Source organism: Coffea arabica, chromosome 2c, assembly GCF_036785885.1.
Source record: "Coffea arabica cultivar ET-39 chromosome 2c, Coffea Arabica ET-39 HiFi, whole genome shotgun sequence".
Taxonomy (NCBI): domain Eukaryota; kingdom Viridiplantae; phylum Streptophyta; class Magnoliopsida; order Gentianales; family Rubiaceae; genus Coffea; species Coffea arabica.
Genome location: NC_092312.1, coordinates 52813945 through 52886033, shown reverse-complemented (window position 1 = coordinate 52886033; position 72089 = coordinate 52813945). Strand labels below are relative to the sequence as shown.

Sequence of the window (72089 nt, the reverse complement as noted above, 5' to 3'; positions counted from 1 at the left end):
AAATCAGGTTTGTTATGGAACCCTAATGAAAAAGGAAAATTAGTTTGGTTTAGTTAGAACTTGGAAGGTTAGGGTTTAGTTGATTAAGGTTTTGAAGTTAGTAAAGAATTAGTGGAATTGGAACCTAGATGGTGGTTAATATTTGGTAATTTGGGAAAGGAAATTTTGGAATATTACTAGGTCTTTTAGAATCTGGTATATGTAGTGTTATTTGGTATGAAAATTGGTTAGAAAACTTGTATAAGAATCATAGCAATGGACCATGTATTTGCAAAGTTCAAAAACTGGCAAAACTAGAACAAGGCCGTTCACAAATCCGAACTTTGACTCTGTTTTTCTTTATGCTACGTGCTGATTCGGAAGCTGCTCAAAACATGGAAGTTGTAGCTTATTAAGTCCTTGATGTGCTTGCAAAATTTTAGGTTAAAAGGATCAGTGTAGCCTGAGTTATGGCCAAAACAATTGCTCCTGTTTTGAACACTGGATTGTGTTATGTTTTCAAATTTGGCCTCTGACCATGCTCGGTTCGCCTGTGTAACATGCGAACTAGGTATTGATCCCTTCATAAGAAATGTATATCTTGGTCTTAGCTTCGAAACAGTATAAAGTGCATCCAAATCCGAATTCTGTAGCTCCAGTTATGACCAAAACAAGATCGGTTGTCAGAACTGCCTTTGAATTTGGACAGTTCTGACAGGAACTTTGGACCCATTTTTCACCCTGCTCTGTATTGATTCAGGTTTTGGTCAAAATACAAAAAATTTAGCATTATGAATATATTTCCAATGCCTTTGGAATTTCTTGATTTGGATGTATGAGCTGTGAGTTATGGTCCGACAAACAGACCCTGTCTGTCAACCTAAAGTGCAAACTTCTGGTACAGTTTTCCATAATTTCGACCTGCTTCCATTCAGATCGAGATTAAAGTGTTTTCATGAAAATTGTAACCCTTCCTCTTAGCTTCCCAACGGTATCTTATACATTTTAATCCGACATTCCTAGCCCAACTTATGATCAAAATAGTTTGGGAAAGCAACTATGTCCATTTCCGTTTGCCGGCCGTTTCCATTTCCGGTTGCCGATTCCGCACATACATCTGCCAATTTTGCCGTTTTGCTTAATTTATGCACTTTAATAGTTGTTTGTGTGATAATATGGCTCAATCTTCTGCTATAGGTGGTGACGGGCTAGGCGGAGCCGGTGGGGCCCACTAGCTGACGACTTGAATTCATTTCCGTACTTTCTCTCGTTATACTTGCTCTTTAGGTGAGTAATCAGGGTTTCTGTGTAACTCAATACTAATCTGAGTTTACTATGAAAAATGGGCACTTAGGCGAGGGTGTACTTTATCGCACTCGATCTAAAACCCATTAGTTGCTCTTGATACCTGTGAAATTTGATTTTGTGATTTGTTATGGAGCATTTATTGCTTGTGAAACATTTGCGAAGCATTTATTGCTTGTGACGCAATTTGAGAGCATTTACTGCTTGAACTAGAGCATTTTCCCAACACTTGGTCTTTGTTCCTCTTTTCTTCTCAAAATTATCTCTCTGGCCTAAATCATGTCTTGAATTTTATGTTTAAGTACCCAACAATTGGTAGTAGAATGTCCAGGAGCTCCAGAATGATAAGCACAAAAGGACTGGGGATCATAACCAGGGGGAATTCCTTTAGTATAGACTTTAGGAGGTATCGTACCAATTTTCCCCGCGACTTTGAGCTGGTTATATAATTGATCAAAAGGCCGACCTAGATTGGTAAAAGTTCTGTATGGGGTTGATTTTGAGTGTCATTGGTTTGTTGATAATTGTAGTTCAAGTTGGTTGGTAAAACGGGTCTTAGATTATAAGGAGGACGAGACCTAATTTGAAAGTTAGGTGGAGAAATATGAAATGGTGGTGTGGGTGTGTTTGGGTAATTCGGTCGGGGTCGAGGGTGGTTGATAGTGGTATGATAAACAGGTCGAGGGTATGACTGGTATGGATAACAGGGTGAGTAGGTAGGGTATTGTTGGTATCTAGGTTAGAAAGAAGGACCTTGATTCCAAACGAATGAAGTTTCTTCCTCTTTCTTCTTGAACTGAGACTTCTTACTACTGCTGCTTTGATTTTGCATTGCTTCCAATTGCGATTTTAAAGCTGACACATTAACAATTTTCCCTGCTCTCACAAACTCATCGTACTCTTCAAATTTATTAATAATTTCTGTGAAGGAACACCCGGTCATACAAAAAATCTCCTCAAAATAGGGCGGGTCATGGGCTTTGATAAACGTACAAACAATTTTGTCTTCAGTCATGGGAGGCTCCACCTTGGCAGCCTATTTTCTCCATCTCTTTGCATACGTCTTGTGATCCTCAGATGGCTTCCTTTTAGTCCCTGCAAGTATGGTTCTCGTCGGCGCAAGCTCACAGTTGTACTCGTACTGCCTTACAAAAGTGGTTGAAAAATCCAGCCATGTTCTCATGTCCTCGGGTTTCAAGTTGGAATACCAATCTAGTGCATCGCCTTCTAAGTTTTTCAGGAACAACCAAACTGGCAGATTCTCATCATCTATCGACTTTCCTAATTTGTTACAAACATTCGGAGGTGCGTCTTGGGGTTGCATGTTCCGTCATACTTGCTAAATTTGGGTGCTTTAAAACCCACAGGAAGTTGTATGTCAGGAAACAGGCATAAGTCGTTATAATCCAAACCCCGTTGTTTGCTCAAACCCTGACTCTTCCTCATGAATTCATCAAACCGATTCAACCTTTTTAGAAAATTCTTGTCAATTGGTGCGGAGAACTCCCCAGGTTCAACTTTCCCTTAGCCAGTGGTGTTTAACGTGAATGGTTCAGCGGTGGAATAGTAATATGGCTCCTGAGGTTCAAGTGGCATGTTCAGATTTACAGGTGGATAATTTTGGAGAATTTGAGGGTGAAGAGGATTGGTTTGGGTAGCGGGTGCATAGGTATGTGGTGGGCCATGAGTGGGATAGCTGAAAGTTTTTTCAGGTGGATTTGCAACATGTGGAGCCAAGGAGGTTTGAGTGTATGACAAAAGTATTGGTTTAGTTTGATTGGGAGGTAAGGGCTCATGTTGGACACCACCGCTACTACCAGTGACTAGCTGATTAATCACATGCCTTTGTGCCATCATTTCCATGCTCAGCTCATTGAACTTGTTCAAAACTTCGCTCAGTTGAGCTCCCAAGTTTGCCAGGTCAGCTGATGGCATTATTGCAGGCCTATCGGATGACTCCAGGTGCGTACTCATGTTTACACTAGTTCTTGGAACTTGACTACGCGATCGGGTAATGATAAGCCTTTTTCGTGTAGCTATGTTTGTAGTACCTGACAGTAGAGGAAAGAAATCGGCTCAGGAATTGTTTTTGTAGCAAATTGCTGTAATTTATTCAAGAAACGAAAAAAGAAAAAAAATGTGAGTTAGTAGATATTTGAAGAATTCGGATGCATGTCCTATGGGGGAACCCTTTTTACGCCAAGGGTTGGCTTAAAATGATGCAATTCCTTCGAGGTAAAGTCCCAATTTCAAACCTGTAAGCGAATGTAAAAACCAAAGTAGAAGTTCTCATTAACCACTGACAAACTTAATCTTTCTTTACAATCTCATTGATGGTTCGACTGACCATTTTTACAAAATCTTCATGTCTTGCTAACCTAGTATGTTGAGATTCCCTATAACTCCCTATGCTAAACTTTCGAATTTCTTCTTGAATCTTGCCAAATGCATCCAATGCTTTTTCCAATTTTTCAGTTTTTCTCGTTTCTCTCCTTCATTGTGATCGGGCGTCTTCCAAAGCCTGGTCGGCCACTATAATCTGCAACTGCCGATCCTCTAATTCCTTCTTTAGTTTCTCTATCTGCTCTTTAGGACTGGCAAAGACAGACAGCAACCTTTCTCTTCCTTGTTCTATTATCAGTTTGATCCATTCATCATATCCCGAAATGACCTTAGGTTCTAATTTATTCACTTGATCTAGGTGTAGGTTGTCTAAGTTACGAAGATTCCCCCAAGCTTCCAGTACCATGCTTCGGTATTCAGTGCTTGTGTTGAGTCGGATACTTCCAATCCCTTTTACCATCGGAACTCTCTGCGGGTACCCAAACTATCTCATGACTCGTTGTAGAACATACGCGACCAATCCATTGGTGCCTGCTAAAGGGATAAAACTGTGTTGTGTGGTTGTGAAAGCTGGATCCATAACTTTAGTCCAATCAAGAACCCATTGTATGTTATCTGGAGTCAAACTATCGAACTCTCGAGTAAATTGGCTCGGAGATGCTATACAGTAGTATCCTTTAACCCTCTCTCGGTATGACTCGATCCAATTCTCCATTGGAAGACATGATCCTAAGGGATTGAATATTCTCTTTGATAAGTGCTCCATTGCCCACATTTGAAGTACCAAATTTGATGCATAAAAGAATCCTCTTTTCTTTTGACACTCAGTAATAGCAGTGAAGATATCGGCGATAATAATAGGTACCAAGGTGGGGGTCCTTCCATTGATTCCTAGAAACAGACTCTGAATCATATTAATGGTTGAGAATGTAATTAATGGTTGAGAACGTAATTTTTCCATGTTTTTGCGGAAACAATAACAGATTAATCAGAGCTAGTCCAAAGGCTTGCACTCGCTTCTCCTCCCATTGTTCTCTGCTAATGAAGAAGTCATTGCAGCATTGATCATAAGATTCTCTTTCCCCAAACCGCTTGTACAGGAAACCCAACGGGCACGATTTTGCATCGGGATGTTGGTCCATACTGTTTTGCCTTAGTCCCAAAAACCTATGAAATTGTTCTTTTGTTTCACTAGTTAGATATGCCATGGGATGACCTTTCCCTGGTATTTGCCAAAGTCCCTCTATTTCATCCAAAGTCAGCGTCAATTCACATTCATTAAAGCCAAAAATTGAGCCCTCCGGATCCCAATATTCGAGTAGAGCTTGGATAATCGCAACATTGGGTGTCACATTCAGGAGACTTGGCAGATGCCCCACATATTTGAATAACCCTTTTACTTCATGCGGCATGTTATTCTTCCAATCAATTAGTTCTCGAGGTATTTGATTCAATACTCTGCAAAGAGCCATCTGAGCAGGAATTCACATTTAGTACCTTACCTCGGGGTTTTTACCCCTCAGGATAGTAAAAAATTATAAACGTGCAAGTCTCATTGGATTATGTATCCGAGACATAAGGTGGCTTATTCTTATCTTGGAATTCCTTATGCGGCGTTCCCTTCTAAAGTTTATGCATGATGCCAATTTATCAAAACAATTAAATATGTAATTTGAAATGAAAACATGACCTAAAGGGACCATTTGTATGCCTGAGTGGGCCTAAAATGATGTGTAATTATTAACCTACAAATGCAATATATTGGAATTTAAACGTGCAATAACCTATCTAAGAAGGTAAGTTTCTAAAAGAGAATCATATCAGATCTCTTATTTTCTAGCGTTTGTGAATGCACAAGACAGGAAAACACGAAAATGTCAAGGTGTGGTTAGTGTCCCACAAGTGGCGGCGCTCATCATCTAGGGATAACACCAAGGCGTTGGGATATGCGTACGTGGCTCTACACTGGCATCTAGGGTGCCTATCAGCAGGTGAGTATCGAACTCGGTCTCCTCCACCTCGAGGCCTATAGGAAATGGATCTCAGCGGCTCTACATGTCCATTAGCCGCGCTACTACCATTAACATGTCCATTACCATTCTCCATACCTGCAAAATGATCAATACTTTAGGGTTAGAACTTAAATAGTTAACTGGGTCAGATATCACTTAAGGTATATCTAATGGTCTCAATTCTTATTCCTAGAGAGGATTAGGGTTTCTAACATATCTAATATGACTTTCAAACAACTTTTCTAACCTAGGCTCTGATACCACCTGTGACGACCCCACTTCCCCCTAAGGCGAACCAAAGGGTTGGCGGGCCGTCTGCCCAACTCTCGCCAGGACTCACGCAAGCATTCTAACCCAAATCCTTTCGAAGAATAACCTGATCTATTACAAAACAATTTTCCCGAAGCAGACCCTCACTAAAACCACATTAACTTCAGAGATAACAGTGATTTAAAATAGCCAATCGAGGCTCTTAAACGTCCCACGTGCCACGTACCAAGGTATAAAGTCATACCAATCCGGATAGATAACTACATACATCACTAATACAAACTTACAAGCCAAACACTCGAATTAGGGTTTACATATTTTCCATCTTCAAGTGGCAATCCAAAATAAAAGTACATTATCCCAATGAACGCATTACAGCCCACAAAATAAGTCATAGTATTCAAATATATTCCAAAACGAAACATGGATAAGTCCCAAAGCTTTCAGTTTCCAGAGCCTGTTAAGGAAAACAAATAAACGTGGGGTGAGCTAAAGCTCAGTGGTGCCCCAAAACATGCAGTCACGTAAATCAAACAGCGAGTAATAACTTAACCAAATTGAACAGTTAGGAAAGCGTATAACGGCACAAGGTAGGATACAGGGGCTCTCAGGAGCCATTTTCCCCGCTTGATCTCCATTCATCGTAGTTGACCCTCTGTCAACCCTCACTACTTGTAGTCCCTGTAGATCCACTCATTTTAATCCTAACCCGTCACCGTTCTTACCCCTGTCCCGGGCCCGAACACCGACTAAGGACGCAGTATACTCGAGATATACCCGTAGATGATTGGTCGAGGGATTCACCCAATGACGTTATTGTAGTTAGATTCACGCGTCGAGGGATTCACCCAACGACGTAACTACATTTAGATTCATGGTAGTTGGATTCAGAAGTCGAGAGATTCACCCAACGACGCAACTACATTTAGATTCATGGATTCACGAGAAAATGATTCACGCAAGTCACCACTCGAACGGCTAGTGCGATAAAGTACACACTGCTCACTTCGATGGATCAAAAACTAGTTTTGCAAATTATAACATATTGAGTCAAGAAAGCACTTTAACCAAGTAAGCATAGAACAGGCAGGGACACTCACCAAGAGTGAAGTTCAGATATCAAATTGGGAATCAAATTCCGCGTCCTCGCAATATCCTAGAATACCAAATTTTGAAACTATAAGTTTATATTCAGTTTTTAAGCTTATACACATCGAGGTATATCTCATATACTACTAGTTTACTTTCCCTTAGTAAATTCAAGAATCTACTTAGGTTGAAACTTGACAAAAGTAGTAGAAATGTTTCTTATAGTTTTCCTTGAGATACTTTTCCTTATAAAAGGGTAACTAGTATTATTTTCTTGAAATAAGTCGATAAACCTCTTAACATCAAGTTAGAAAGATACTTTGAACATTTCTTTAAAGCTACGGTTCTTGCAAAAATTATCACTAAAAACTATTTTACCTAAAATAAAGTTTCTTGCTGAGCAAGTTTCTACATTTTTAAATAAAGTTATTAAAATTCTTATTCCAGAACTTTTCCTACCAACAACTATCCAAGGGCAAAACCTAAAGAAAGAAAAGGAATTGAATAAGACTTAGGGTTTTCAAAAGCTAGAGAATTTATTTTCTATAACTATCAAGGCTAGTTTGAGCTAAAGGAAAATTGTCGGGTTGGAAAAATTTAGGCAAAACACTAGATACTGAGTTTTATCATCCAATACTACCTGAAAAATATTTTTGATTAGCTTGATCAAAATTACTCGAGTTCACAAGGTCGAAACGACTTCCACAGCTTTGATTCCGTTTCGAAATCATATTATGTAACAAATTTGTTGATATGGCAAAATCACATAGCAAATCACTAGGGCTTCTTCAATCATTAGCCCTAGATTTCAACAGATGCATTTCTGATCAATAATAAAATAAATGACCAAGGCTTCGTCAATCATTAGCACTTGGTCTTGGCAAGCTCATCTTAACTAAATAAAAAAAAATGAAGGTAAGGCCTCCATGAAATTCCAGCAATTAAATTTCGTCACCCTGTGATACTTATAAAATCATTCAAATGGCCAAGAGCTTCATCAATCATTAGTCCTTGACAACATCAATCACTTCCAACCACAATTCAATTAAGAATTCAAACCACAAATAAGCTAAATGTTCGATCCAAGTCAAAATTCAGTTTCATGAAGAAACAGGACATTCAAGCAGGACAGCCTACTTTGAGGAGCCACGGACAGCAGTACACATGGAGGAAAAATATGAAATTTCTACAGAACAAAGGCCCATGATTCAAGTTTCAAATGCCACTGACGGCACCTTAATCGGATTTTCCTACACCAAGATTTAAGCATTTTACTGAGACTGGTCAGTGAAATCCGAAAATCTGAAAATTCATTTTTCACTTGTGAAAAACTCCTTTTTCTCTTTTAACACCATAAGGTTTTTATTCAAACCATCCATACATTTCTTATAGAACTCCAAAACAACATATTCCAGGCATTTCCAACCATTATGTTTCAAAGAAAAATCTAAAAACCAAGCTGAGATTCCAACTCAACCTTGGCTAAAACATGGTTTTAGGTTCTCAAATTCATCATGTGAACCTTTGGCTAACTAATTAACATTTCTGGTTAAAAATCGAATTCGAATAACAGCTTCAAACATCCCAAAAGTCCAGAAATCTGTCCAGCTAGCTACGGATGAACATGCATGAAGAAACTTTCAGTTTTCATTTTATTTTCTTGGTTAAAACATGCTATTAAACTCTCAACTTCCTCATGCAATTACTTAGCTAAACAATGAACATTTCCAGTTCAAGAGTTGAGTTTAAACCATGGTTACAAACCCCAAAACTTCCAGGTTTAAACCTCACGGCTGTTCTCAAAATTTCCAGCAATAACAATGGTTCTAAAACCAGATTTTCCTTGGTTAAGTCGAGGTGTTAGGAGCTCAAATTCAATATGCAGATGCTTAACCACTGATTAACATTTCCATTGTAGAAATCGAGTTCAAATAACAGCCATTAACATCAAAATTTCTAAAAATTATTCCAGCTTGGCTCGGATGAACATGCAAGTGGCAGGTTGCATTTTGATTTTATTTTTCTGGTTTAAACTAACTAATTAACTACATGCAGAGCCTAATTAACTTGTTATTTAACTAGCTAATTATGGTTATAAGCTCAAACGACAAAATTAAACCAAATCAAGCTGCATTAATCAAGTTAAGCTCTCGGCAGTTTCAAACTTGCACACATCAGTTTTCTTCTTTTCTTAATTACAAATCCGGCTGCCTAAAATCACATGCATGTTCCTAGATGACTTAACCTTCTTGTTTTTAGTTGGTTAAACATTTAATTGAGCTCAGATTGTCGCAGGGCATCAGAATTAATGCTACATTTCCAAACCAGTTCCTCGGCAAAATATTTTCATCAAAACAAAATTTTCTAGTGTCTTGAATTCATCAATCGATTGCACAAGCAACACATGCAAGCTCTGTTATGTCTTTATCTATTAGTAATTAACCTAATCTAGCCCAGCAATTACCTTAGAAACAACTCAGCTCCCACACGAAAATCTGGAAATTTTCTTTCCTTCCTCTCGGCTTCACTCGCAAGTTTGGTTCTGGTTTGATGAGTTGCAGCTGGGATGGTGAAGTGCAGCTTGGTTGAGGTTGCAAATGGCCACGGCTGGGAGAAGGAAAGGTACAGGATCGATTGCTTTCACTCGTGGTCCTCCGATATCTTCCCTCAGCTCGCGATCAGAACGAGAGAAATAAAATTTTTGCAGCTTGTTTTCTCGCACTCTTGCTCTCGGATGGCTGGTTTCTCACCTCTCTCTCATTTACTTCTCGGTCTAAGGCAGAGGAAGAGATGAGGTGTTGTTGTGAATCAGAGATGAAGTAGTGGAGTGTGGTGGTATCACGGTATTGAGAAGGAAGAGGGAATGGCTTGCGGTTTTGGAGGAGTTGGCGTGTATGAAATGGTTTGCGTATAGAATTGGTGAAAATGTGATTGGCCGATTGGGGCGGTGATTGAAATGCGGTCAGAGGGATTGTTTGGTTTTGCATGGAAATGTTGTGGTTGTAAGGGCATTTTAGTCTTTTCACTTTGCTTCCTAACCTCTACTTAAATCCTCCATTCTAACGTAACTCCAAAAATTATCCCCAAGCGTGATTTGAAAGCCTAATTTTACACTAGTACTTAAATCATTTTTATCGAATATTTATCGATTACAATTTAATATTATGGTTCCTAGTAATTCCAAACATTATTTAGCGATTAAATTAGTTATCAGAATTTCCAATTATTTATTCTCAAGAGATAGAGTTAGTCTAACTCAAAATTTATCAATTTAGTAATATAAAGTCAAGTGAAATAATAATTTAATACAAGTGTGTCAGTTTGCACACAAAAATTATTTTTACGCACTTATTGTGAAAAATTTCCTTTTTATCCTACAATGCTAGCAACTAATTGGAACTAATCATTGAGTTTCGAGTAATTTATTTTAAAGTAATAAGATTAATCAGCTCAAGTATCATTAATTTTGCATAAAGGAATTTAAGTATTCTAACATTTTATGTTAAGGCGAAAAAATTTAATCTAACTCTAAAGATATTAATTTAATCTAGCAAAACCAAGAAATTTCATAACTTAGGAAAATTATGTTATTTTTCACATAAACCTATTTTTACGTACTTAATTGCGGACAAGTAAAAGTAATGCTAGAAATTATTAAGGAATAAAAGAAATGCAAATGAAATATGCACTGGCTTATATATCTGTTTTTAGGGTTCTCACATCCTCCCCTCCTTACAAAGAATTTTGTCCTCAAAATTCACACTTTCTAAGGAAATAAATCAGGATACTTTTTCGGCATTTCTTCCTCCAATTCCCAAGTTGCTTCCTCAAGTCCATGATTTCTCCATAGAATCTTCACCAGAGGAATTTTCTTATTTCTCAGCTCCTTTGCTTCTCTTTCCAAAATCTTGACTGGTCCTTCTTCATAAGTTAACGTCTCATCCACCTCAATTTCCTCTAGTTGCAGCACATGGCTTGGGTCGGAATAATATTTCCTAAGCATGGAAACGTGGAATACATCGTGAACCTTGGCCATGCTCGCGGGCAACCTTAGTTGATAAGCTACATTCCCGACTCGCTTCAAAATTTCGAAAGGTCCGATATACCTTGGCTTTAGCTTCTTACCTTTTTTAGATACTACTCCGCTCTTCAAGGGTTTAACTCTTAGGAAAACCTTGTCTCCTACTTCAAACTCCAAATCTTTCCTCCTTGTGTCGGCGTAGGTCCTTTGTCTACTTTGGGCAACCTGAAGCCTTTCTCTAATTAGTTTCACTTTCTCCTGGGCTTCTTCTATCCAAGGTATGACTGTAGGATCTACGATTTTCTTTTCTCCAACTTCATCCCAATGAATCGGAGATCGACACCTTCTCCCATACAAAGCTTCATAAGGTGCCATTTGAATTGAGGCTTGATAACTGTTGTTATATGTAAATTCTACTAGAGTCATATAATTACTCCATTTACCTCCAAAATCCAATATACACGACATCAGCAGATCCTCCAAAGTTTGAATTGTTCTTTCCGACTGCCCGTCGGTTTGGGGATGGTACGCGCAGTACTAAATTTCAACTTGGTCCCCAAAGACTCCTGAAATTTCTGCCAAAAACGCGAGACAAATCTTGGGTCTCGGTCAGACACGATACTTACAGGGATACCATGTAATCTTAGGATCTCTTCTGTGTACAACTTGACCAGTTTTTCCAAAGAAAAGCTCATGCTTATGGGTAGGAAATGTGCAAACTTAGTGAGTCGGTCAACTATTACCCAAATTGCATCGAATCCTTTTTGACTTCTAGGCAATCCCGTTACAAAATCCATTGTTATATGTTCCCATTTCCATTCAGGGATTTCTAACGGTTGCAATAAACCAGAGGGCTTCTGATGCTCAGCTTTTACTTGTTGGCAGATCAAGCATCTCTGAACAAACTCTGCCACGTCCTTTTTCAAACCTTCCCACCAGTATAATCCCTTCACATCATGATACATCTTGGTCACACCTGGGTGTATGGTATACTTCGATCGATGTGATTCTTCTAAAATTTCTTTTCTTATCTCTTCATCTGCCGGGATCACAATTCGATCTCGGAACCTCAATACACCTTCAGACCCTAATTTAAAATCTAGGGTTTCCCCTTTTTGCACTTTCTCCAAATTCTTTCGAATCATAAGGTCCGTTTTCTGGGCCTCCTTAATACGCTCTAGTAATGGTGATTTTAACGATAAATTCCCAAATAATATCTTCAGTTTCTCCAAGCGAGGGTTCCAACCACTTATTTCTTCTAGCATGTCCCACTCTTTAACCATTAACCCTGCTACTTGGGACTTTCTACTTAAAGCGTCAGCTACCACATTAGCTTTTCCTGGGTGGTAGTTAATTGAACAGTCATAATTTTCCAGAAATTCTACCCATCGCCTTTGTCTCAAATTTAGTTCCTTCTGGGAGAACAAATACTTGAGGCTCTTATGGTCCGTATAAACCTCAAAAGTCACGCCATATAAGTAGTGTCTCCATTTCTTTAAGGCAAAAATCACTGCTGCTAACTCTAAGTCATGAGTTGGGTAGTTTTGTTTGTGAGGCTTCAGTCTTCTGGAAGCGTAGGCAATCACTTTACCATTTTGCATTAAAACACATCCTAGACCTTCTCCGGAAGCATCGGAGTATACGGCATAACCTTTTTCCTGACCCCGTCAGGTAACACCAAAACAGGAGCGGATGTTAAACGCTTCTTTAATTCCTGAAAACTTGACTCGCACTTCAGAGTCCAAATGAACCTATTCCCTTTCTTGGTTAGCTCGGTCATGGGTCCAGCAATCTTCGAAAAATCCTTGATAAATCGCCTATAATAACCCGCTAATCCCAAGAAACTTCTAACTTCAGTTGGGGTTCCTGGCTGCTTCCAATTCATAACGGCCACAACTTTTGCCGGATCCACGGCAATTCCCTCCTTGGAAACCTTATGCCCTAGAAAAGATATTTCCTCCAGCCAAAACTCGCACTTGCTGAATTTGGCATACAGCTTCTGCTCCCTTAATATTTGCAAGACTATCTCCAAGTGCTTAACATGTTCCTCTCAAGTCTTAGAGTATATCAAGATATCATCGATGAAAACCACTACAAACTGATCTAGATATTTCTTAAAGACTCTCTGCATTAAATCCATGAATGCCGTTGGTGCATTAGTTAAACCGAAAGGCATGACTGCAAACTCAAAATGTCCATATCTCGTACTAAAAGCAGTCTTGGGTATATCCTCCTTCTTAATCTTTAACTGGTAATACCCTTGCCTCAAATCCAGCTTAGAGAAAACTACTGACCCTTGCAGTTGGTCGAACAAACTATCTGTCAACGGTAAAGGGTATTTATTCTTAATTGTAATCTCATTTAACCCTCGGTAATCGATACATAACCTCAAGCTTCCGTCCTTTTTCTTAACAAATAGAACGGGTGCTCCCCACAGTGAATCACTCTCCTTCACAAAACCTTTCTCCAAGAGGTCTTGCAGTTGAATTTTCAACTCCTTTAGCTCGGCAAGAGCCATTCGGTACGGAGTTTTAGAAATTGGAGCCATTCCAGGCACCAAGTCAATCTTAAATTCCATTTCTCTTTCCGGCGGTAGAGTCTTTAGCTCTTCGGGAAAAACATTCGGAAATTCCCGTACCACTGGTACATCTTCTAACTTCACTTGATCACTGGGAGCATTAATCAAGAAGGCTAAGAAATCCTGAGCTCCTTTTGACAACATTTTCCTCGCCCGTATCCTTGAGATCATAGCAGATGATGCTAACCTACCCTTAACATCTAACCTCAGGGTTGCTTCTCCAGATATACAGAATTCTACCACTTTCGCTCGGCAATCAAGTTTAGCATGATATTGGCCTAGGAAATCCATTCCTATGACAACATCGTACCCTCTTATGTCCAGACTGATTAGATCCACAAGCATTTTACGATTTCCAATCCAGAATTCACAATTCTTATAGGCTAAGCTAGCGATTATCTTCTTATTACCCATTGGTGTCCTAACTTCAAGATCGAAGGGTAATTTAACAGGTCTCACATCTATTCCAGACATAAATGATGGATTTACGAATGAATGAGTTGCACCAGGGTCAATTAACACTTTAGTTAATCGATGAAAAATCAGAAGTGTACCTTCCACAACTTCCGAGGAATCAGGTGCAGGTTGGTCATCTATAGCATACACTCTGGCAGGAACTGTCGGCCGGCTACCTCCAGAAGTGTTTGGTCTAGCGTTCGAAGTAGTCCCTTCCTGTATTTTTGGACATCCAGAAATTTGGTGCTCGCTACTTCCGCATTTCAAGCACCTTACTTGCTTCTTCCAGCAGCCATCCATAGTATGACCAGGTTTCTTACAATATGCACATGTCACTTGGGGAATTATTGCTCGGCCTCCTTATAAGGTATTCCTAGGTTGTCCCCTTCTATTCGGTCCCCCTCTAGTTCCATTGCTTCTTCCCCCTGCATTCCTTGCCCCGGTTCCTCTTGCTAGTGCACCTCGCGGTGCTCCGGGACTAGTCACTTCGCCTGTTCCTCGGCCCACTTTAGCCGGTGGAGCATTTCCATACGTCGGCTCTCGACTACTGCTGGGGGCAAATCTTTTCTTAGCCTGAAAAGATTTCACTTGAGCTCTAGCTACTTCAACTCTCTGGGCTTTCTCGACGGCATCTGCAAAAGTATCTATCCTCACGGCAGCTAAACCTTCCTGTACTTCTACATTCAGACCCTGCACAAACCTTCTGACTCGCCTTTGCTCCGTGGTTACCAATTCAGGAGCAAAACGGGATAGCTTTGTGAACTGGACTTCATATTCGGCGACACTCATCGCCCCTTGCTTACATTTTATGAAGTCATCCTCTCTCTTTTCTTGGATGAGAGGTGGAAGAAATTTGGCATTGAACTCCCTGGTGAAGTTTGCCCAAGTCCTTGGAGTATGATTCCTGTCCCAATTAATCCTAACCAGATTCCACCAGGAGCGAGCAGCTCCCTCAAACTGGAATGCGGCGAAAGTCACTTGTCGCTCTTCCGTGTAGTTTAAAGCTGCGAAGATGTCGGAGATTCTCTCCCACCACCCCTCAGCTATCTCTGGTTCGGGTCCTCCGTAGAACTTAGGAGGTCCAAACTTCAGAAACCTCTCCAGTGCCCGATCATCGGAATCAACTGGGCCTTCTGGGTGGTGCACTGGTCCAGCGGCTTGGTGTTCAGTCAAACGCTCTAGGACGTCAGTGATACGGTTAGTTGCGGTGACCACTCGGTCTCCGGCCACGCCCTCTTGCCCTTGGCCTTGATTAACCTCGGGTTCCCTATCACCACCCGCTTCCGGGTGTTGTCTAGTGGGTCTCCCACGGCTCCTTCCTATCACTTGGCGATCCATTGCCTAATTATGCCTATTACTGAAGGGTAAGACAATTAGGCAAAATTTTATTTATATTTAATTATTATTATTTTTTTTTCTATGTGATTAAAATCATCATGGAAATGGAAGGAAAGGAAATGAAACACTTAACATATATTTCCGCGGATCAGTCATACAATCAACAAGTTGGAACATTTCCAAAAGTAAGGCACATAAGTTAGCAAAAATACATACAGATAATCCCTTAAACAAAAATTAGGGATATGGTGCTTCGGAAGCAAGTCATTCACCTAGACAAAATTTGATGACTTAACTAATGTCCCTTTTCTGATCCTACATATCTAATACTATCAAGTCAACCTAACCTAACCCTCAGCAGGGCAATCAAGAGCGACGTCCTCAGCCGGATCCTCCTCTGCGCCTGCCTGCTCGTTACCCTGAAGGTAACTAGTGGCCTCGTCCATATGCATAGCGGCATCACCCCTGATGCCAGCACTCCTATGACGGATCCTCTCAGCTAGTCGGGTCACCCTAGACCTCTGTCGTTCTATCTCCAAACGAGCAGCCTCCAGCATATTATGATCAGCAGTTAGCCTAATCTCCAAATCAGCTATGCGGTCGAACTGGGTATCCACCATGATACTCAACTCCTCCACATCCTGGGTCAAGGTGTGGTTAGTGTCCCACAAGTGGCGGCGCTCATCATCTAGGGATAACACCAAGGCGTTGGGATATGCGTACGTGGCTCTACACTGGCATCCAGGGTGCCTATCAGCAGGTGAGTATCGAACTCGGTCTCCTCCACCTCGAGGCCTATAGGAAATGGATCTCAGCGGCTCTACATGTCCATTAGCCGCGCTACTACCATTAACATGTCCATTACCATTCTCCATACCTGCAAAATGATCAATACTTAAGGGTTAGAACTTAAATAGCTAACTGGGTCAGATATCACTTAAGGTATATCTAATGGTCTCAATTCTTATTCCTAGAGAGGATTAGGGTTTCTAACATATCTAATATGTCTTTCAAACAACTTTTCTAACCTAGGCTCTGATACCACCTGTGACGACCCCACTTCCCCCTAAGGCGAACCAAAGGGTTGGCGGGCCGTCTGCCTAACTCTCGCCAGGACTCACGCAAGCATTCTAACCCAAATCCTTTCGAAGAATAACCTGATCTATTACAAAACAATTTTCCCGAAGTAGACCCTCACTAAAACCACATTAACTTCAGAGATAACAGTGATTTAAAATAGCCAATCGAGGCTCTTAAACATCCCACGTGCCACGCACCAAGGTATAAAGTCATACCAATCCGGATAGATGACTACATACATCACTAATACAAACTTACAAGCCAAACACTCGAATTAGGGTTTACACATTTTCCAGCTTCAAGTGGCAATCCAAAATAAAAGTACATTATCCCAATTAACGCATTACAGCCCACAAAATAAGTCATAGTATTCAAATATATTCCAAAACGAAACATGGATAAGTCCCAAAGCTTTCAGTTTCCAGAGCCTGTTAAGGAAAACAAATAAATGTGGGGTGAGCTAAAGCTCAGTGGTACCCCAAAACATGCAGTCACGTAAATCAAACAGCGAGTAATAACTTAACCAAATTGAACAGTTAGGAAAGCGTATAACGGCACAAGGTAGGATACAGGGGCTCTCAGGAGCCATTTTCCTCGCTTGATCTCCATTCATCGTAGTTGACCCTCCGTCAACTCTCACTACTTATAGTCCCTGTAGATCCACTCATTTTAATCCTAACCCGTCACCGTTCTTACCCCTGTCCCGGGCCCAAACACCGACTAAGGACACAGTATACTCGAGATATACCCGTAGATGATTGGTCGAGGGATTCACCCAACGACGTTATTGTAGTTAGATTCACGCGTCGAGGGATTCACCCAACGATGTAACTACATTTAGATTCATGGTAGTTGGATTCAAAAGTCGAGGGATTCACCCAACGACGCAACTACATTTAGATTCATCGATTCACGAGAAAATGATTCATGCAAGTCACCACTCGAACGGCTAGTGCGATAAAGTACACACTGCTCACTTCGATGGATCAAAAACTAGTTTTGCAAATTATCATATATTGAGTCAAGAAAGGACTTCAACCAAGTAAGCATAGAACAGGCAGGGACACTCACCAAGAGTTTTCCTTGAGATACTTTTCCTTATAAAAGGGTAACTAGTATTATTTTCTTGAAATAAGTCGACAAACCTCTTAACATCAAGTTAGAAAGATACTTTGAACATTTCTTTAAAGCTACGGTTCTTGCAAAAATTATCACTAAAAACTATTTTACCTAAAATAAAGTTTCTTGCTGAGCAAGTTTCTACATTTTTAAATAAAGTTATTAAAATTCTTATTCCGGAACTTTTCCTACCAACAACTATCCAAGGGCAAAACCTAAGGAAAGAAAAGGAATTGAAATAAGACTTAGGGTTTTCAAAAGCTAGAGAATTTATTTTCTATAACTATCAAGGCTAGTTTGAGCTAAAGGAAAATTGTCGGGTTGGAAAAATTTAGGCAAAACACTAGATACTGAGTTTTATCATCTAATACTAGCTGAAAAATATTTTTGATTAGCTTGATCAAAATTACTCGAGTTCGCAAGGTCGAAACGACTTCCACAGCTTTGATTCCGTTTCAAAATCATATTATGAATCAAATTTGTCGATATGGCAAAATCACATAGCAAATCACTAGGGCTTCTTCAATCATTAGCCCTAGATTTCAACAGATGCATTTCTGATCAATAATAAAATAAATGACCAAGGCTTCGTCAATCATTAGCACTTGGTCTTGGCAAGCTCATCTTAACTAAATAAAAAAAAATGAAGGTAAGGCCTCCAAGAAATTCCAGAAATTAAATTTCGTCACCTTGTAATACTTATAAAATCATTCAAATGGCCAAGGGCTTCATCAATTAATAGCCCTTGACAACATCAATCACTTCCAACCACAATTCAAGTAAGAATTCACGGACAGCAGTACACATGGAGGAAAAATATGAAAATTCTACAGAACAAAGGCCCATGATTCTAGTTTCAAATGCCACTCACGGCACCTTAATCGGATTTTCCTACACCAAGATTTAAGCATTTTACTGAGACTGGCCAGTGAAATCCGAAAATCTGAAAATTCATTTTTCACTTGTGAAAAACTCCTTTTTCTCTTTTAACACCATAAGGTTTTTATTCAAACCATCCATACATTTCTTATAGAACTCCAAAACAACATATTCCAGGCATTTCCAACCATTATGTTTCAAAGAAAAATCTAAAAACCAAGCTGAGATTCCAACTCAACCTTGGCTAAAACATGGTTTTAGGTTCTCAAATTCATCATGTGAACCTTTGGCTAACTAATTAACATTTCTGGTTAAAAATCGAATTCGAATAACAACTTCAAACATCCCAAAAGTCCAGAAATCTGTCCAGCTAGCTACGGATGAACATGCATGAAGAAACTTTCAGTTTTCATTTTATTTTCTTGGTTAAAACATGCTATTAAACTCTCAAATTCCTCATGCAATTACTTAGCTAAACAATGAACATTTCCAGTTCAAGAGTTGAGTTTAAACCATGGTTACAAACCCCAAAATTTCCAGGTTTAAACCTCACGGCTGTTCTCAAAATTTCCAGCAATAACAATGGTTCTAAAACCAGATTTTCCTTGGTTAAGTCGAGGTGTTAGGAGCTCAAATTCAATATGCAGATGCTTAACCACTGATTAACATTTCCATTTTAGAAATCGAGTTCAAATAACAGCCATTAACATCAAAATTTCTAAAAATTATTCCAGCTTGGCTCGGATGAACATGCATGTGGCAGGTTGCATTTTGATTTTATTTTTCTGGTTTAAACTAACTAATTAACTACATGCAGAGCCTAATTAACTTGTTATTTAACTAGCTAATTATGGTTATAAGCTCAAATGACAAAATTAAACCAAATCAAGCTGCATTAATCAAGTTAAGCTCTCGGCAGTTTCAAACTTGCACACATCAGTTTTCTTCTTTTCTTAATTACAAATCCGGCTGCCTAAAATCACATGCATGTTCCTAGATGACTTAACCTTCTTGTTTTTAGTTGGTTAAACATTTAATTGAGCTCAGATTGTCGCAGGGCATCAGAATTAATGCTACATTTCCAAACCAGTTCCTCGGCAAAACATTTTCATCAAAACAGAATTTTCTAGTGTCTTGAATTCATCAATCGATTGCACAAGCAACACTTGCAGGCTCTGTTATGTCTTTATCTATTAGTAATTAACCTAATCTAGCCCAGCAATTACCTCAGAAACAACTCAGCTCCCACACGAAAATCTGGAAATTTTCTTTCCTTCATCTCGGCTTCACTCGCAAGTTTGGTTCTGGTTTGATGAGTTGCGGCTGGGATGGTGAAGTGCAGCTTGGTTGAGGTTGCAAATGGCCACGGCTGGGAGAAGGGAAGGTACAGGATCGATTGCTTTCACTCGTGGTCCTCCGATTTCTGCCCTCAGCTCGCGATCAGAACGAGAGAAATAAAATTTTTGCAGCTTGTTTTCTCGCACTCTTGCTCTCGGATGGCTGGTTTCTCACCTCTCTCTCATTTACTTCTCGGTCTAAGGCAGAGGAAGAGATGATGTGTTGTTGTGAATCAGAGATGAAGTAGTGGAGTGTGGTGGTATCGCGGTATTGAGAAGGAAGAGGGAATGGCTTGCGGTTTTGGAGGAGTTGGCGTGTATGAAATGGTTTGCGTATAGAATTGGTGAAAATGTGATTGGCCGATTGGGGCGGTGATTGAAATGCGGTCAGAGGGATTGTTTGGTTTTGCATGGAAATGTTGTGGTTGTAAGGGCATTTTAGTCTTTTCACTTTACTTCCTAACCTCTACTTAAATCCTCCATTCTAACGTAACTCCAAAAATTATCCCCAAGCGTGATTTGAAAGCCTAATTTTACACTAGTACTTAAATCATTTTTATCGAATATTTATCGATTACAATTTAATATTAAGGTTTCTAGTAATTCCAAACATTATTTAGCAATTAAATTAGTTATCAGAATTTTCAATTATTTATTCTCAAGAGATAGAGTTAATCTAACTCGAAATTTATCAATTTAGTAATATAAAGTCAAGTGAAATAATAATTTAATACAAGTGTGTCAGTTTGCACACAAAAATTATTTTTACGCACTTATTGTGAAAAATTTCCTTTTTATCCTACAATGCTAGCAACTAATTGGAACTAATCATTGAGTTTCGAGTAATTTATTTTAAAGTAATAAGATTAATCAGCTCAAGTATCATTAATTTTGCATAAAGGAATTTAAGTATTCTAACATTTTATGTTAAGGCGAAAAAATTTAATCTAACTCTAAAGATATTAATTTAATCTAGCAAAACCAAGAAATTTCATAACTTAGGAAAATTATATTATTTTTCACATAAACATATTTTTACGTACTTAATTGCGAACAGGTAAAAGTAATGCTAGAAATTATTAAGGAATAAAAGAAATGCAAATGAAATATGCACTGGCTTATATATCTGTTTTTCAGGGTTCTCACAGTCATCATTCCTAAGGCCTTCGGTCGGTGGCTTGAGTGATCCCTTAGGCATCGTTATGGGCACAAAGCACACCATCCGCCTACCTAAGGAAATCGATTCTAATCCTACAAGGAGATGTGGGATGGAACCCACGAAAAGAGAAAAATAGGGTATAAAAGGAATCGATTATAATGTGGGATGGCACCCACGAAAGTTTATTCCTTTCGAGGAATCGATTCCTTTTATACCCTATGGGAGCCATCCCACATATGTGGGCGCCCACAAAAAGTGCTTCCTTTCGAGGGAGAGATTATAATACCATCGACTGCAGACGAAGGTTCTAGGGTGTCTATCCCCCTCCCAAGATGCAAACGCGGTACTTATAAGTAATAAAAGGAATAAACACATCATTTATCACCACATACGGATATCGAGATGATTTGTACGTGTGAAATGCAAGAACCCTAAAAAATGCAATCTAAAACCCCCGAATATGATATATAAGAAGGTTAAATGGAGAAAAATCTTGACTGTAGACACCAAATTTTTAGCGTAATTTCATTTACTATTTAATTCTTAGTTTTTATTTGTCGTGTTAAGTTTTATTCACTTTTTAGTTTTTAGTTTTTATTTTATTATTTTTATTTTTATTTTAAACTTTCTAGCATAAAATTTCTCGAAAAAGAAAAAAAGAAGAAAGAAAAGCATTCAAAAATATGATTTAGTTGTTTGTCATTTAATTTCAATGTTTTCTTGAAAAAAAAAATGTACGCGACTTGCAAGCTGCGTATTGTCGCAGCTTGCAAGGAAGGACTGGGCAGCTCCTTTAGCTACAATTTTAGGAGAGATGGCTGAGGGTTTTAGGTTTGTGGTTCCCCCATATAAAAGGAAAGAGATAGCCGCAGCCGGAGGGGGGCATTAAGTGGCGGCTGCTAGAAAGAAAAACAAAACAACGACGGGGAAGTTTTTTGGCAGAGCTTCAGGCAAACAAAAACAGGGAGGGAAGAAAGAGATCAAAAAGCTTGAGAGAGGTGACGGCTGAGATATTGGGAGAGGGGGCGGCTGCAAAATCTGAGAAAACAAAAGGAAAAGAAAGACTAGAAAGAGGAGAGCATACAGAGAGGTTTTGGAGAGCAAGCTGACGGCTAAGAAAAAAAGAAAAATCAAGAGGGCATCAAAGGGAGGCTAACGACCGCTAGGGAAAGGAACGGAGAGGAGATAGGAACGGCGGACAACTAAGAGAAAAGTTCTGAGGGGCGGCTAAGAAAATTGAGAGAAAAGAAAGGAAGAACAAGAATAGCAAGAACAGGCAAGGGTTGAGGAAGAAACCGACAACTTAACAAGAAAAGAGGTGATCGAGAATCTAGAGGGCAATCGCAGCAGAAAGGTGGAACTTTTCCCAGTTTTGCTTGGCCTATGTCAGTGATTCATTGCTCCTCTATCCAGGCGCTGTTTGTCTACGGTTCAAGAGAGTGAAGGTAACCTTTCATTTTTTTTTGGTCATGAATCATCAGGCTGTCATTTGAATGCTAAATCATTTTGTTGCCAAATTTGCGGTGAGTTTTCTTCCTTCACGTTTTATTTGTGCATCTTGGGAGGTGGTGGATCTGTGTCATGGCTGTCGTCTTGGATGTCTGCTGATGAAGCTGTAAACTTTAGTTGGTTTCGGATGAGATCACCATAGATTTCATCCGAAACAGAAGCCAATCGCTTTTTCCCCCATGCATCCTCCATGTTTTCCTTTTGCTTTGTTTAAAAATGGTCCGTGTATCATTTTGTTTTGGCTGTTAGGACCCTTTAAGAGTCAGATTTAGAGTCTACTGCAACAAGCTTCAAGCTTTTGGCTTGTTGCAGCCACTTTGTTTTCCTTGGTTGCTGAATTTGCAGCGGGTCTGGCATGTTTGACGTGATGTGTTCTAGGTTGGTTTATTGGAAGTGTGGATTGAAGTTTTAGAAGTTTGTCTTGGAGATTAGATTTGTTTGGGTGTTTTTGGTAATGCATACCTGTTTTGTAATCTATTCCTTCATGACTGTCTTGGCACTAAAACTTCCGAGAAGGAACGGCATTTCTGGGTTTGAAATTTGCATGATTGGGTGTTGAATGTTATGTTTCCTTGTTTATGATCGAAGCTTGATGTTTGATAGAATATTAGCTGTGTTGGGATGGAAATTTCCATTGGATTAAACACAGTCATGGTAAAGAACCAAACCATGAAAATTGCAGCAGGCTCCATCTTCTAAACTGCAGGAACTTTTCTCATGTTTTTTGCATAAAGCTGCGTTTTTAACTCTTGGTGGTTCCCATAAGAATCTGAGTTCATGTTGGATTGTTTCTGGTTTAATTTTGCATTTACTTCGATCATACATGGCTGCTCTCCCAGTCTCTTGTGCTTTTAGTTTCTTTCCCACATTGTTACTCCTATCCAGGTTGTAGTTTCTTTTTGGGTTTCTTATTGTGCAGCAGATTTGCATGATGTCTTGCTAAGTTTTCTGTTTGGTTTAGTGAAATTGGTTGCTTAGTTTGAATTTATGATGTTGGGTTGGAAATAAATCAAGGCTTGCCATGAATCTTGCTGGCCGAAAGTTTCTTGGAGCTGCATTTTTGCAGCAGAATTTATTGTAGAAAACTTCCCTAGTTGCCGAATCCTTTTTAGCAGAGGTCTTGGTTTGAATTCTGGTTTGCATGCATAAAATTTATGTCAATGATGGTTATAGAGAAATGGATGAGGCTTGGGCTCTGTTTATAATGTTTTGGTCATTTTTCTGGTTTGTTATCAAGTTGCGAGCTTGCAGCAGAAATGGTAGAAGCAAAATAGCTTCATTTGGCCGAAAGATTGAGTTTGCATGCATGAAAACTTCAAAAACTAATTGCCCTTTTACCCCTCAAGTCCCTCTTTGTTTTACTATGACCCAACCAATTGAGTAATGTCCTCAATTCGGTCCTTGGTAGTTTTACTTCTATGACTTCATTGCTTGCTTTGCTTCAATTAATTACCATGCTTTGTCAATTGCACTTAAGTCATGACTTTAGGAGCTTTACGATCAAGTGAGCTTTGTATTTGCGCATTTCTTTTAGTTTTTCTCAATTAAAGTGGTACCTTGACCTTTTTATTGTTTTGAAGCCATTTTTCTTTCATTTGGACACCACTCCAAGGGAGGTATAATTTCTTTTATCTTTTTTGTCTCTCCCCTATGTGATCCAACGTGCTAAGTGAGAATTGCATGTCTACTTGCTTCCCTTGCTTTTCCTTAATTCCTTTTATTTATTTCATTTTTACTTTTGCTTTTTATTTAAGTTATTCTTTATGGGGTATGTGTACACCTCTTGGCTTGTAATAGATAGGGCTTGGAGAGCATTTGATGAAAACCTATTGAAGACGTGTGCCTAGCTAGCAAATGTAATAGGTTCATTAGCTTGGTTATTTGCCTTTGTTGCTATGTGTTAATTTGCTTTATTAGGTTCTTGCATCTAGTCGAGCATGCTAAGTGTTATGTGCTATGTGTTCGTAGGTGATTGACATGTCTACTCGCTTTCCATAGCCATGAATGAATGTGATGGATGAATGTACGTCACCACACTAGTCCAATGCTAGTTGTGGCTCATTATTCCATTAGGAATTCATAGAAATGGCTAGTCCAATGCTAGACCCAATAGGCCGTCCCCCTTTTGTTAGTGCATACTTGCATGTTCACTACATTTCATGCATTTTTCTTAGTTTTTATCATTTGGCATGCTCCTCCAATCCTTTTCCCCTCATTTTAGGCTTTTTGCATCCTCATGCTAGTTATAGGGTACATTTGCTTGAGAGTCCCCTTTCGATAAGGGAAACGAGCGAGTTTGGCTACAAAATAGCTTTAGCACGCTAGTTCTTCCTTCTAATCCAAGGGAAAATCAAAGTCGTAAAGTTAAGAGTCCTTCCCGTGCCCGACCTGATGCATTCCTTTAGGGTCATACACTTGCATTCTTTTTATATCACCTCCTCGCTCTTTTAGTCACATTTTCTCACTACTTAGACTTTTCTCAATCTGTACTTTCTCACCACTTTCTTCCTATCACTTATTCATTTTTCTATCTCACAAATGGCACTCAAATTGCACTTATATGTATCTACTATTATATTTTAATCCATTTGCACACACAAACACCTTTATTTTCTCACACTTGCACACTTACACTCGAGTCCTCATTTGCATTAATCACGACTTCTATGAGAGCTTTCCTTATTGGCCACCACAAATTATGTGGTTGGGACCAAAAGGCCTCATAAGAAACATTTTAGATTTAGGATTGCATTTTTTCCATTTTGCATCCATTAGTCATATCCAACATGCGATACATATCTTGGGTAGAAAAATTAGGAAAATTAGGGTTAAGTCACGCAACTAGCTTTGGCTAGGGTAAGGAAGTGCCTTAGGCCTTGCCTTTGCCTTCTTCCTTATCAAATGTGACCCCCGATCCCTTTCTTTGGTTACGAAGACCTAAAAGTTTTAAAAGGGTTTGTTTACTTTTTTCGTTCAAAAAACAAAAACCATTTTTGGGTGACTTGGTACACCCTAACTCTATACCAAGTGGCGACTCCATTTTTCATACAGAAAATCCTTTTGAACTTTTATTTGGCCAAACCGTCGCATTTCACAATCCCACGGCCTTTATTTTCACTTTCACACGTTTACATACATATCTCACACACACCACTTTCACACCTATATCAAAAAGTGGGGCGCGACAGCTTGGCGACTCCACTGGGGACATCCTAAGTGGGTCCAAGCATTTGACTTAGCCATTCGTTTCCTTTTTCTACCCTTTTTATGCATGGTATGTGGATATTAGGGTTGCATTTTTCCTTTTTAGGACCTTTTGACTCACGCACGTCTCAAACTACTCCCTCGCTCACGAATGTATGATTGGTTGATGTGATGTATGTTTACTTGTTTATCTCGCGCTTGCATTGCATTTGGGTGGAGGACATCACCTTAGAGCCTTACGTTGGTTCTCGATCCCTCCTCTCGAAACAAGCACTAGCATACGAGCATACGCTTTAATTTTTTCACCCTTCATTTATTTTTCTTTTAGTGGCTTGTCACGCCACTCCACCCTATTAGGATTTTAGGCGACCCACTTGGACGTGTGATCGTGACATGACGTGTGCGTAGCACGATCCAAGGGGTCACTTAATCTTCCGCTTTAAGCTTTGGGTTAATAGCCTTTAGCTTTTAGTCGAAAATTGAGGATTTTTGATAGATTCACTCAGACATGTGGCCGTGACACGACGTGTGCGTGGCAATGTCTGGGGAATCGCTCGAGCCACCGACAAGGAACCTTGGGAGTGATGACCTTTGGTTTCCAAGTCTGAAGGCTCGGGGACCTGAGCTTATCGAGTCTAAATGCATTAGCGAAACCTAGCCTCATGCATCCATATTAGAATTGCTTAGGGTAGCGTCTGCCTTACCTTATTAGGGACACTATTCACGAGGGGAGGGGTCCAACCCCTTACTCCTTTTTATTGCTTTATTTCGTTGTGTTGATTTCGTTGCTACAATGTGTTATGTGTATTTATCTGCCTGAACTAACTTTTCTTGGTTTTGTGTCCCCATTGCATTCACAAACCCCTAGCAAATAAGAGGTCTGGCATGACCTTCTTTTAGAAGCCTACCCGTGTAGATAGGATATTGCACGTTTAAGAAGTTGTGGTATATTTCGTTCATAAATTAATAATGTCATATCATTTTAGGCTTACCCTGGCAAATAAAGGGTCCCTTAGGTCATGTTTCATTTCAAATTGCATATTTTACTGCTTTAATAAATGGCATCATGCATAACCCTAGAAAGGAAATGCCATTTAGGGGATCCCGTGTCAGAAATAAACCACATTGTGTCTCGGATACTTAATCCAAAGAGACTTGCACGTTTACATTTTGTACCATCCAAAGGGGTAGTGCACAAGGTAAGGTAGGATCCGATCGTCTTCATAAGAGCGATTTTTGGAATATGAGCGTCTAATAATCACTTTTTGGCCATTTTATCAAAGTTGGTAAAAATTCCTTGTGCAAAGGACATTAATTTGAAGAAATTCACAAATGATTCCTCCTATTGAGACGATAAATAAATTGAAGCCAAAATTTGATTTTAAAAGGCTCATAGGCTAATGCATCGTAATAATTTTTTGAAACTATCAGTGGATAGCTTGATTTTTTTTAATAAGCTTCCAATTCCATTCAATCCATTGGATCATTTCATTCATCAATTTCATCCAATCCATTTTATCAATTTGTTCAGGGCAATCTAGTCGATTTTTGAATAAATCACCAATTTCATTCAATTCATTTGATTAGTTAGGGCTATTTTGTCGATTTTCGATAAATCATCAATTTCGTCCGATTCATTTGACCAGTTTACCCTTTTAGGGTGATCCGGTCCATTTTGCATAAAATTCTCAATTTCATTCAATCAAATTCTTTTTTTAGGATGATTCGGTCAATTTTGAGTAAGTTTTTAAACTTCACTCAATTCATTTGACCCGTTTCCCTTTTTAGGGTAATCCGGTCGATTTTAAATAAATGGTCAATTTCATTCAAACCCATTTGACCAATTAGGGTTTCAATGACGAAATTCAAATTGGAAAACCTAGTCGATTTTGAGAAAACCATCCATTGCATCCAGACATTTGATCAGTTGGGGTTTTGACCCGTGCTTCACTGAGAAAATTTTGTCAACGAATTCCAATCTCTTCGATAGGAAGTTCGTCAAGGTCAAACCCGTGCGTTTTTGCAGATTCTTGTATCGATCAAAAGTGATCAACCCATTCGGACGTTGACCTCATTTTGACAAGTGTCTCTCGTCACTCCAATTGACCAAATTTTTTAAAATTATTTTTCACTCAATAAGTTGATCGGATTCATCAGGTATTGTATGGTGCCTACTCTAGAGGATTGCATTTTCATGCTAGGCCTACCCTTGGCATAAAAGGGTTCCCCCATAGGACATGCATACCGATTTTATATTTTCTTACTAACTCAGGGTATTTTTCTTTTGTTTTCCCCCTCCCCTGCATTCATTAAAAAAAAAACACTTCAATAAAAGGAAAAATATTTTTCTATATCTGATGGCACTTCCGATCTAATAAAGTGTCAAAACTGCAAGTGTTATTTGATTCTTGGGCAGATCCTACAATGAAAGCATAAATGATCTATCTGGAAGCTCTACGCTAAAACCTCTGTGAGATTTTGTAATTGTTTTTTCAAAGGAAAATTCTGTTTATTTGATTTATTAATACATTTTTGTTTTAAAAAAAATGTATATGTGGAGCTCTTTAGAAGTTTCTCTCTCCTCATTTGTATCGTAATTGAACGAGAAATTTTTGTTTCAAACTTTTTCAGCAATAAAGTTTTGGATAATTATTGTTTTGTGTAAATTTATGTACATTTCATTCTTTATTCTTATTCATTGAAGATTTTATGATGAATTTTGAGAAATAAGACCAAATTGAGATTTCCTTAACCTCCAGCCTGGAAATTCACAAGTGTATGCTTTCTAAAATCCTTACGTACACTAGATTGGTGATCCGAGCTATACAATAAGAGTGCTTAGAAAAGAAAAGGGTGAACGGTCACTCAAAAAGGCCCCATGAGATACCTTTTCTCTTTCACTGTACAATTCATATTTTTACCTTTCTCCTTCACTTAACCCCAAAATAAAATCAGTCACATTGATTGATGAATTGCAAGTTGGGGCAACTTTTGCTTGAAAATGTCCGTTGTGTCTAATTACATTCAACTCACATCTAAGTGAAAGAAAAAATGTGCATTATTCTTGTTTATTTTGAAAATTTGGAATGATACTTTGAGCATTCTTTTTTCTACCTATACACATTTTATCATTTGCTCTCCCATTTGAGCTTTTGAAAGAATAATTTCGTTTCAAATAAGAGCCCTAATGATCACTACCCTTCATTGGAAAATTTTCAAATATCAAAAGAGGAATGGATTTTCAATGACCATTTCGTTACTTTGGTTGTCATGAGGTGTAAGAATGATACTTTGGCCGTCATTTCTACGACCTAAACACTGATCATCCCTTGCATCCTCATTTGAGCTAAAAATTGGTGGTTCTTTTCAAGTGCACGTATGATCGCACCCCACATTGGGGAAGGAGATTGGGGAATTTTGAAAAAAGGAAAAAGAAAAGGGGAAAGGGAACCGCAAATTGGGAAAATTTGATTCCACTTGGGTTCCAATTTTGAAAAAAAAGAAAAGGAAGAGATTTGTCCGCACGGACCGCCTATGTTTCACAAATATGGATGAACAAGGGTCTTTCTCAGTCAGTTAATTCAGATACATGCCAGAAATTTCCCATTAATGAAAGTTTCCTTTCAGAGTTATTGTAAGGAACAGAATAAAAGTCAGGCCCTCTTCTTTTCCAATCAAACATTCTATCCCTAGTTATCCCTTTTGAGCCTTCAGAATAAATTATTTCGTTTGGCGACCCCTGAGAATCGCAAACCCCACACTGGGGCAAGTTTGAGTTGAAAGAGGAAAAGTCTCAAGAAGTGAAAAGTGAAAAGCAACAAAATCAAAAACAAAAAGAAGAAAAGAGAACCTCAGTTCAAAAATAAACTAGGGCAAATTTTTGTGAAAGTTCAAAAGAACGGCAGAAGGCCGAAAAATCAAAAGAAAAAGAAAATGAAAGAGAAAAAGCCTCAATTGAGCATAAATTGGGGCAAATTCTGATTTAACCCTAAAATAGGGTTGGCGTAACAATGCGATCTCAGATTCTTTAAACCACTTTTGAAATTCGCTTTCAAGCCTTAACTTTTCTAAACACCCCACCAGACCCCATTACAATAGCCGAAAGTCCTGACTTCTGTTCTTTGCAATGGCCCTGTCAAGAAAATTTCTGATGCCGGAAAATTTTAGCTGTATTTCTGAATGGCTTGGGTATGGGGTTGACGCTACTCACCATGTGAAAACCCACCAAGTTGAGGGAAAGGAAAAAGAGGCAAAAAGCAAAGCAAGAAAAGTAAGAAAATGCAGAAAAATTCGACGCTGAAGTCCCTGGTGAGTGATGAGAAAAATGCAAACAAAGTTTGAGATCTTTGAGTTTAAAATAGGGACAATTTTGGGAAAATGCGATCTTCGGTGCAATGTTTTTGAAAGTTTTATTCTTTAGCTATCGTTTTCAAGCCACATTACAAGCTCATAAAGTCCATCGTTGACTTATTCCTTCATGACAATCCAAAGTGAGTATTATGCTCATAAGAAATCCATCAATCATTTGTGACCATAAGGGTATAACCAGTTTTCGCATGTTTAGCTATCGTTCCTACCCATTTGTTGCAAGCTTAAAACTTATGTGTTGACTAAGTTTTCTTAAGAAATAAGGGTGACAAACTCTTTGCTTTCACTAAGATGTGATATTGAATGGATTAGATACGATTTGGTCGCAAGAATGAGACAGATTCTGACCTCCCATTTCCTTAGCCATTTCAAAAATAAAGTCACTTGATTGGTCCTGAAAGATGAGCTAACAAGGAATGGTGACCCATTACCCAAAGCATTGATGCTGAAGTGGGGAAGAAATCTTTGGTAATTTGGCGTTATTTTGAGAAATTCATCATGAAATTTGCTATATGAGTTTAAGCAAGACATTCAATTTTCTTCACATGATGTGTTAGGAAAAGCAAATGTTTACTTTGTTCAAATAAATGGAGGGTCATTCAAACAAATTTTTTGCAATTAAATAGGCCTACACTGGGGCAAAATTTTCATGTGAAAAATTTTGCAAAATAGCCCACACTGGGGCAAAATTTTTGTAATACATTTGAGGATGTCAAACCAATCACGCTGTTCTTTCCAAATAAGAAATTTGAATGCATGTCATACTTTGATGAACCCCTTGTACAGGTATTCATGGTTCAAAATGACGAAAAGCATCCAGTGAGGAGGAAGGCCGATACTGCAAAGAGAAGCAAGAAGAAGGAGGGAAAAATGGACCCGACACTGGGGCAAATCATTTTGGAAAAATTCTCTCGGAAAAATCCGGAAAAAGGAAAAAAATCAAAAAATCAAAAAATTCAAAAAATCATCAAAAAGTCAGATCAGGAAGGTCAAAAATCAAAAATCAAGTTTAATTTCTTGTTTCTTGACAAATCAAGTTGAATTTCTTGTTCACGAGATCACGTTGGGCCTGGAGTTCGTGCCGCCAACTTCACAAGATCACGTTGGGCCTGGATTTCGTGCCGCCAACATTCCAAACATCCCGTTGGGCCTGGATTTCGTGCCGCCAACATCCCATTGGGCAGGCTTGGGTTTAATCCCATTGACCAATTCATCACACTGAGGCAAATTTTTAGATAATTTTTCAAACAAGTCTTATACAGTTCTTCATTTTGCATTTTATTTTCATCGCCACTGGAGCGTGGGTTAGTCCCGCCAGTGAGCATTTCATTTATATCGCTACTGGAGCGTAGGGTTAGTCCCGCCAGTAAGCATTTCATTTTCACAGCCACTGGAGCGTGGGTTAGTCCCGCCAGTGAGCATTTCATTTATATCGCTACTGGAGCGTGAGGTTAGTCCCACCAGTAAGCATTTCATTTTATCGCCACTGGAGCGTGGGGTAGTCCCGCCAGTGTGCATTTCATTTTTACAACCACTGGAACGTGGGTCAGTCCCGCCAGTAAACATTTCATTTACATCGCTACTGGAACGTGAGGTTAGTCCCGCCAGTGAGCATTTCATTTTCACAACCACTGGAGCGTGAGGTCAGTCCCGCCAGTGAACATTTCCTTTTTCACCGCCACTGGAGCGTGAAGTTAGTCCCGCCAGTGAGCATTTCATTTATACCGCCACTAGCCGTTGGGGTCAGTCCCACTAGTGCGCCTTTCATCTTACCCTGCCGCTAGCCATGGGTCAGTCCCACTAGCGTGCATTCCATGATTTTTAAATTTTATTCGGGTCTATCCCGTTTTAAATTTCCTGTTCAGGTCTATCCCGTTTTAAATTTCTGTCTGAGTCTATCCCATTTAAATTTCAATTCGGGTCTATCCCGTGGGTCTATCCCATTTACATTTCTGTTTGGGTCTATCCCATTTACATTTCGGTTCGGGTCTATCCCGTGGGTCTATCCCATTTAAATTTCTGTTCGGGTCTATCCCGTGGGTCTATCCCATTTACATTTCGGGTCGGGTCTATCCCATTTACATTTCAATTCGGGTCTAACCCGTGGGTCAATCCCATTTACATTTCTGTTTGGGTCTATCCCATTTAAATTTCTTTCCGGGTCTATCCCGTGGGTCTATCCCACTTAAATTCCTATTCGGGTCAGTCCCATGATTTTCGTTTTATTCGGGCCAGTCCCATGATTTTCATTTTATTCGAGCCAGTCCCATGATTTTCGTTTTATTCAGGCCAGTCCCATGATTTTAAAGCTTATTCGAGTCAGTCCATGATTAAAAGCTTATTCGGGCCAGTCCCATGATTTTAAAGCTTATTCGGGTCAGTCCCATGATTAAAAGTTTATTCGGGTCAGTCCCATGATTAAAAGTTTATTCGGGCCAGTCTCATGATTTTCATTTCATTTGGGTCAGTCCCATGATTTTTATTCTATTTGGGTCAGTCCCTTGATTTTCTTTTTATTCGGGCCAGTCCCATGATTTTCGTTTTATTCGGGCCAGTCCCATGATTTTCGTTTTATTCGGATCAGTCCCATGATTTTCATTTCATTCGGGCCAGTCCCATGATTTTCATTTCATTCGGGCCAGTCCCATAATTTTCGTTTTGTTCGGGTCAGTCCCATGATTTTCGTTTTATTCGGGCCAGTCCCATGATTTTCATTTTATTTGGGTCAGTCCCATGATTATTAAAACTTGTTCGGGTCAGTCCCGTTTGAGAATTCCTGTTCGTTGGAATCATTTTGCAGCCAAATAACACAGGTAAGTATTTGGTGTCTACTTCTTTGTCTCAAGTTTTTTCAAAACTCAGACAAAGAGGAGCAAACTGTAGACACCAAATTTTTAGCGTAATTTCATTTACTATTTAATTCTTAGTTTTTATTTGTCGTGTTAAGTTTTATTCACTTTTTAGTTTTTATTTTTTTATTTTTATTTTTATTTTAAACTTTCTAGCATAAAATTTCTCGAAAAAGAAAAAAAGAAGAAAGAAAAACATTCAAAAATATGATTTAGTTGTTTGTGATTTAATTTCAATGTTTTCTTGAAAAAAAAAATGTACGCGACTTGCAAGCTGCGTATTGTCGCAGCTTGCAAGGAAGGACTGGGCAGCTCCTTTAGCTGCAATTTTAGGAGAGATAGCTGAGGGTTTTAGGTTTGTGGTTCCCCCATATAAAAGGAAAGAGATAGCCGCAGCTGGAGGGGGGCATTAAGTGGCGGCTGCTAGAAAGGAAAACAAAACAACAACGGGGAAGTTTTTTGGCAGAGCTTCAGGCAAACAAAAACAGGGAGGGAAGAAAGAGATCAAAAAGCTTGAGAGAGGTGACGGCTGAGATATTGGGGAGAGGGGGCGGCTGCAAAATCTGAGAAAACAAAAAGAAAAGAAAGACCAGAAAGAGGAGAGCATACAGAGAGGTTTTGGAGAGCAAGCTGACGGCTAAGAAAAAAAGAAAAATCAAGAGGGCATCAAAGGGAGGCTAACGACCGCTAGGGAAAGGGACGGAGAGGAGATAGGAACGGCGGACAACTAAGAGAAAAGTTCTGAGGGGCGGCTAAGAAAATTGAGAGAAAAGAAAGGAAGAACAAGAAAAGCAAGAACAGGCAAGGGTTTAGGAAGAAACCGACAACTTAACAAGAAAAGAGGTGATCGAGAATCTAGAGGGCAATCGCAGCAGAAAGGTGGAACTTTTCCCAGTTTTGCTTGGCCTGTGTCAGTGATTCATTGCTCCTCTATCCAGGCGCTGTTTGTCTACGGTTCAAGAGAGTGAAGGTAACCTTTCATTTTTTTTTGGTCATGAATCATCAGGCTGTTATTTGAATGTTAAATCGTTTTGTTGCCAAATTTGCGGTGAGTTTTCTTCCTTCACGTTTTATTTGTGCATCTTGAGAGGTGGTGGATCTGTGTCATGGCTGTCGTCTTGGATGTCTGCTGATGAAGCTGTAAACTTTAGTTGGTTTCGGATGAGATCACCATAGATTTCATCCGAAACAGAAGCCAATCGCTTTTTCCCCCATGCATTCTCCATGTTTTCCTTTTGCTTTGTTTAAAAATGGTCCGTGTATCATTTTGTTTTGGCTGTTAGGACCCTTTAAGAGTCAGATTTAGAGTCTACTGCAACAAGCTTCAAGCTTTTGGCTTGTTGCAGCCACTTTGTTTTCCTTGGTTGCTGAATTTGCAGCGGGTCTGGCATGTTTGACGTGATGTGTTCTGGGTTGGTTTATTGGAAGTGTGGATTGAAGTTTTAGAAGTTTGTTTTGGAGATTAGATTTGTTTGGGTGTTTTTGGTAATGCATACCTGTTTTGTAATCTATTCCTTCATGACTGTCTTGGCACTAAAACTTCCGAGAAGGAACGGCATTTCTGGGTTTGAAATTTGCATGATTGGGTGTTGAATGTTATGTTTCCTTGTTTATGATCGAAGCTTGATGTTTGATAGAATATTAGCTGTGTTGGGATAGAAATTTCCATTGGATTAAACGCAGTCATGGTAAAGAACCAAACCATGAAAATTGCAGCAGGCTCCATCTTCTAAACTGCAGGAACTTTTCTCATGTTTTTTGCATAAAGCTGCGTTTTTAACTCTTGGTGGTTCCCATAAGAATCTGAGTTCATGTTGGATTGTTTCTGGTTTAATTTTGCATTTACTTCGATCATACATGGCTGCTCTCCCAGTCTCTTGTGCTTTTAGTTTCTTTCCCACATTGTTACTCCTATCCAGGTTGTAGTTTCTTTTTGGGTTTCTTATTGTGCAGCAGATTTGCATGATGTCTTGCTAAGTTTTCTGTTTGGTTTAGTGAAATTGGTTGCTTAGTTTGAATTTATGATGTTGGGTTGGAAATAAATCAAGGCTTGCCATGAATCTTGCTGGCCGAAAGTTTCTTGGAGCTGCATTTTTGCAGCAGAATTTATTGTAGAAAACTTCCCTAGTTGCCGAATCCTTTTTAGCAGAGGTCTTGGTTCGAATTCTGGTTTGCATGCATAAAATTTATGTCAATGATGGTTATAGAGAAATGGATGAGGCTTGGGCTCTGTTTATAATGTTTTGGTCATTTTTCTGGTTTGTTATCAAGTTGCAAGCTTGCAGCGGATATGGTAGAAGCAAAACAGCTTCATTTGGCCGAAAGATTGAGTTTGCATGCATGAAAACTTCAAAAACTAATTGCCCTTTTACCCCTCAAGTCCCTCTTTGTTTTACTATGACCCAACCAATTGAGTAATGTCCTCAATTCGGTCCTTGGTAGTTTTACTTCTATGACTTCATTGCTTGCTTTGCTTCAATTAATTACCATGCTTTGTCAATTGCACTTAAGTCATGACTTTAGGAGCTTTACGATCAAGTGAGCTTTGTATTTGCGCATTTCTTTTAGTTTTTCTCAATTAAAGTGGTACCTTGACCTTTTTATTGTTTTGAAGCCATTTTTCTTTCATTTGGACACCACTCCAAGGGAGGTATAATTTCTTTTATCTTTTTTGTCTCTCCCCTATGTGATCCAACGTGCTAAGTGAGAATTGCATGTCTACTTGCTTCCCTTGCTTTTCCTTAATTCCTTTTATTTATTTCATTTTTACCTTTGCTTTTTATTTAAGTTATTCTTTATGGGGTATGTGTACACCTCTTGGCTTGTAATAGATAGGGCTTGTGTAGACACCAAATTTTGAATTAATGCTTTGTGTTTAGATGATTTGCGTTTTAGTTCATTATGTGTTTGTCTAGCCCTTTTAGGTTTTATTTTATTTTAGTTTTATTCCCTTTTTAGTTTTAGTTGTTTTTGTAGTTTTTATTTTGTAAGTTTAGCGTAGAATTTTTAGAGAAAAAAAAGGAAAAGTGAAAAATGAAAAAAGGGGAAAAAGAAAATCATGAAAAAGAGGAAAAAAGGAAAATTGTTCACAAAAATACGTTCAAATTCAATCTTTTGGCATTTCGGTTTATTTTTGTTAATTTATTTTTGAAAAAATGGAAAATGATGAAAAATGGAAAAATGAAAGAAAAGGTCGAAAATGGTAATTTTGTTATTTTTAGTTTGTTTATTTTGATTAAAATTGTTGTTTTGTTATTATTTAGTTTTATTTAGTTTACTATTATTTTTGTTAAATCATTAATTTTTAAAAAAAAAAAAAAAAAAGAGAGAAGCCAAAAGCTGCATTTTTGCCGCAGCTTGCAAATGAAAGTTGCGGGAGGTCCTGGGGGAAATTTTTGGCTGAAGAGGCCAGGTGTCTAGGACACCTGGAGGGGGGATGAATCTAGAAGGAGGGGGGCTAGGTTTTTGAGCTAACAGAGAGAGAGTCGGTGGGCTAGAGAGAAACAGATCGGGGGAGACGGCTAAGAAAATCAGAAAAAAAGGCTTGCGGCTGGGAGAAGGGGAAGGTTAACAGTGAAAAGAAAGGAACCAAGGGGATTGAAGGGGACGGCTGGATAAAAAAGGGATTGAAAATCCGGGGCTGAAAAAAAAGGGAAAGGGGATAGATAGAGTGAGAGAAGGATAGCTGAGGGAGTTTCGAGAGGAAGCTAAGAGTGGAGTTTATGATGGCTGGATGAGAGGAAGGGAGAAATCTGAGAGCAAAAGAAAAGAAAAGGGGCGCCGCAAGAGGAAAAGAGATGAGGAAGGGGAAGATCGGACATCGGGCTAGATAAAAACAGCAGCGAGAGGAAAAGAAAAACACTAGAGGGCTTGAAGGCTGAGAAAGCTTGAAGGAGGAGGAGAACCAAGAAGGTCACGGCTGGGCAAAGCTTTGAGGTCTCTGGTCAAATCAAAAAGAACGAAGAGGGTTGCTACTCAAGTTTTTGCCGATAAAATTCATCAGAAAAACAACGCTGTAAGGTTCTTTCTTGACTTTATCCTATGGACAATCTTTGTTACTAAATCTGTGTCTATGAAATCAGGGGTTTACTTGGTGTTTTTGATTGTCTCTCTTGATTTTGAGTCCGTGAGCATGGAAAAGTCTGGATTACAGTAGCTATTTCCTTACCGATAGTCGTAAAGCTGCGATCTTTTGTTCCTAGGTTACGGGATATACTTTGTTGGGTTCCAAATCTGTTCGACGTTGTTATTTTGTTCCTGGACTGCATTTTAGTAGCAAGATGTCATCTTTGAAAGGAAAGGGCATTTATACGACCAGCTCCTCTGAAAATGTATCTAAGTTCATGCGCTGCAATTTGCAAAAAGAAACCCAGCAACCAGAAATCTTGCAATAAAGTGTAATATTTGGCTTGTTTGATGATTGGGGTTGCATCCTGTGGTTGTTTTGGGTTCAAAGTTGATGTTTTGTTGGTAATGTTTCACAGCAAGTTGTAGAAAAAATTCCTGCTGCATTTTTCCCATTCTTTTGCTGTTTAGCTCCTTTTATCCCTGTCGGTCTGCTTAGACTTCTTGCTTTAAAACTGCAACAAAATTTAGCTATTGTTTTAGTTGATAGCTGAGAGTTAAATCCAGATATCTAGTGAACCTGTTTGCCTGATGAGATGGAGAGAAAGTCATGGCAGAAATGGTGTAGGAATCTTAAAAAAAGTTGCAGCAGCCTTTTGTTTTTTTTTCCTTCTTTTTTTCTTTACATGTTTTGCATGATTTTCCAAAATTTGGCATGAATGTTTGCTGGAAAATGCAGAGCAGGATTGTCGAGCCATTTTGCATTGAATTCTCCAGCATTTGCATGTTTTTTCCTTTCTTTTCTGGTTTGAAATACGCATGGCTCAAAGCTGCCAAAGTTTGCGGCAGAAATTTGCAGATTCCAGCTTTCATTTGCAGCTCAAAGTAAAGAAAAGAATGGTCCTTCTACGTATACATGCATGAAATCAAAAGGAAAAATTACATTTTTGCCCCCCCAAGCTGCTATAATTCATTCAATTGGGTCCCTGTTCTTGTTACATCTAAACCCTTCAAGTTGCCCTTTGTTCTGCATTGGCCCAGAGAATTAGATAATTTAACCAATTTTTGTCCTTTTAAATGTTTCCTTCTTTAATGCGATTTTTGGTGACTTTGGATAGATTAATTTTGGGGTTTAATGCATAATCAGAGGTTAGCAATTTTTAGTTGGGTTTTATCTTGTTGGACTTTTCATAAAAATAAAATTTGGTTTGATTTGGACTTTTTTTTTTGTTTGGGCTCAAGCAAGTGGTTTTAGTTTATTTTGTTGGGTTTCTGACGCGGGTTTAGGAAGATAGAGCCCAACACTTTTTGTTGGGTTTTAGAATTGGGTTTGTGATTTAATTGGATCATTCTTAGGATCAGAATATTAGACTAGCCCATTTGCTTTGCTTGGTTTTCTGTTGGGCCAAGTGAGTCTGGTCCAAACAAATAAAATGGCCCAACAGTTTGCTTGATTAAAAATCTGATAATTGAAGTTGCGAATCAGTCCCTGAATTTCTCTTTAATTGTACTATGGCCCTGAATATTTTCAACCTCTTTCAATTGGGTCCTTATTTTAATTGCACATAAGTCCTTGGACTTTATTTTTTCTTTAAATCTGGCCCCAAATTTTGTCAATCTTTGCAATCAAGTCCTTTCTTCTTTTGACTTCTTAAATGTGGGTTGTTGACATGATTTAATTGATTCAAATTCATGTTTATTTTTTATCCTTTGTGATTATTTGCCAAATAAATTGGTACCTTGACCATTTCTTTTATTTTGGAGGATAAATAAGTTGATTTCACTCCATTAGAGCTTCATTTCAAGGGCGGTATATTTTCTTTTATCCCTTTTTGTGTCTCTCCTATGTGAACCAACGTGCTACGTGAGAAATACATGTCTACTTTGCTTTTTTAGCCTTTCCTTAATTTCTTTTATTTATGTCATTTACTTTTGTTTTTTTTATTTATTTAAGTTATTCTTTATGGGGTATGTGTACACCTCTTGGCTTGTAATAGATAGGGTTTGGAGGTGCATTCGATGAAGAGCTGTTGAAGACTTGTGCCTAACTAGCAAATGTAATAGTTAGGGCCTTAATCACCTTATGTGTCTTGCATGTCTATGTGCTATATGTTTAATCGTTTTCTTAGGTTTTGGCATTTAGATATGCATGCTAAGTGTTATGTGCTATGTGATTGACATGTCTACTCGCTTTCCATATCCCTGAATGAATGTGATGGATGAATGTACGTTTCCACTAGTCCAACGCTAGTCGGAATTCATAGAATGGGCTAGTCCAACGCTAGACCCTTAGGGATTTTCCTTCGTTAGTACATATTTGCGTGATCATTACATGTCATGCATTTTAGTTTACCATTTGGCATGCCCCTCGAACCCCTTTTCCTTTCATTTTAGGATTTTTGCATTTCATGCTAGTTATAGGGTTCATTTGCTTGAGAGTCCCCTTAAATATGGGATATAGACGAGTGTGGCTTTTTCTAAGCCTTAGCACGCTTGTATCCTCTCTATCAAAGGGCAAATTGAGTCACGATTTAGGTCTCCCCGTACCCATTATGCATGAATTCCCTAGGTTCATGCATCCACTCTATCATTGCACTTTCATTTCTTCTCTCATTTGCACACGTACATCTTTTTATCCCATCACTTGCACACATGCACTTCATATTACCATTGCACATACCATACCTTGCCCACTCACGTGCACATTTTCACTTATGCATCTTTGTTTTTTATTACTTTTTCAAACTCATGCCTTCACATTGCATACATGCATTCCCTTCATTTGCATCCCACTTGCATTATTCGTGACTTCTTCAAAGGATCGTTATTGGGCTTCACAATTAATGTGATTGGCACCACTCAACCTTTGAAGGGAAATTTCCCCCAATACCCCTAGGTCTAGGGTTTGCATTCACGTAGTGCATCCAAATGTAATAAATTCTTTGGTTAAAACAAGAAAATCTTTGATTAAATCATGCAACTAGCCTTGGCTAGGTCGAAGGGGTGCCTTGGATTTTTATCCTTGCCTTCCCCTTCGTCAAATGTGACTCCCGAACCTTTTTCATTGGTTTACGTGGACTAGGAGTCGTTTAAAAGGGGTTTCTTATAACTTTTTCCTAAAAAATTCATTTTTAGGTGACTTGGTACACCTTAACTCATTACCAAGTGGCGACTCCCATTTTTTCAAAAACCCTTTTTAAACTATAATTTTGGGTCAAATCGTCGCATTTTCAAACCCCCATTTAGACCCATTTTTCTTTTAAATCACGATTCATTTTCCAATCACAAAATACATTTTTAAACCATTTATTCATTTTTCCAAAAAAATGGGGCGCGACAGTTGGCGACTCCACTGGGGATATTCGAGAGTCCAAGCAATCGATTTAGTCAATTCTTTTCTTCTTTTAACCTTTTCATTTATCACATTGGATGTTTAGGATTGCATTTTTCCCTTTTTTTTTAGGATTTTTGCATTTCGCGTATCAACTCACTTCCTCACACATTCGCCTACGATTGTTTGGATGGATGGATGATTTATTTATGTATGATTTCGCGCTTTGCATTGCATTTGGGGGGGGTGTGTGTCACCCTTAGAGCCTTGCGATTGGTTCTCGACCCCTTCCCTCAAAATAGGGAACACTTCATACGTGCACGTTTACTTATTGTTATCCCACTTTATTTTATTTTTCGTGGGCGCTACCCCACACCGCCTTGTAGGATTAGGATCGATTGCCTTGGGTAGGCGGCTGGTGTGCGCTGCGCCCATAGCGCTACCTAAGGGATCACTCGAGCCACCGACCAAGGGCCTTGGGGGTGATGACCCTTCGCCTTTAGGTCTGAAGGCTTGGGAGCCGAGACTTATCGAGTCTAGTTGCATTAGTTAGCCCCAGCCTCATGCATCCATGTTAGCATTTTCCTAGGTTAGAGTTAGTCTCACCCTCTTTTAAGCACATTAGGCACGAGGGAAGGGGTTCCACCCCTTTTACTTGCTTTTATTGTATTTCTTTTCTTAATTGCTTCCAATGTGTTATGTGAACTATCAATTGCACTAACCATTCTTTTGTTTTCTTGGATTGCATTCATGGGCCTTAGCAATAAGAGGCCTTTTGGCACTCTTTTAGTGACTTACCCACTAGATGACTCACATGTTTAAATTTCAGTTATTACACTTGATTTTCAATAAATACATTTCATTTTTAGACCTTTTCCCCCCGATGCATTATTTATGCCCTTTAGGCCATATTTGTTGCATATTTACACTGCCTTAATAAATGGCATCATGCATAAGCCCTAGAAAGGGAATGCCATTTAGGCGATCCCGTGCTAGGAATAAACCACCTTGTGTCTCGGATACTTAATCCAAAGAGACTTGCACGTTTACATTTTGTACCATCCAAAGGGGTAGTGCACAAGGTAAGGTAGGATCCGATCATTTTCATAGAGTAATCTTTGGAATATGAGCATCTAATAATCACTTTTTGGCCATTTCATCAAAAATTGGTAAAAATCCCTTGCGTAAAGGACATTAATTTGAAGAAATTCACAAATAATTCCTTATCGTTGAGACGATAAATAAATTGAGGCCAAATCGTGATTTTAGAAGGCTCATAGACTAATTTTCTGAAACCACCAATGGCCGGCCGATTCAGTCGATCCATTTTGTCAATTCATAATCAATTTTGAATAAATCGTCAATTCATTTGACCAATTTACCCTTTTTAGGGTCATTTGACCAATTTACCCTATTTAGGGTCATTTGGTCAATTTTGAATAAATCGTCAATTTATTTGACCAATTTACCCTTTTTAGGGTCATTTGACCAATTTACCCTATTTAGGGTCATCTGGTCAATTTTGAATAAATCGTCAATTTATTTGACCAATTTACCCTTTTTAGGGTCATTTGACCAATTTACCCTTTTTAGGGTCATACGGTCGATTTTGAATAAATCGTCAATTCATTTGACCAATTTATCATTTTTAGGGTCATTTGACCAATTTACCCTTTTTAGGGTCATCAGGTCGATTTTTGAAAAATCATCCATTCATTTGACCAATTTACCCTTTTTAGGGTCATCCAGCCGATCTTTGGATAAGTCATCAATTCATTGGACCAATTTACCCTTTTAGGGTGATTTGGTCGATTTTTGCATAAGTTATCAATCTCCATTTCATTTCATTTGGCTAATTCACCCATTGGTAGGGCAATCGAACCAATTTTGAATAAATCAAGTTTTCATTTAGTCCATTTGTCCAATCTACCCTTTCTAGGGTTATTCGGTCAATTTTTGAATAAATCAATTTCATTCAATTCATCTGACCAATTTACCCTTTCTAGGGTCATACGGTCGATTTTGAATAAATCATCATTTCACTCAATGCGTTTGATCAATTGATTTCATTTAGTTCATTTGATTCATTTAATTCATTTTTTAGGGTTATCCATTCGATTTTGAATAAATAATCAAATTTCATTCAATGCATTTGACCATTTTATCCTTCTTAAGGTAATCTAGTCAATTTTTGAATAAACCATCAATTTCATCCTATGCATTTGACCAGATTTCCCTCTCTTAGGGTTTCGGTCTAAGGTTCACTGAATGACCTAGTCTAAACATTGCAATCTCTTTTACACGTCATTTTTTGTGTCAATCAAGGCAAGCAATCCATTCGGACTTTGTCCTAATTTTTAGGACAAATGTGTCTTTTCACTCCAATTGGAGGCCAAATCTTTCAAATCATTTTTTTTTTCACCCAATCAACTGATCGGATTCATCAGGTATTGTATGGTGCCTACCCTAGAGGATTGCATTTTCATGCTAGGCCTACCCTTGGCACGAAAAGGGTTCCCCCATAGGACATGCATACCGATTTTGCAGTCTTGCTTACTAACTCGGGTTATTTTTCTTTTGTTTTTCCCCTTCCCCTGCATTCATGAAAATGTGTTTCAATAAGGTGAAAATATTTTTCTATATCTGATAACAATTTTTGATCCGATAAAGTTCGAAAAGTATTATTTGATTCTTGGGCAGATCCTACAATGGAAACGTGAAAGATCCATCTGAAAGCTCTAGGCTAAGAGCTTCTAAGAGATTCCATAATTGTTTTTCAAAGAAAAGTCTGTATATTGGATTTTGTTAATGCATTTTTCTTCCAAAAAAGAAAGCAGTCAGAAAGTGTATATATGGGGAGCTCTTTAGAAGTTTTCTTCTCTCATTTGTTTTGTAAATAAACGGGAATTTTGTTTTAAGCTTTTTCAGCAATAAAGTTTTGGACAATTATTGTTTTGTATATATTCATGTACACTTCATTCTTTTGCATTGAAGATTTCATGATGAATTTCAAGAAATAAGACTAAAATTGAGATTTTTCAACCTCCAACCTGAAAATTCACAAGTGTATGCTTTCTAAAATCCTTGCGTACACTAGATTGGGGATCTGAGTTACACAATAAACGTGCTCAAAAAATAAGAGTGGTCACTCAAAAGACCCAATGAGATACCTTTTCTCCTTCATTGCACATTCATATTTTTGTCACTTCTATTGACCCCAAAATAAAATCAGTCACATTGACTGATAAATCGCAAATTGGAGCGAACTTTGCTTAGAAAGATGCCCATCGGTTTAACCAGAATCAATTCACATCTAAGTGAAAGCAAAAATGTGCATTATTCTTGTTTGTTTTGAAAATTTAGAATGATACTTCAAGCGTTCATTTCTCTATCCATACAGATTTTATCAGTTGCTCTCCCCTTTGAGCCTTTGAAAGAATAAATTCGTTTCAAATAAGAGTCTTAAATCTCACTACCCTACATTGGAAAATTTTCAAATATAAAAAAGGGAATGAATTTTCAATGAGCAATCTGTTACTTTGGTTATCATGGAGCGTAAGAATGATGCTTTGGCCATCGTTTCTACAATCTAAACACAATTTACCCCTTGCATCCTCATTTGAGCTAAAATCGGTGGTTCTTTTCGAGTGCACCTATGATCGCACCTCATATTGGGGAAAGGAGATTGGGGAGATTTGATTTTTACTTGGGCTTCAATTTTGAACAAAGAAAAAAGAGAGAAAAGAGAAGGAAAAAAGGTTGTCCGGTGGATTCTCTATGTTTCACGGATATGGACGAACAGAAGTCATCCTCAGTCAGTTCATTCAGATACATGCAAAAATTTTCGCATTAACGAAGGTTTCCTTTCAGCGTTATTGTAAGGAACAGAATAAAGGTCAGACCCTCTTCTTTTCCGATCAAGCATTCTATCCCTAGTTATCCCTTTTGAGCCATCAGAATAAATTATTTCGTTTGGCAACCCCTGAGAATCGTAAACCCCACACTGGGGCAAGTTTGAGTTGAAAAGGGAAAAGTTCCCAGAAGTGAAAAGTGGAAAGCCACAAAATCAAAAGCAAAAGAAGAAAAGAGAACCTCAGTTCAAAAATAAACTGGGGCAAATTTTGTGAAAGTTCAAAAGAATGGCAAAGGGCCAAAAAATCAAAGAAAAAAGAAAATGAAAGTGAAAAGCCTCAATTGAGCATAAACTGGGGCAAATTCTGACTTAGCCCTAAAATAGGGTTGGCACAACAATGCGATCTCAGATTACTTAAACCACTCTTGAAATCTGCCTTCAAGTCTTAACTTTTCTAGCACCCCACCTGACCCCATTACAAAAGCCGAAAGTCCTGACTTCTGTTCTTTGCAATGGCCCTGTCAAGAAAATTTCTGATGCCAGAAAATTTTAGCTGTATTTCTGAACTGCTTGGGTATGGGGATGACGCTATTCATCGTGTGGAAACCCATCAGCTCGAGGGAAAAGAAAAGAGGCGAAAGAAAAACGAAAAAAAGGAAAAGAAAATGCAGAAAAATTCGACGTGGAAGTCCCTGGGGAATGATGAGAAAATCCAAACAAAGTCTGAAATCTTTTGAGTTCAAAATACGGACAATTTTTGGAAAAAGGCGATCTATGGTACAATATCCTTGAAAGTCTTATTCTTTAACTATCGTTTTCAAGCCACATTACAAGCCAATAAAGTCCATCGTTGACTTATTCCTTCATGACAATCCAAAGGGAGGATCATGCTCATAAGAAATTCATCAAATCATTTGTGATCATAAGGGTATAACCCTTTTCCACATGTTTAGCTATCACTTCTGTCCATACGTTACAAGCCTAGAAGCTTGCATGTTGACTACGTTTTCTTAAGAAATGAGGGTGACAAACTATTTGCTTTCACTAAGATGTGACATTTGATGGATTCCATACAACTGGGGCACAAAAATGAGACAAATTCTGACTTCCCATTTCCTTAGCCATTTCAAAAATAAAGTCGCTTGATTGGTCCCGAAAAGATGAGCCAACTGAAAATGGTGACTCATTACCCAAAGCACAGATGCTAAAAATGAGGAAGAAATCCTCTGTGATTTGGTTTTATTTCAAAAAATTCGTCATGAAGTTTTTCTTTTTGGAAACATAGTTTCTTACTATGTTCAGTAAATGGAAAGTCATCCAAACAAATTTTTGCAATTAAATGGCCCATACTGGGGCAAATTTTTGTTATGAGATTTCGTGAAAACAAGCCCACACTGGGGCAAAATTTTTATAGTTCATTTGAGGATTTCGTCCAAGAATCAAATAATGCATTTTTCAAATCAATCACGCTGTTTCTTTTCATGAAATTCAAGTGCATGTCATATTTTTGTAAGCCCCCTGTGCAGGTATTCATAGTTGAAATCGACGAACAAGCACCTGGTGATGTGAAAGGCCAACGCCGAAGAAAGAAAAGAAAGAAGGGAAAAAGGGCCCTACACTGAGGGCAAATTATTTTGAAAAAGATTCTCTCGAAAATTCAAATTTCAAAAGTCAAAAATCAAGTTCAAATTCTTGTTTCTTGAAAAATCAAATTTAATTGATTGTTTCTTGGCAAATCAAATTCAATTTCTTGACCAATTGGATGGCAGGACTGGGTTTTATCCCGCTGACCGCTTATCTCGGCAGGACCGGGTTTTATCCCGCTGACCGCTGACTTCGGCAGGACCGGGTTTTATCCCGCTGACCGCTCACTTCGGCAGGACCGGGTATAATCCCGCTGACCGTTTTTATCAAATTGGGACCGGGTTTTATCCCGCCAATCTCGGCAGGACCGGGTTTAATCCCGCTGACCGCTTATCTCACATTGGGACCGGGTTTTATCCCGCCAATCTCGGCAGGACCGGGTTTAATCCCGCTGACCGCTTATCTCACATTGGGACCGGGTTTTATCCCGCCAATCTCGGCAGGACCGGGTTTAATCCCGCTGACCGTCCACACCCCGTCAGGCTCAGATGTCGTTTCACTGACCAATTCATCACTGGGGCAAATTATTTCCACAAGTCTCTCTCAATCAAAAAATCAAAAAATCAGCAAAAGAAAGAACGAAAAATCAAAAAATCGGAAAAAAAATCAATCAAAATCAAATCAAATTCAAATTCCTATTTCTTGAAAATCCATTTTTCATTTCTTGTTGGCAAAGCTTAGTGTCCGCCACGCACCTTTCCATTCCCCACTCTTGACAACCACGTTTCATTTCAACCGCCGTTAGCATCGAGTCTATCTCACTAACGTGCGTGTTTTCATTCGACCGCCGTTAGCATCGAGTCTATCTCACTAACGTGTGTGTTTTCCTTTCTACCGCCGTTAGCATCGAGTCTATCTCACTAACGTGCGTGTTTTCATTTCTACCGCCGTTAGCATCGAGTCTATCTCACTAACGTGCGTGTTTCATTTCTACCGCCATTAGCATCGAGTCTATCTCACTAACGTGCGCGTTTTCATCCTACCGCCGTTAGCATCGAGCTTATCTCACTAACGTGCGCGTTTTCATCCCACCAACACTCCATCTCACTTCAATTCATCTAATTTTACATTTCTGTCCGGGTCTATCCCGTGGGTCTATCCCAAATTTAAATTTCTGTCCGGGTCTATCCCGTGGGTCTATCCCAAATTTACATTCCAGTCCGGGTCAGTCCCGTTTAAATTCTGTTCGGGTCAGTCCCGTTTAAATTCTGTTCGGGTCAGTCCCGTTTAATTTCTGTTCGGGTCAGTCCCGTTTAAATTCCTGTTCGAGTCACGTTTAAATTCTGTTCGGGTCAGTCCCGTTTTAATTCTGTTCGGGTCAGTCCCGTTTAAATTCTGTTCGGGTCAGTCCCGTTTAAATTCTGTTCGGGTCAGTCCCGTTTTAATTCTGTTCGGGTCAGTCCCGTTTAAATTCTGTTCGGGTCAGTCCCGTTTAAATTCTGTCCGTTTAAATTCTGTTCGGGTCAGTCCCGTTTAAATTCTGTTCGGGTCAGTCCCGTTTAATTCCTGTTCGGGCCAGTCCCATTTTTAATTTTTGTTCGGGCCGGTCCCGCTTTTAATTTCCTGATCTAAATCAATTACACTTTAAGTTTTGTCAAGAGGGGTCAGTCCCCATTTCTAAAAACGTCCACCGTTCATGACGTTCGCCACCAGATAAAGCAGGTAGGTATTTGGTGTCTACTTCTTTGTCTCAAGTTTTTTCAAAACTCAGACAAAGAGGGGCAAACTGTAGACACCAAATTTTGAATTAATGCTTTGTGTTTAGATGATTTGCGTTTTAGTTCATTATGTGTTTGTCTAGCCCTTTTAGGTTTTATTTTATTTTAGTTTTATTCCCTTTTTAGTTTTAGTTGTTTTTGTAGTTTTTATTTTGTAAGTTTAGCGTAGAATTTTTAGAGAAAAAAAAGGAAAAGTGAAAAATGAAAAAAGGGGAAAAAGAAAATCATGAAAAAGAGGAAAAAAGGAAAATTGTTCACAAAAATACGTTCAAATTCAATCTTTTGGCATTTCGGTTTATTTTTGTTAATTTATTTTTGAAAAAATGGAAAATGATGAAAAATGGAAAAATGAAAGAAAAGGTCGAAAATGGTAATTTTGTTATTTTTAGTTTGTTTATTTTGATTAAAATTGTTGTTTTGTTATTATTTAGTTTTATTTAGTTTACTATTATTTTTGTTAAATCATTAATTTTAAAAAAAAAAAAAAAAAGAGAGAAGCCAAAAGCTGCATTTTTGCCGCAGCTTGCAAATGAAAGTTGCGGGAGGTCCTGGGGGAAATTTTTGGCTGAAGAGGCCAGGTGTCTAGGACACCTGGAGGGGGGATGAATCTAGAAGGAGGGGGGCTAGGTTTTTGAGCTAACAGAGAGAGAGTCGGTGGGCTAGAGAGAATCAGATCGGGGGAGACGGCTAAGAAAATCAGAAAAAAAGGCTTGCGGCTGGGAGAAGGGGAAGGTTAACAGTGAAAAGAAAGGAACCAAGGGGATTGAAGGGGACGGCTGGATAAAAAAGGGATTGAAAATCCGGGGCTGAAAAAAAAGGGAAAGGGGATAGATAGAGTGAGAGAAGGATAGCTGAGGGAGTTTCGAGAGGAAGCTAAGAGTGGAGTTTATGATGGCTGGATGAGAGGAAGGGAGAAATCTGAGAGCAAAAGAAAAGAAAAGGGGCGCCGCAAGAGGAAAAGAGATGAGGAAGGGGAAGATCGGACATCGGGCTAGATAAAAACAGCAGCGAGAGGAAAAGAAAAACACTAGAGGGCTTGAAGGCTGAGAAAGCTTGAAGGAGGAGGAGAACCAAGAAGGTCACGGCTGGGCAAAGCTTTGAGGTCTCTGGTCAAATCAAAAAGAACGAAGAGGGTTGCTACTCAAGTTTTTGCCGATAAAATTCATCAGAAAAACAACGCTGTAAGGTTCTTTCTTGACTTTATCCTATGGACAATCTTTGTTACTAAATCTGTGTCTATGAAATCAGGGGTTTACTTGGTGTTTTTGATTGTCTCTCTTGATTTTGAGTCCGTGAGCATGGAAAAGTCTGGATTACAGTAGCTATTTCCTTACCGATAGTCGTAAAGCTGCGATCTTTTGTTCCTAGGTTACGGGATATACTTTGTTGGGTTCCAAATCTGTTCGACATTGTTATTTTGTTCCTGGACTGCATTTTAGTAGCAAGATGTCATCTTTGAAAGGAAAGGGCATTTATACGACCAGCTCCTCTGAAAATGTATCTAAGTTCATGCGCTGCAATTTGCAAAAAGAAACCCAGCAACCAGAAATCTTGCAATAAAGTGTAATATTTGGCTTGTTTGATGATTGGGGTTGCATCCTGTGGTTGTTTTGGGTTCAAAGTTGATGTTTTGTTGGTAATGTTTCACAGCAAGTTGTAGAAAAAATTCCTGCTGCATTTTTCCCATTCTTTTGCTGTTTAGCTCCTTTTATCCCTGTCGGTCTGCTTAGACTTCTTGCTTTAAAACTGCAACAAAATTTAGCTATTGTTTTAGTTGATAGCTGAGAGTTAAATCCAGATATCTAGTGAACCTGTTTGCCTGATGAGATGGAGAGAAAGTCATGGCAGAAATGGTGTAGGAATCTTAAAAAAAGTTGCAGCAGCCTTTTGTTTTTTTTTCCTTCTTTTTTTCTTTACATGTTTTGCATGATTTTCCAAAATTTGGGATGAATGTTTGCTGGAAAATGCAGAGCAGGATTGTCGAGCCATTTTGCATTGAATTCTCCAGCATTTGCATGTTTTTTCCTTTCTTTTCTGGTTTGAAATACGCATGGCTCAAAGCTGCCAAAGTTTGCGGCAGAAATTTGCAGATTCCAGCTTTCATTTGCAGCTCAAAGTAAAGAAAAGAATGGTCCTTCTACGTATACATGCATGAAATCAAAAGGAAAAATTACATTTTTGCCCCCCCAAGCTGCTATAATTCATTCAATTGGGTCCCTGTTCTTGTTACATCTAAACCCTTCAAGTTGCCCTTTGTTCTGCATTGGCCCAGAGAATTAGATAATTTAACCAATTTTTGTCCTTTTAAATGTTTCCTTCTTTAATGCGATTTTTGGTGACTTTGGATAGATTAATTTTGGGGTTTAATGCATAATCAGAGGTTAGCAATTTTTAATTGGGTTTTATCTTGTTGGACTTTTCATAAAAATAAAATTTGGTTTGATTTGGACTTTTTTTTTTGTTTGGGCTCAAGCAAGTGGTTTTAGTTTATTTTGTTGGGTTTCTGACGCGGGTTTAGAAAGATAGAGCCCAACACTTTTTGTTGGGTTTTAGAATTGGGTTTGTGATTTAATTGGATCATTCTTAGGATCAGAATATTAGACTAACCCATTTGCTTTGCTTGGTTTTCTGTTGGGCCAAGTGAGTCTGGTCCAAACAAATAAAATGGCCCAACAGTTTGCTTGATTAAAAATCTGATAATTGAAGTTGCGAATCAGTCCCTGAATTTCTCTTTAATTGTACTATGGCCCTGAATATTTTCAACCTCTTTCAATTGGGTCCTTATTTTAATTGCACATAAGTCCTTGGACTTTATTTTTTCTTTAAATCTGGCCCCAAATTTTGTCAATCTTTGCAATCAAGTCCTTTCTTCTTTTGACTTCTTAAATGTGGGTTGTTGACATGATTTAATTGATTCAAATTCATGTTTATTTTTTATCCTTTGTGATTATTTGCCAAATAAATTGGTACCTTGACCATTTCTTTTATTTTGGAGGATAAATAAGTTGATTTCACTCCATTAGAGCTTCATTTCAAGGGCGGTATATTTTCTTTTATCCCTTTTTGTGTCTCTCCTATGTGAACCAACGTGCTACGTGAGAAATACATGTCTACTTTGCTTTTTTAGCCTTTCCTTAATTTCTTTTATTTATGTCATTTACTTTTGTTTTTTTTATTTATTTAAGTTATTCTTTATGGGGTATGTGTACACCTCTTGGCTTGTAATAGATAGGGTTTGGAGGTGCATTCGATGAAGAGCTGTTGAAGACTTGTGCCTAACTAGCAAATGTAATAGTTAGGGCCTTAATCACCTTATGTGTCTTGCATGTCTATGTGCTATATGTTTAATCGTTTTCTTAGGTTTTGGCATTTAGATATGCATGCTAAGTGTTATGTGCTATGTGATTGACATGTCTACTCGCTTTCCATATCCCTGAATGAATGTGATGGATGAATGTACGTTTCCACTAGTCCAACGCTAGTCGGAATTCATAGAATGGGCTAGTCCAACGCTAGACCCTTAGGGATTTTCCTTCGTTAGTACATATTTGCGTGATCATTACATGTCATGCATTTTAGTTTACCATTTGGCATGCCCCTCGAACCCCTTTTCCTTTCATTTTAGGATTTTTGCATTTCATGCTAGTTATAGGGTTCATTTGCTTGAGAGTCCCCTTAAATATGGGATATAGACGAGTGTGGCTTTTTCTAAGCCTTAGCACGCTTGTATCCTCTCTATCAAAGGGCAAATTGAGTCACGATTTAGGTCTCCCCGTACCCATTATGCATGAATTCCCTAGGTTCATGCATCCACTCTATCATTGCACTTTCATTTTTTCCTCTCATTTGCACACGTATACCCTTATCCCTTCACTTGCACACGAACATTTCTTCTCTCATTTGCACACGTACATCTTTTTATCCCATCACTTGCACACATGCACTTCATATTACCATTGCACATACCATACCTTGCCCACTCACGTGCACATTTTCACTTATGCATCTTTGTTTTTTATTACTTTTTCAAACTCATGCCTTCACATTGCATACATGCATTCCCTTCATTTGCATCCCACTTGCATTATTCGTGACTTCTTCAAAGGATCGTTATTGGGCTTCACAATTAATGTGATTGGCACCACTCAACCTTTGAAGGGAAATTTCCCCCAATACCCCTAGGTCTAGGGTTTGCATTCACGTAGTGCATCCAAATGTAATAAATTCTTTGGTTAAAACAAGAAAATCTTTGATTAAATCATGCAACTAGCCTTGGCTAGGTCGAAGGGGTGCCTTGGATTTTTATCCTTGCCTTCCCCTTCGTCAAATGTGACTCCCGAACCTTTTTCATTGGTTTACGTGGACTAGGAGTCGTTTAAAAGGGGTTTCTTATAACTTTTTCCTAAAAAATTCATTTTTAGGTGACTTGGTACACCTTAACTCATTACCAAGTGGCGACTCCCATTTTTTCAAAAACCCTTTTTAAACTATAATTTTGGGTCAAATCGTCGCATTTTCAAACCCCCATTTAGACCCATTTTTCTTTTAAATCACGATTCATTTTCCAATCACAAAATACATTTTTAAACCATTTATTCATTTTTCCAAAAAAATGGGGCGCGACAGCTTGGAGAGCATTTGATGAAGACCTATTGAAGACGTGTGCCTAGCTAGCAAATGTAATAGGTTCATTAGCTTGGTTATTTGCCTTTGTTGCTATGTGTTAATTTGCTTTATTAGGTTCTTGCATCTAGTCGAGCATGCTAAGTGTTATGTGCTATGTGTTCGTAGGTGATTGACATGTCTACTCGCTTTCCATAGCCATGAATGAATGTGATGGATGAATGTACGTCACCATACTAGTCCAATGCTAGTTGTGGCTCATTATTCCGTTAGGAATTTATAGAAATGGCTAGTCCAATACTAGACCCAATAGGCCGTCCCCCTTTTGTTAGTGCATACTTGCATGTTCACTACATTTCATGCATTTTTCTTAGTTTTTATCATTTGGCATGCTCCTCCAATCCTTTTCCCCTCATTTTAGGCTTTTTGCATCCTCATGCTAGTTATAGGGTACATTTGCTTGAGAGTCCCCTTTCGATAAGGGAAACGAGCGAGTTTGGCTACAAAATAGCTTTAGCACGCTAGTTCTTTCTTCTAATCCAAGGGAAAATCAAAGTCGTAAAGTTAAGAGTCCTTCCCGTGCCCGACCTGATGCATTCCTTTAGGGTCATACACTTGCATTCTTTTTATATCACCTCCTCACTCTTTTAGTCACATTTTCTCACTACTTAGACTTTTCTCAATCTGCACTTTCTCACCACTTTCTTCCTATCACTTATTCATTTTTCTATCTCACAAATGGCACTCAAATTGCACTTATATGTATCTACTATTATATTTTAATCCATTTGCACACACAAACACCTTTATTTTCTCACATTTGCACACTTACACTCGAGTCCTCATTTGCATTAATCACGACTTCTATGAGAGCTTTCCTTATTGGCCACCACAATTTATGTGGTTGGGACCAAAAGGCCTCATAAGAAACATTTTAGATTTAGGATTGCATTTTTTCCATTTTGCATCCATTAGTCATATCCAACATGCGATACATACCTTGGGTAGAAAAATTAGAAAATGTAGGGTTAAGTCACGCAACTAGCTTTGGCTAGGGTAAGGAAGTGCCTTAGGCCTTACCTTTGCCTTCTTCCTTATCAAATGTGACCCCCGATCCCTTTCTTTGGTTACGAAGACCTAAAAGTTTTAAAAGGGTTTGTTTACTTTTTTCGTTCAAAAAACAAAAACCATTTTTGGGTGACTTGGTACACCCTAACTCTATACCAAGTGGCGACTCCATTTTTCATATAAAAAATCCTTTTGAACTTTTATTTGGCCAAACCGTCGCATTTCACAATCCCACGGCCTTTATTTTCACTTTCACACGTTTACATACATATCTCACACACACCACTTTCACACCTATATCAAAAAGTGGGGCGCGACATTGACTAAATCAAATTTGCTCGGACTCTCTTTATCCCTAGTGGAGTTGCCAAGCTGTCGTGCCCCATTTTTAAATAAAAATAAAGTGTTTATAAAAATGGATTTTTGATTTATTTTTCAATAAAAATTGGTTTGTGATTTTTAGAAAATGAATAAAGAAAATTGTGATGCCCCTGCTTCTCCAAAGGGCGAATCCTAGGATATCGGCGGGATGCCTGCCTAACTCGCGCCAGGACTCAAAATTTCAAAATAATAAGACTAGATAAACCCACAAGCGTACTATTCACAATATATCTAACGCCTACATTCCAAAAAGTAGCTATTCAAATCACTATTTACATTATAATAACAACCAACAGAAAGTGGACCCTAAGGTGGGTCCTTATACAAATCACCAAAACAAAAAGGAACATCTTAACTGTCCAACTAATACAAACTAAACCTAACTATACTAGCGGCAGTGTCCCAAAGTTCCCCGCGTCGTCCCCTGCTAAGGAAAACAAAGAAAACAGGGTAAGCTAGAAACTTAGTAAGTAAACAGTAGTAAAAGCGTAAATTTCACATTTAAATAAACAACTACTTCACAAAAATATCAAGTCAAGTGCAAAAGCAACAATACAAATGAAGGATACAGGTTGGCTCCAAAGCCAAGTCATTTGCCATGCGTGATCTCCTGTCGACACTCCGTCGACCATAAATGAGGTCCGTAGAACTCCACTTGTACACCCACCGAACACCTTATCACCCTCACTGGCCAGTCACCTCACAAACTTGTCCGGGTGAACGAAATCACAAACTTGAGCTTGAGTCACAAGCTCGGGTCACAAACTTGGTTCACAACTAGAACCTACGAACTTGGTGACCTCAGACTAGGTTGGACTGGCTCCGACCAAGCCCCCACCGGCTCGAATAGTCCATCCAGGTCTTGAGACCGGGCCCACAACTTCAACATATTTCACGAACTCACGAAAGTTCCCCGAGCTCCAAGCTCAAGGGGTTCAAACCCAAAATAATTCATTTAGACTTGTCATGTATAAATATGCATGCAAATTAGGGTTTAGGTCGAGTGCGATGAAGTACACCCTCGTCTAGGTACCCTTTCATTCACCTTAAACAAGTTATATACAAAATGGCCCGAATACTTACTCAAAATACAAAAGTAGTACAAGAGCAAAAATCACTTCGCGCGTGTTCGCTAGTAGTGGGCCCACCGGCTCCGCTTAGCTCACGACTGTCTGAAATAGAAGATTTATCACATTATATCACAAACAGATACTAATAGACCCAAAACAAGCAAAACGGCAAAAATTGGCACACGCAAGTGCGGAAACGGCAAGATGGACACACACGCGTGCGCGGAACGGCAAACGGAAACGGCCAAATCCGCCATCTCAAACTGTTTTGATCAAAGATTAGGTTAGGAATGTCAGATCAAGGTGACTGAGACACCGTTTCGAAGCTATGAGGAAGGGCTACAATTCTCCTGAAGACACCTTAATCTATATCTGAATGGAAGCAGGTCGAAATTATGAAAATAGTACCAAAAATTTACGTCTTAGGGTGACAAACAGGGTTTGTTTCCTGGACCATAACTCACAGTTCACAAATCCAAATCAAGAAATTCCAAAGGCGTTGGAAATCTAGGACATAAGGCTATAACGTTCATATTTGGACCAAAAGCTGAATCAATACAGAGCATGGAGGAAAATGGGTCCAAACATTCCTGTCAGAACTGTCCACATTCGAAGGCAGCTCTGACAACCGATCTTGTTTTGGTCATAACTGGAGCTACGGGACTCGGATTTGAATGAACTTTATACCGTTTCGAAACTAAGACCAAGATCTACATTTCTTATGAAGAGGTTAACACCCAGTTCGTACGTTATCAAAATGGACAGAGGCTAAAACAAGAAACACGGCAGAATGCTGAGTTTAGAATAGATGCAACTATATTGGCCATAACTCAGGCTTCATAGATGCGTTTGAGGTGTTCTTGGTGGCGTTGAAAAGCTAAGACAGAGTACTAAAACATCATTAGATAGAAGAGAGGGGTTCCATAGTCACTCACCTTATCAACACAAGAAAAGGAGCAACTTTGCACTTTAGTCTCCCAAACCACTTCACTAATCACCTCACAATCACTAAAAGAGACGTTTTTATGGAAAGTTTTCAAGTTTAATCAGTTAGTTTGTTGAATTGGGCAAGATTGGAGCAAGAAATTTGAAAACATTTTTCTTCTTTTCTCTTGAAGAGTGGCCGGCCAAGAGCTTGGGATTTTTGAGTGATTTTTGGGTCAATTTTTTATTTATTTGGTAAAGTAATGAATAGTGGTCAAAGTAAGAACAATTCTCCAAGTGACACTTGTCACTTTAATTAATACATGGTTATCCTTTTGTCTCTCCACTCTCATCCATAGAACAACCTCTAATTATCTCTTAGCACCTGGTAAAATAAACCCAGTATCCAAAACTTAACCTAACTGGCCGAATTTTGCCGAACTTTCCGCACTAGTGGGTCCCACGTCCGATATATGTTCTTAATTTCTCAAAAACTAACTGATACTAGAAAAATCATCTAAAAACTATATTTACTCAATAAAATTATCTGGGGAATTTTCTAATAAAGAAAATGTCGAAAAGGCGGGCGATCAATAAAATAAACCCTAGAAACTTAGAAAATTGTTGGGTTCTCGCACTCATTCTTTTGGGGCGTCACACAAATAGGCTAAATGGGACTTAAAAGTGCGATGATTTTAACCCAAAAATAATAGTTTAAAAAGGATTTTTAATAAAAAATAGGAGTCGCCACTTGGTATTGAGTTAAGGTATACCAAGTCACCTAAAATGAATTTTTAAAGAAAAAAGTAGAAAAAATCCTTTTTAAATGATTCCAAATCTTCGAAAATCAGAGAAAAAGATTCGGGAGTCACATTTGAAAAAAAGGAAGGCAAAGATAAAATCCAAGACACCCTTTCAACCTAACCGAGGCTAGTTGCGTGATTTAGGTAATGTGAGGCCCCAGTCCGATCGTAAGTCGATATTAGGGTTAGTTGATAGTCGGTATGGAAAAAATAGGGTTTTATGGCTAGGAAAGAAACCCTAATTCGGTTAAGTTTAGAAATCCTAGTTTACGTATTATTATTATAAGGTTCAAGCTATAATTTATATTCGGTATTCTAGTGTGTGCCTTGACGTAAGTAAATATAGGATTTGTTTTAATTACAAAGGTTTAGTAAGTTTGAATGATTAGCAAACCTCTAGTGTTACAATATTAGAAAGTTTAAGTGGAGTTATTTATCGCCCGCCTTTTTCCGCATTTTCTTTATTAGGAAAATCTCCAGGATAATTTTCATGAGTAAATATGGGTTATAGATGATTTTTCAAGTATCGGTTAGCTTTTGAGAAAATAAGAACGTATATTGGACGTGGGACCCACTAGTGCGAAAAGTTCGGAAAAATTCGCCCAATTAGGTTAAATTCCGGATACTGTGTAAAATTTATCGGGTGTTAAGAGATAAGTAGAGTGTGTGAAATGATTGATGTGAGAGAGAAAAGAAAGGATTGAATTGCATTTAATGAGATGCCAAGTGTCACAAGATCATTGGGTGGACTTTATGATTTTTATTCTTTTGTTTTGACCTTTTGACCAAGTGGTTAAATATCTTAAAATTTACCACAAAATCACCATTTCTTTCTCTTCTTTGGCCGACCAACCTTAAGGAAGAAAGGAAGAGAGCTCTTCACCATTTTAGCTTCCAACAAGCTCAAATCATCCAACTCAAGTGCTTAAGCTAGTTTCTACTCCATCAAATTCCTCCATTTGGTGCTAGTGAGTGTTTTAGTGAAGTTTTTTGGAAGAGCTAAGGTGTCCAACATCTTCCCCTCTCTTGTTTACTTGGTAAGTAAAGCTTAAACTTCCACCTACACCTATTGATGCTTAAGATATGATTAGTAGTGATTAAAGTGCTGAAATTTCTGGTTTTATCTTCTTGGTTTGAAGTGATTTGGTGAAGTTTTGATTTTATTGATGATTTTTCTGGTTTAATTGGATTATGGTGTTGTGGTTGTTTATGATGATTGATAATGAGGGGTTATGACTCTAGTGGATGGAAATGATTGATATTTGCAACCAATTTTGGATTTGGAATAAATTTTGGAAAGTTAGGGTTCATGAAGCTACATTCTGCTCGAATTTATTGCACCATGTTAGAGGCCGAATTGGCCTTGGCTTAAAACATGAAAGTTGTAGGTATTGATGAGTTTGAAGTGCGTGCAAAATTTCAGGTCATTTGAATATGTGTAGAGTGAGTTATGTCGTTTTTACTGTTGCTGTCCAGGGTTGCTCAGAATGTGAAAACTGCGCTTGTAATCGTTTGTTTTGACTGGAATTGGTTTGGATTTTGAAGTTAGTGTCTTCTGATGAAATGTAGCTGGATGTCTTAGCTATCTTATGCCTTTGGAATTTCGGCATTTGGACTTGTATAGACTGAGTTATACCGATTACAGTTTTGTGTGATTTGTAAACCTGTTTTGGTAATTCTGGGTTCGTATTTTGCATATTTGACCTAGTTGTGCTAGGATTTGGACTGAGTGACCTTCTACATTGTTGTAGCCCTGTTCCATAGCTTCGAAATGGTGGGTCTTAAACCCCCATCCGATAACCGTAGTGAATTTGGTGCCATTACCGCATATTAAGGTCAAATACGGTTTGTGATCCTGTTTTGCAATTCTGGTATAGTGTCTTGCATTTTTGACCTTGTTACATTCAAAATTGGACAAAGTTTCCTTCTTCAACATTGTATCCCCTTAAGTCCTGGATATCCCTGTAAATTTTCAGGTTAAACGGATTAGTATATCCTGAGCTATAAACGAAATACTCAGACCTGTTTTGACCAGCAAATTCTGTTACGTTTTTGGAAAGTTTACGACTGGAACTTTGGCTTCACATTTGACTGGGTTACAAGCTGTTTGGGCTTGCGACCAAAACACCAAACTTATAGCCTTATATCAGAGCTTTCCAACGCCCTTGGAATTTCATGAATCGGATTTATATAACCTGAGATATAGCCGAGCAAATAAGGCCTGGCTGTGAAGATGACCATTTTCTGGTCAGATCTGTTTTGGTCCTGATGACCAATTTCCGTTCCGAATTTGGATTTCCGACCTTCATGAAAGTTGTTCCATTTGGAATGAACTATCTAACTGCTAATTTTCAGCTCTTTTGACCATGTGTAGCATAGAAAACAGTTCGCACTCAAAACTGACCATTTGTGCATTGGCCAGATTTCGTAAGTGATTGTGATTGGTTCATTTGGGACTGAAGCCTCCAGTTTCAGTTCTGGATGTCTTCATAACAGTTGTTCTTCATCCTTTAAGCTTCGATTTGGCATCTCATACGCCTTAATCCGATATTCGTAGCTCAACTTATGGGTAAACTAGAAATGAGTATCAAATCTGCCGTTTCCGTTTCCGTCCGTCATATTTACGTGCGCGCGTGTCGTTTTGCCGTTTTGCTTGTTTTGGGCATGTTAGTGGCCGTTTGTGATAAAATCTTCTATTTCAGACAGCGGTGAGCTAGGCGGAGCCGGTGGGGCCCACTACTAGCGAACGCGCGAAGCGATTTTGCTTTCGTACTACTTTCGGTATTTTGGGTAAGTATTCAGGCCAGTTTGGTGTGTTTTCTTTGCTATGTGTTTGAGATATGTGAAAGGGTACTTAAGCGAGGGTGTACTTTATCGCACTCGACCTAAACCCTAATTTGAATGTATAATTGTACTTGGCATATGTATATGAACCTTTTGGAACCAAAACCCTTGAGCTTGTGGCTCGGGGCGACTTTCGAGTAAAGTTTGTGAATTTTGTGAAGTTTGTGAGTTCGTGGGCCCGATCTAAGACCTGTTTGGACTATTCGAGCCGGTTAGGGCTTGGTCGAAGTCAGTCCAACTTAGTCTGAGGTCACCAAGTTTGTAGGTTCATGTTATGAACCAATTTTGTGAATCCGGTTCACCGAGAAGGTGACCAAGTTTGTGACCCGAGCTTGTGACTCAAGCTCAAGTTTGTGATTTCGTTCGCCCGGGCAAGTTTGTGAGGTGACTGGCCAGTGAGGGTGATAAGGTGTCGGTGGGTGTACAAGTGAAGTTCTACGGACTATTATTTGCGGTCGACGGAGTGTCGGCAGGAGATCATACATGGCACATGAATTGGCTTTGGAGCCACCCGTATCCTTATTATATGATGTTGTTCTTTTCTGCTTTTGCTTTACTCTTATTGTGTAATGGTTGTTACGTGAATTTATGCTTTCGCCCCTGTTTACTTACTAAGCTTTTAGCTTACCCCATTCCTTTTGTTTTCCTTAGCAGGGGCCGACGCGGGGATTTTGGCACTTACACTAGTGTAGTTAAGTTTGTTTGTAATAGTTGGACAGTTAGGATGTTTGTTCTTGTTTTGGTGGTTTGTATAAGGACCCTTCTTAGGGTCTATCTTCTGCTGGTTGTGGTTGTAGTATATTAGAGTGGTTTGACTCGAGACTTTTGAAGATGTAAATATAACTTTTGGGATTGTATATATTGTATATAGTGCTCTTTCAATCTATCTCGTTTGATTGCTTTAAGTTTTGAGTCCTGGCGCGAGCTAGGCAGGCGGCCCGCCGATACCCTTGGGTTCGCCCTTGGGAGAAGTGGGGTCGTCACAGTTGGTATCAGAGCTTAGGCTTCAGATCTCTGTAGTGTATCCTAGGCTTGAAGTTTAGGATGCCGGACTGTGGGATACTTGGCTGTTAAGGTAAATATTGAATGCTAAGATTTTGATATTGACTTTTGTAATTTTTCCATAAGGCAAGGTGGGGATTGAGTTGATTGCACTTGGAGATGGCCAGTCCCAGTGTGAATCGATTTGGTTCTTACTTAATATTGAAGTTAGCTATTTGGACCTATTATTTAGGTTTGCACCCTAGGGCCGCCGGGGCGGTGCTAGTGGATTAGGTAGGTTCCGTAGGGGGGCGCGTAGGGCCGTTGATGGGATTTCCTTTTGACTATCTGATATGTTTATTTTGTTATATCTGCCATGTTTATTTTGTTATAACCAGTATGCCTGGTTTCTTTTGTTACCCGGTGATTGACTACATTTTGGAGCCGGAGTGCTCGTGTATATTGGGTTTTGTACTGACTGGAGGTCGGGTAATGTGTAAATCTTTTGGTGTGACTTTGTAAATAAATGTATATATTCGAGTATTATCTTTTGCACCTATCCTTTGCGTACCTTTCGTGTATCTATTTTGTGTTTTTGTTTTGTTTCTAGTTTGAATACTAAATACACGCTATGCTTGGGTCCATAGACTTTTGACATTTAGATGGCCTCCGGTACTCGAGGTAGAGGTAGAGGGCGAGGACGAAGCCCTGAAATGGAACATGAACAAGAACCAGACCAAGTAGCTACAGCCATCCAGCGAATGGCTGACTTGATGGAACGTATGATTGACCAGCAGGGTCAGGGCCATGGGAATGCTATTGGAAACCCTGGACATAATCCGGGACATAATCATGAGGGCGAGGACCGTGCCCTAGAACGGTTCCAAAAGTTTGCACCTCATAAGTTCATAGGAGGACCTAATCCTGATTTAGCAGAAACCTGGATGGACCGTATGCTAGATATATTTGCCGCACTTAGGTATTCGGAGGAGCGGCAGATTTCTTTTGCTGTTTTCCAGTTTGAGGGGGCCGCTCGAGCCTGGTGGAATGTGATCAGAGCCAAGTGGGAGCGGGAACAGACCCCCTGGACCTGGATTAACTTTACGCGAGAGTTTAATGAAAAATATTTACCACCCATCGTACAAGAGAAACGGGAAGATGATTTTATCCGTTTGCGTCAAGGGACACTGAGTGTAGCGGAGTACGAGACCCAGTTCACAAAGCTCTCTCGTTTTGCCCCGGAATTGGTGGTAACGGAGCGAAAACGAATCCGCCGCTTCGTTCAAGGTTTAAATGTGGAGATCCAGGAGGCACTGGCAGCTGCTCAGTTGGACACGTTTGGCCAGGCACTGGAAAAGGCACAGCGGATTGAGACAGCTAGGGGACAGGTAAAATCCTTTAATGAGAGGAAACGAAGACAACCCGATTCGAGCCATTTTGTGACTGGACAGAGCTCGCAAAGTGAGTTACCTTCTAAGAAGAGTCATGGAACAGATGGTCCCCGACCCGCAGGAACCCTAAACCAGGGTAATTATGGAAGAGGTCGAGTAGGGCAAGAGCCCCAGAGGAGTGCCCAGCGTGGAGGGCCAAGTGCAGGCGTTAAGCCAATCTGTGGTTTCTGTGGGGCCAATCACACTGACAAAAACTGTTGGAAGAACAGTTCGATCCGAAGATGCTATAAGTGTGGTAGTGCAGAACATCTGATCGCCCAGTGCCCTAAGTCACAAAAGGAGAAACCTAAGCCACCGACTGAAGGGACTACAGCTAAGCCGTCAAATGCAGGGGAAAATCGACCCAAAGGGCCAGCCAGAGTCTATGCAATGGGTCAACAGGAGGCGATTGACCCTTCGGCAGGTTTTGAAGGTACGCTTTGATCAACGAATTAATTTCGAGGACGAAATTGTCCTAAGTGGGGGAGATTGTGAGGCCCCAGTCCGATCGTAAGTCGATATTAGGGTTAGTTGATAGTCGGTATGGAAAAAATAGGGTTTTATGGCTAGGAAAGAAACCCTAATTCGGTTAAGTTTAGAAATCCTAGTTTACGTATTATTATTATAAGGTTCAAGCTATAATTTATATTCGGTATTCTAGTGTGTGCCTTGACGTAAGTAAATATAGGATTTGTTTTAATTACAAAGGTTTAGTAAGTTTGAATGATTAGCAAACCTCTAGTGTTACAATATTAGAAAGTTTAAGTGGAGTTATTTATCGCCCGCCTTTTTCCGCATTTTCTTTATTAGGAAAATCTCCAGGATAATTTTCATGAGTAAATATGGGTTATAGATGATTTTTCAAGTATCGGTTAGCTTTTGAGAAAATAAGAACGTATATTGGACGTGGGACCCACTAGTGCGAAAAGTTCGGAAAAATTCGCCCAATTAGGTTAAATTCCGGATACTGTGTAAAATTTATCGGGTGTTAAGAGATAAGTAGAGTGTGTGAAATGATTGATGTGAGAGAGAAAAGAAAGGATTGAATTGCATTTAATGAGATGCCAAGTGTCACAAGATCATTGGGTGGACTTTATGATTTTTATTCTTTTGTTTTGACCTTTTGACCAAGTGGTTAAATATCTTAAAATTTACCACAAAATCACCATTTCTTTCTCTTCTTTGGCCGACCAACCTTAAGGAAGAAAGGAAGAGAGCTCTTCACCATTTTAGCTTCCAACAAGCTCAAATCATCCAACTCAAGTGCTTAAGCTAGTTTCTACTCCATCAAATTCCTCCATTTGGTGCTAGTGAGTGTTTTAGTGAAGTTTTTTGGAAGAGCTAAGGTGTCCAACATCTTCCCCTCTCTTGTTTACTTGGTAAGTAAAGCTTAAACTTCCACCTACACCTATTGATGCTTAAGATATGATTAGTAGTGATTAAAGTGCTGAAATTTCTGGTTTTATCTTCTTGGTTTGAAGTGATTTGGTGAAGTTTTGATTTTATTGATGATTTTTCTGGTTTAATTGGATTATGGTGTTGTGGTTGTTTATGATGATTGATAATGAGGGGTTATGACTCTAGTGGATGGAAATGATTGATATTTGCAACCAATTTTGGATTTGGAATAAATTTTGGAAAGTTAGGGTTCATGAAGCTACATTCTGCCCGAATTTATTGCACCATGTTAGAGGCCGAATTGGCCTTGGCTTAAAACATGAAAGTTGTAGGTATTGATGAGTTTGAAGTGCGTGCAAAATTTCAGGTCATTTGAATATGTGTAGAGTGAGTTATGTCGTTTTTACTGTTGCTGTCCAGGGTTGCTCAGAATGTGAAAACTGCGCTTGTAATCGTTTGTTTTGACTGGAATTGGTTTGGATTTTGAAGTTAGTGTCTTCTGATGAAATGTAGCTGGATGTCTTAGCTATCTTATGCCTTTGGAATTTCGGCATTTGGACTTGTATAGACTGAGTTATACCGATTACAGTTTTGTGTGATTTGTAAACCTGTTTTGGTAATTCTGGGTTCGTATTTTGCATATTTGACCTAGTTGTGCTAGGATTTGGACTGAGTGACCTTCTACATTGTTGTAGCCCTGTTCCATAGCTTCGAAATGGTGGGTCTTAAACCCCCATCCGATAACCGTAGTGAATTTGGTGCCATTACCGCATATTAAGGTCAAATACGGTTTGTGATCCTGTTTTGCAATTCTGGTATAGTGTCTTGCATTTTTGACCTTGTTACATTCAAAATTGGACAAAGTTTCCTTCTTCAACATTGTATCCCCTTAAGTCCTGGATATCCCTGTAAATTTTCAGGTTAAACGGATTAGTATATCCTGAGCTATAAACGAAATACTCAGACCTGTTTTGACCAGCAAATTCTGTTACGTTTTTGGAAAGTTTACGACTGGAACTTTGGCTTCACATTTGACTGGGTTACAAGCTGTTTGGGCTTGCGACCAAAACACCAAACTTATAGCCTTATATCAGAGCTTTCCAACGCCCTTGGAATTTCATGAATCGGATTTATATAACCTGAGATATAGCCGAGCAAATAAGGCCTGGCTGTGAAGATGACCATTTTCTGGTCAGATCTGTTTTGGTCCTGATGACCAATTTCCGTTCCGAATTTGGATTTCCGACCTTCATGAAAGTTGTTCCATTTGGAATGAACTATCTAACTGCTAATTTTCAGCTCTTTTGACCATGTGTAGCATAGAAAACAGTTCGCACTCAAAACTGACCATTTGTGCATTGGCCAGATTTCGTAAGTGATTGTGATTGGTTCATTTGGGACTGAAGCCTCCAGTTTCAGTTCTGGATGTCTTCATAACAGTTGTTCTTCATCCTTTAAGCTTCGATTTGGCATCTCATACGCCTTAATCCGATATTCGTAGCTCAACTTATGGGTAAACTAGAAATGAGTATCAAATCTGCCGTTTCCGTTTCCGTCCGTCATATTTACGTGCGCGCGTGTCGTTTTGCCGTTTTGCTTGTTTTGGGCATGTTAGTGGCCGTTTGTGATAAAATCTTCTATTTCAGACAGCGGTGAGCTAGGCGGAGCCGGTGGGGCCCACTACTAGCGAACGCGCGAAGCGATTTTGCTTTCGTACTACTTTCGGTATTTTGGGTAAGTATTCAGGCCAGTTTGGTGTGTTTTCTTTGCTATGTGTTTGAGATATGTGAAAGGGTACTTAAGCGAGGGTGTACTTTATCGCACTCGACCTAAACCCTAATTTGAATGTATAATTGTACTTGGCATATGTATATGAACCTTTTGGAACCAAAACCCTTGAGCTTGTGGCTCGGGGCGACTTTCGAGTAAAGTTTGTGAATTTTGTGAAGTTTGTGAGTTCGTGGGCCCGATCTAAGACCTGTTTGGACTATTCGAGCCGGTTAGGGCTTGGTCGAAGTCAGTCCAACTTAGTCTGAGGTCACCAAGTTTGTAGGTTCATGTTATGAACCAATTTTGTGAATCCGGTTCACCGAGAAGGTGACCAAGTTTGTGACCCGAGCTTGTGACTCAAGCTCAAGTTTGTGATTTCGTTCGCCCGGGCAAGTTTGTGAGGTGACTGGCCAGTGAGGGTGATAAGGTGTCGGTGGGTGTACAAGTGAAGTTCTACGGACTATTATTTGCGGTCGACGGAGTGTCGGCAGGAGATCATACATGGCACATGAATTGGCTTTGGAGCCACCCGTATCCTTATTATATGATGTTGTTCTTTTCTGCTTTTGCTTTACTCTTATTGTGTAATGGTTGTTACGTGAATTTATGCTTTCGCCCCTGTTTACTTACTAAGCTTTTAGCTTACCCCATTCCTTTTGTTTTCCTTAGCAGGGGCCGACGCGGGGATTTTGGCACTTACACTAGTGTAGTTAAGTTTGTTTGTAATAGTTGGACAGTTAGGATGTTTGTTCTTGTTTTGGTGGTTTGTATAAGGACCCTTCTTAGGGTCTATCTTCTGCTGGTTGTGGTTGTAGTATATTAGAGTGGTTTGACTCGAGACTTTTGAAGATGTAAATATAACTTTTGGGATTGTATATATTGTATATAGTGCTCTTTCAATCTATCTCGTTTGATTGCTTTAAGTTTTGAGTCCTGGCGCGAGCTAGGCAGGCGGCCCGCCGATACCCTTGGGTTCGCCCTTGGGAGAAGTGGGGTCGTCACAGAATATGCATGAGAGAGAAGTGATTGTCATATAAACATGATCTAACACGTGGATGGTCCCTAAGGGTCTAGTGTTGGACTAGCCCATGTCTCTATTTTCTCACTAGCGTTGGACTAATGAAAAATCGGAAAAAGGAACCACAACTAGCATTGGACTAGTGTGGAATCGAGAAAGGGGCCACAACTAGCGTTGGACTAGTGTGGTAACAACACACATTGATTATAACTAAATTAGTCATATAAAACATAATAAAGCAAGTAATCACATAAGATCACATAACACATAAGTATGATATCTAGATGCAAGACCCTAAGAAAACGAGTAACACGTAACACACAAGCATGCAAACACATAAAGCAAATAAAAGTAAATAGGGACCTAACTATTACATTAGGGGGACCCTACTATAATCTAAGGGGAACAATGAAATGAAACAAAATAATAACCTAACTATTACAACTTAGCATTTAAATGCCTCTCAAATAACCGAAATTAAATAAAAATGAATATACAAGATTAAAACCAATAAAGTGAATAAATAAATAAAATAAAATAAAGAAAACATTCAAAAGCATGCACTTACACACACATAAAATCACATAGGAACACATTGGGTCAAATAAAATCAAAATAAAGCAGTAAAGTGTACCTCCCTTGAATTGTTTGTCTAATGAAATGCAATTTTCCTATTTACCCTTCAAAACAATAAAATGGTCAAAACATCACTTTAATTAACAAATAATCACAAGAAATGGAAATAAATACGAAATTGAATCAATCAAATAAAGATAAACAACCCATATTCAATAAATTAAGACAAACAAGGATTCAACTGAAACAATTAAAGAAGTTTAAGGGGTGAGATTATTATTATTACAAATATTAGGGGGCTAAATTAAAAGTTAAGGACTTAAGATGAAGACTATTAAAACAAAACTAAAATTTACAAAATAAATCAAAACACTCTCATCAAACCCCAAAACCAAAAAATATTACCCAAATTTTAATTTTTTTTACTAAAATCCCAATCAAAACTAAACCTATCAAAAACTTATTAAATCTTCAAATTTCATCCTAAAATTCACTAAAAATCTATCTAAAAAAATCATTGAGTCATATCAAAGAAAAATAACATTTAAAAGAACCAGATTGGTTAAATTTTCCAATTTTATGGGCCATAGTAGAATAAGGGGAAACTTGAGGGGTTAAAATGTAATTTTTGGAAGTATTTTGCATGCAAGCTACGAAGAAGAAGCTTTCTTTATCACATTCCGCATGCAATTCTTGCTGCAACTCTGGGAACTTAACAAATGCGATTTTCTTTTTATTCAAACACCACTTAACATTTTGGCCAGACAAAAACTGGAATCAAAGTATCGGAAACACAAAGCTTTCTTTTCATTTTCATCCCGAAACTTTAATATACAAAGATTCAAGAAGATCATGCAAATCTCGAAACAGAAACTTTGCTGCAACTTTCTTATACAATCGAAACAAGCTTATGCGAAGTAAAGCCTATCGATCTATCCATCAAACCCCAATGCTATAACTTCAACCCATTGTTAACATTACCCAAAATATAACTACCTATTTCCAACAGGTTCAATAATGCAACTAGATATGAAAAATGCAGCAAATGTGCAAGGAAAGAAACTTACGGTGAACAAGTATATGGTATACCAATCAAATAACCAACAAACCACAAACTTCAAGCAAGCCAAGAGCCCCAGCAACAAATAAGCCGTCAACATTGCTGCAATAAAGTAGAGAACTCTAACCCTATTGCAGCAACTCTTGGACACTCAACCAAGAATTGACTCAACGCACCAAGACCACTAAGCATAAAAAATCTGGAAGAGCTACAGCAACCTTGTTGGTTTTTTCCTTAAGGATAGCAGGTTATCAAAACAGACTTTCTACATATTGCTGCTATCATATCATGAAATAGGGAGGAACCAAGATGACGTTGGAACCAAACCCACGCAAAACAGCCATTCTCATTTTTCCACAGCACTAACACCCAACATCGAGCAAGTTTCCCACTTTTAGGGAAAGAAATCAGGTTCTAGGATCAACATGATAGGAAAAGGAAAAAACCAGCAAACACTAATATACCTAAACGTAAGTAAACAGTAGAAAGGAAATCGAAAAATTCATCAGCTATCTCTTTCAAACTTCCAGCTACACTCACGGGTTCTTTTCTCACATGAAAACCATGAAACCGATGAAACATCATACCATAAGCCCATGCAAAAAATCTCCTAGATCATTGCACTCTCGAATCGAATATTACCTCGAAAAACGTGTATTCACTATTTCTCGCTAAACGAGCCTCCGGAAAATTAAATTTTGCTAACAGAACGTTTTTAAAATATAAGTAAGGCATTGTTCCATGTAAATGGATGTAAAATAGTTGAAATAAATTATTCGGAGAAAACAGGTGAATAAATAATTAAATAAACTAGTAAAATAAGATAAAAATAAGAAAATTTTTGGGTCCTCACATCCTTCCCTATTTAAAAAGAATTTCGTCCTCGAAATTCACACTTAGGACACTATCATTCCCTTAATAGTTATGCCTATTATATCAATCACTAACTTAAGCTTTCCAACCCATACTTCACAATTTCTATTCATCCAACTAACAATCCAACTTTGATTTTTCCCCAATAGGTGTTTTAACTTCCAAGTCATAGGGCAACTTAATCGGTCTCATGTCTATCCCATACAGGTAATGTCTCCACTTCTTTAAGGCAAGTATCGCAGCCGCTAAGTCCAAATCATGAGTTGGATAATTTCTCTTGTGAGATTTTACTTTCTAGAGGCATATGCAATCATCTTATCGTGTCAAATTAATACACATTCTAAACCATCATTTGAAGCATCAATATAAATCACAAATTTTGTGAGGACTTGCAAATTCCTTATATATTTCTTGAAAATTTCCTTTTATTTGAAAATTATTTGGAAAATATTATTCTATACCATCTTACTAATCAATCACCCTAGAAAAATGCCAATGATCATAGGAAATTAGGGTTTTCCTTTTCGATTTCAAATCGAAATGAAATAGGATTTTTCGTGTATCCGTAGTGTAATTATCCGGTACGGAGCGAGGATCAAATTTGGTGCTTAAGAGTGACTTTTAGGTGAGAAATAATATGTGATTAGAAGCAATGATATAAAGTTAGTGAATAGGAAGAAAAAAACCCTAATACGTGTGATTTAAGAAAATCGGCCCGAACCGACGGATACCGTTTGTTACCGAGTGAGTACACCACTTGACCACCACTTTATTACCTTAATCTCCTTGTTTTAGTTGAGCTAATTAGCTCTTAATTAACCCTTAAGCCAGCCACCATTATTGACTAAGGAAAATAGAGATATTTTGGTGGACATATTTGGGATTAAGCCATGTGTCACAAATCCAACCAAGGTCTTGACCAAGACATTTTCCTTCCTTTTTATCTTCTTCTTGGCTCCATTTTCTTCCATTTTTCTTGAGCTTGGCCGAAATTTTAGGGGAGGGAAAAAACAAGAGAGAAACCTTCAACTCCAACTTCAACTTGTGCTTGAATCTTGAGTTCCAATCAAAGTTTGTACCAACTACTCCATAAAACTTGCTCACTAAGGAGATTTAAAGGCTTTAGTGGAGTGATTTTGGAGAGGAAAACTCTATGCTACCATCTTTATTGAGGTATTGGCTGTCCCTTATCTTTGGTACTTTTATTCTTGCTCAAGTTGCAATACAACTCAAGTTTTGATTAAATTGGTAACTATACAAGTAGTTGTGATGATTTTGGGTGAATTAGTAAGGTAGGGTTTTGTGTTGTTCAGCCATGTTTCTTCTTGTGTGGATGGTATATAGTGTATACAAGCTTTTCTAGGAGGTTGAGGTGGTGAATCAAGCCAAAAATAAGAAGATTAGCATTGTAGTGCATGGATTTCTTAAAATTCCAGAAATGAAACTTATGACTGCTTGGTTCTGCCCGGTTCTGTTACCCATAGTTAGAGGCCGAATTGGCCTTATCACAAAACATAAAAGTTGTAGATAATGATATTTTATAAAATCCTGCAAAATTTCAGCTCAATCGGAGCAACGTAGCCTATGAAACAACTGAAATACCCTTGCTGCCCAGTTTCTATCCGAACATACTACTCAGCTTCTGTAATTGGTTGTTTTGACCAGGAATACTACTGATTTGGCTGTCAATGTCTTCTTCAGACTTATAGCCTTGTATCTTAGCTTTCACATGGTTTTGGAATCACTTGAATTGGAGTTGTAGGTGTTGCGATATGACTGAATAAGTCAGGACTGCTGCAGTACACTTTGACCTGGAAAATCTGGAGTTGTTTTGGTATATTTGACCTAGTTAGGGTGAGAACTTGACTGAGTGGTCTTTATCAAAATTGTAACCCTCGGTATAAATTACATTCCAATCCGATAAGCGTAGCGTCGGATGTGTCCGTTACACAAAACCCGTCAAATCTGTCTTTTGTTAAGTTTCATTTCCGCATTTGTTATCAGCTCGATTTCTATACTTGTATTGTTTTGAGCCTATGGAATGGCTATTGAAATGAATTTGTGTTGTGGGTAACCTTGGTTTGATTGAGAAAAAGAATGAAGCCATAAATGGCTGGAAATAGGAAAATACAAAGGGCGTGCTGCCCAAATTTTCGCTCGAGGGCTAAGTGTCTATTTGAACTTGTATATTTTTGTTTGGCAAATACTATAACCATTTTTCCATCTTAAAACATGATCCTTCTTAAATTAGAAACTCCAAATGTTTACTTACTCTTACCAAATAAAGAGGAATGGTTTAGGGTTTTCTTGGGTATTTTTGTCCTCCCTCTTTTTCATGAAGTCTATAATATCTACTTCAATATGAAATGATTTTGAACCATATAAACGATTCCGAAAACAGTATTTTTTAGCCTATCTAGTTGGATTCCGACTTGTCTTTGGTTCAAGTGTTTACATTAGAAAATTTTATAATCCTTTTGAGTTTGGTTTTACATTTGGTCTACGAAACCCTAACTATTTTGTCTACGGGTCTAAATGTCCTCGTTTCACTTTAAATACCTAATTGTTTGTACTAGATGAACTGAAATATTCTGTCCCGTTAACTTTAGGTTTTCTCGGTGACTAAGGATAATATCCGGAAAGATATTTTGCAAGTTGTTTTGCATACATAGGTGAGTGTTCCTTGTTTGCTATATTATTCTTGACTCCATGACTTGTGTTATTGTTTGATAACCTGTTAAGTACTTGCAATGATTTTCAAAACAAGTTTTCTGGGCGAGTGTGTACTTCATCGCACTCGACCTAAATAAGTATGAACTTTTCAATGATTTAATGATTGAACGAACGATTAGTTGTGCTTGTATGTAAGCCTTCTGGCTGAACTGGGCCCTGCCCTTCGTTACCGATCAACTCGAGCCAGAAGAGGACTCGGTCGGGCGATATGGTGACGCTGGGTGTGAACGTTGGTATACTCGAGTATTACCTTGTAGGTTGGTGGAGCCTGGCCAAAGGCCAGGAAAGGGGTGAATGAAACGAAACAACGAACGAGGGTTTTACTTACAAAAATGCAATCTTCAAAAGAATGAAAGAATAAGGGAAAATGTCAGGAGAACGAACGAACGAACGAATTTACGGCTCCCAGTGAGCCCGTATCCTTTTAATGAATGTGTTACTATCGCTTTCCATTGTAAATGTTTCTTGAATTATTGATACTCCATGTGTTATGTATTGAAATGATTCTTTGATTATGTGTTCGGAACCTCATTGAGCTTTTAGCTCACCCCTTTAGTTTTGTTTTCCTTAACAGGGGACGGCGAGCAGGATGAGAGCATAGACTAGCCTAGTCTAGTTCTTTTGTTTTTTTTTTTGTTTTTTTTAATGGTTCTCACCCCAGTGCTTGGCACGGGCCGGATGTACGAAGGATTGAGAACCTTTGTATATTCGATGTACATACTCTCTTTTGGGTTGGCAATGTATATAAGTTCCGCTTTAAGTTTTGGATCGTTGCCCTATTTATTCCGATTTCATTTAAAAGGATTGTAATGAACGACTGAGTCCCGGCGAGAGTTGGGCAGGCGGCCCACCGTACCCTTTGGTTCGCCTTAGGGGAAGGTGGGGCTATCACAAAATTACCTTCTCCGCTCGGTAAGGCTAACGCAGGTGCATCGGTTAAACGCTTTTTCACTTTTGAAATTCTTCCTCATATTTAGAATCCCAGATAACTTACCAAGTCTAGCAGTCTTCTTAGAAAAGTCCTTGATAAG

The 72089-nt window shown here is 38.7% G+C and overlaps 1 protein-coding gene and 2 long non-coding RNA genes across 3 annotated transcripts; 2 read left to right on the top strand and 1 right to left on the bottom strand.

Annotated features, from left to right (window-relative positions):
• Positions 1-12631: 12631 nt before the first annotated feature.
• On the bottom strand, positions 12632-14353 carry LOC140035695 (uncharacterized). Its single transcript, XM_072077026.1, has 2 exons — positions 13455-14353; positions 12632-13025 (listed from the first exon to the last, which is right to left on the bottom strand). The coding sequence occupies exons 1-2, from the start codon at positions 14351-14353 to the stop codon at positions 12632-12634; spliced, it is 1293 nt and encodes a 430-aa protein (XP_071933127.1).
• A 21879-nt stretch (positions 14354-36232) lies between these two features.
• On the top strand, positions 36233-39861 carry LOC140035346 (uncharacterized). The gene is made up of 2 exons (XR_011839482.1): positions 36233-36910; positions 37098-39861. It is a non-coding gene; the product is annotated as an uncharacterized lncRNA (long non-coding RNA).
• An 8164-nt stretch (positions 39862-48025) lies between these two features.
• Positions 48026-51693, top strand: LOC140035345 (uncharacterized). The gene is made up of 2 exons (XR_011839481.1): positions 48026-48687; positions 48875-51693. It is a non-coding gene; the product is annotated as an uncharacterized lncRNA (long non-coding RNA).
• The last annotated feature ends 20396 nt before the right edge of the window (positions 51694-72089 follow it).

Bases quoted from the DNA above. Each gene is read 5' to 3' on its own strand.
- LOC140035695 (XM_072077026.1), bottom strand. From the start codon at position 14,353: ATGGATGGCTGCTGGAAGAAGCAAGTAAGGTGCTTGAAATGCGGAAGT. The intron at 13,026-13,454 runs GTGGGGAGCACC...GCAAATATTAAG, and splicing joins GTGAAGGAGAGTGATTCACT to GGAGCAGAAGCTGTATGCCA.